At 36.2% G+C, this 72089-nt stretch overlaps 3 protein-coding genes across 3 annotated transcripts in view; 1 reads left to right on the top strand and 2 right to left on the bottom strand.

The window, feature by feature from the left end:
• LOC131848833 (collagenase-like) overlaps positions 1–1753 on the bottom strand; it is an 11463-nt gene extending 9710 nt beyond the window's left edge. Inside the window, exons 1-2 of the mRNA XM_059198777.1 lie at positions 1546–1753; positions 775–826 (exon numbers count right to left, since the gene is read on the bottom strand). Coding sequence (XP_059054760.1) covers positions 775–826; positions 1546–1593 — 100 coding nt within the window. The 5' untranslated portion in view covers positions 1594–1753. The remainder of the gene's footprint in view (positions 1–774; positions 827–1545) is intronic.
• A 12457-nt stretch (positions 1754–14210) lies between these two features.
• LOC131848866 (TLC domain-containing protein 3A) lies at positions 14211–37878 on the bottom strand. The gene is made up of 7 exons (XM_059198815.1): positions 37705–37878; positions 33085–33185; positions 20751–20912; positions 16392–16554; positions 15239–15448; positions 14675–14905; positions 14211–14408 (listed from the first exon to the last, which is right to left on the bottom strand). Exons 1-7 carry the CDS (start codon positions 37723–37725, stop codon positions 14211–14213), a joined length of 1086 nt encoding a protein of 361 aa, XP_059054798.1. The 5' UTR covers positions 37726–37878.
• Positions 37879–40006: 2128 nt separating this feature from the next.
• LOC131848853 (coronin-6) lies at positions 40007–71154 on the top strand. Its single transcript, XM_059198800.1, has 12 exons — positions 40007–40123; positions 40264–40461; positions 59338–59460; positions 60454–60597; positions 62403–62533; positions 62959–63066; positions 63902–64076; positions 64710–64773; positions 65838–65926; positions 66523–66663; positions 69040–69315; positions 70208–71154. The coding sequence occupies exons 2-12, from the start codon at positions 40264–40266 to the stop codon at positions 70400–70402; spliced, it is 1644 nt and encodes a 547-aa protein (XP_059054783.1). The 5' UTR covers positions 40007–40123; the 3' UTR covers positions 70403–71154.
• Positions 71155–72089: the final 935 nt, after the last annotated feature.

The following is a 72089-nucleotide window of genomic DNA, read 5'->3' as shown; positions in this document are numbered from 1 at the left end:
TGAAGACTACCTTGAAATAAGAACAGTGAAGGAGAAAATTCGGAGTTTGGCAGTCAAATATAAGGAACGGTTGATTCATCACCCCAACAAACTTGCTCGACAACTCACTATAGAACAGCATGAGAGACGACTAAAACGCCATCATATCCTGGAGCTAGAAGATCGGCAGTAGCTCTGGGATGCAGATGAGTAAGGTTTCCAATGGAAAGCCGCTCTACATGACAGCATCACAGAACATATTCGCTTATAGTCCCGATACTTATCGCAAATGTACTCGGACAAAAAAAACTATTGTGGTGGCAATTAGCAAATGGTTGTCTGTGGACACCTGAGTATCACGCGTGTCACGTCCCTTAAGAAAACTTAACTCAAAAAAGAAAAGGTTGAAGTAAGAAAGTAGTTTTTATTTTAATATTGTGGTGGCAAATTAGCAAACGGTGGTCTGTGAACGCCAGATATCCACGCGTGTCCCTTTCCATAAGAAACCATCACAATTTTGGAAAACTTTTTATTTTACTATTGTGGTGGCAATTAGCAAATGGTTGTCTATGGACACCTGAGCATCACGCGTGTCACGTTGCTTAAGAAAATTTAACTCAAAAAAGAAAAGGTTGAAGTAAGAAAGTAGAAAGGTAGAAAGTAGTTTTTATTTTACTATTGTGGTGGCAAATTAGAATACCTAGCAGATATATAGGTAGTTGATTTTACAATGTAATTCTGATTCACAATTCTATTTATGTGGTTTGCTGTGATATCACCATTGAATGTACTTACATTGGTCAACATTTTCAACGTACGTCGGGGTTATTAATTCTTCAGCTTGCACCTGAAAACAAAATATATTTATACATTTTTTATAGGCTACCCTTTAATGAGGAAAATATTAAAAAAATATTTTATTTATAGATTTACATTTATTTACTACAATTAAAATTTTATTTCTATTATCAGTAGTCCCCAAACTAGATCAAACCTCAAAATGGTGTTAGTTTAAATATTTTTTTTAATACTTACAATAAAATTATTTTCAACTATTGTAAGGATTAAATAGTTTTTATTCAAAAGTATATGAATATTAAATCCAGAAGCGTAGCGTGCTTTAGCGGGGCCTCGCATAAATATTTATTTGGTCCCCCAAATAAATATTTACGTACAAAGGTAAACATTTCTCACAAAAGCAAAAAAAATAAATAAAAGCAATAGTTATTCATCATAATCATCTATCTGTCACTTATTCCAATTTTTTTACAAACACATGATATAATAAAAAATAGATTTTATGACACGTATTTTTAATCCTGACTGCGAAATGTATGTACAGACAACACAAATAATCCACAGGTAATGTATTAAGTACTTAGGTACTTCTTATATTCATTTAATAACCATATATTTAAACCACTCCACAATTCAATCAACGGTTGACTGGAAGAAATAACTTTGTAAGTACTTTTTTATTAAGATTTTTAAATTATTTCACCATACTTTAGTTTATAAACAAACATAGTTTTGGCAGTTGTTATAAATATTATAAACTTAAGTTACCTGACATATAGCCAGTGCTACGAGTAGACCCGTTTTCCAGTACATCATGAACTTCACTGTTCAAAATCAGCACCTTGACGAGACATCGTTATCTCCCAGCAATTGTCATATAGATATTAGCTACGACGTAAACAGTAGCGAGCAAATTCACAGTTGAAATCACTGTAATTATTTAGATAATATAATTAATCTAGATTACGACCGTGCGATAAATATGATGGATTTTTTTATAACTAATCTACCTGATTAACTGGTAATGGATTTGTTTCGTATTTCCCGTGACATCATAGCCACGTCTTGTTTGTCACACAGCAATAGCCTGTACCTATTTTAACTGAGCCCAATGACAAACACACAACAATAGCTTTTACCTATAAGCCGAAGTTCAAACCCGAGGCGAGCCCTCTGTCTATTAGGCACATTGGTTAATTAATTTTATACTACGATGGCAGCAATCAATAAAAAAAAAACAATGGAACACATCTACAGGATAAAAAAAAAACGCCAAAAGGATGTCGCCACAAAATAAGCGGCAGATATTACTATAAAGTAAAAAAAAAAGAATAAAAACCCATGGCTATGGACACCTGAAGCATAAGCAAAAAGTCTGTACGAGGGGTAACGAACATTGCGCAAACGGAGCAGTATGAAATATTTTTTTCTCATATTTTATATTAGCTGTTCCCGCGACTTCGTCCTCGTGGAATTTGACTTTATATTTCTAAAATAAAAGTAGCCTAAGTTACTCCTTATTACATCAGCTACCTGCCAAAAAAAGTCACGTTATAATCGGTCCAGCCATTTCAGAGATTAGCCGAAACAAACAGACAGACAGACAGTCAAAAATTGTAAAAAATGTCATTTTCGTGTATGTACCGTATTTATATGCATGTAGTAAAAAACGGTTATTTCAATATTACAAAACGAAGTCGCTGGTACAGCTAATATAAAATATGTGACAAAAAATTCATACTGCTCCTTTTGCGCAATGTTCGTTACCCCTCGTACAGTCTTCAATAAAGTCGCACCGTCAGACGTTGGCTTTCAATAGCTCTATGTTTGGGAAACTACTCTGCTACCAAAATGTTAGGGAAGCGTCAGTCACGTACCTTTATGGTTCTGCGGGCTTCTTGGGGTTCAGGGTCTCGGAGATATCTTCGCTAGCTTTCCAGTTTCACAGTAGGTTTCACAGTTCTAATTTATTTTAATTCACAACACAATGCGCGCGCGCGTCAAGGCCGCTGTACGTTCAGTTCAGTACTAGTTAGGGAGGGGAAGGGAACGCGCGGGAACAGAAAACTAACGGACTCTAATATAATATAATATCTGTGCTTACGATGATACAGGGTAGATTTTGAACACTCTATAAGTTTGCGGGCTTGGTGTGAGATCGATCCCCCGTCCAATTCAATGGGGATCGATATTACGACGGCCTGAGCCGAGGTTCGAACCCCTAGTGGTCCCTCAGACTAAAGTCGTATCCGTCAAGTAGGTGCCAGCACCTGAAGGTCAGCCTTCAGCCGCTCCATAAGTCCTTCCTTGGTTTGGAGCCCATCTTTACTCGCCCCCTATCGTCCGGTGAAACTGTAAAGGCCAGCTGCGGCCAACAGCATTAGAGTAGTCCAAAAAAAAAAAGTCTGTATTCGCCATTTCCGTCTTGTTTTTAGTTTTATATATATAATACTCCCGCATGAATCAGAGAAAAGAAATATATATTACTGTGGTGATCATTTTTTAATTAGTTTGTATAAATTTCTGATATATAGAATAGAATTTTGTAAAAATAATTTATTCTCTATTATCACTTGAGTTTGATTAGATAATTTCAGTTAGTGATAGTACGCCCTTATACAGGTATCCTACCTATAGTATTTTAGTTGCTTTTGCGCAAATTCTTGTTTCTTGTAATTATAGGTTACGGAAGCATTTATTTATTTATTTATTACACATTGGACCCCGCACTAGGAGAACGTGTATCGCGGGAATCCATAAAAGAATTGCCAAATATTATTAACTATTATATTACAGATCAGTGAGTTTGACATATCAGACTTATTAAGATATTTTAGTTTGATTTCATATAAACACAATTGTTGCCTACGTAAAAATTAAATAAACTAAACAGATAAAACAAAATAAAAAGAAATTTTCAAGTTTAACACAGTACAATTTTTACATCACATACTTGATCTCGGTAGTCTAGCGGTTTAGCACATTGCTTTACTTCTGATGGTGGCAGCTTTCGGTTTCATACGATACAAGCATTTGTATTCATAAATACGACATTTGTATCGGTCAGAGTCGTCTTTCACTTATTAGAGACCCTGGGCGCATTACGATAATGGGGTATGACCATAGCAATAAAGCACTATTTTGTTAGAATATTTATTTATTCTTTTGCACACAAAAATGTAAACATGACGTACTTCCTGATGCATTCTCTACCAGTCAACAGTCGCGTTGATCAGATATAATAACGCGGTGCACTTTAATAATTAATTACAAGAAAAAAAACATAAATTATAACAAATAGATACAGAAAAATAATATATATATACTAGCTGTCCCAACAAACGTTGTTTTGCCTTAAAATAAAAAATAAAATTTAGGGATGGACTACCCCTAACATTTAGGGGGATGAAAAATAGATGTTGGCTGATTCTCAGACCTACTCAATACGCTCACAAAATTTCATGAGAATCGGTCAAGCCGTTTCGGAGGAGTATGGGAACGAAAACTGTGACACGAGAATTTTATATATAAGATATACATCATCATCATTGCCTTGCCTTTATCCCATTATTTGTGGTCGGCGCAGTATGTCATTCTCTTCCACTGCTCTCTACCTGCCGTCATATCTGAGCATACTCTTCTTTTATTCATATCATCTTTCACACAATCCATCCATCTTTTCTTAGGGCGTCCCCTCCCTTTACATCCTCATTTATTTAAGATATACATATGCAAATATATAAATATACTAATATACACATACAAAATATCTAAATATGGATTACATATAAATAAAATATAAAATTAGCAGAATAGTCTTTAAAAAAAATTTTTGAACAAGAATCTTTAGAGATGTATATGGGGATGTCCTACCTTCAAAACAAACCAGGCAAAAATAAACATTTGTTATGACTGATTTTCAGGCGAGAGTAGAGTAGCTATCGGTTATCGTTTGGTAATGGAATAGAAAGACTATGGGGCCCCAATCCATCGCGGGGCCGCGGGCACATGCCCAGTGGGGAAGAGGGGCCTCGTATCAATCATATCTATTTTCCATGTATATTAGTAGGTATGTTTACAAAAAATGTATCTAAGTATTTATATCAGATTTGTAATGGCCATAACACAAGCTTTAGGTAGCTTAACTTGGGTCTAGATGGCGCTGTGTGAATTGTCCTGAGATTATTATTATTATTAGATTTCATACAAGTTAATTTTATCTGTGGGTTTGTATATATAATAAATAGTAAACAGATATAAAATACTATATGATAGCTGTATTAGAAATATCTAATACATTTTACTAATGTCCACTTAATTAGTCATTCTAACACATACCTTTGGAGCGACGAGTACTTAGCTAAGTACTTATCTCGACCGTCGATTCTATATGAATTGATAAACGGATTGGCACTTCATTGATGGAACACGTAGCACGTTATCAGTACTATTATTGTAAAAAAAAACCCAAGTGCAAAATAATAGAGCGATATACGAAAGATGAATTAGCCTATACTAATTACATATAAAAAAAATATTTTTCGACTCCATTCTTTTTATCAGGAGAATCTTCAGTGATGTACACCCATCCATTATTTCTATCAGGAAAACCCAAGTGCAAATTAATAGAGAGATAGATCATAGATAATTAACTCACATGTGTAAGAAGCACTAATTATGATAACGACGTAGGCTTTGAAGCCGGCTACCGCAATGGAAACCCTAAGTAGTGCCAGTGACTTGTGACACGGGTGTAGGTTTAAGAGGCCCCTTTAGAATGCATTACCACTCGCCTTCACTACTTGCAGCTTCCCCCCAGGCCCAAATAATAACGGGATAAACCCATTTCTAATACAATTCACTTTAGTATCCAAAACACAACCGGCGCGCTCTGCGCTCGTCGACTGAATGCCGCGGCTCACCCAACGAAAGAGGATTATTCAACTACCGACCTCCGTCTTTATAGACCGAAGTCAGTTATTTATAGACCAACCTGCTAAGTTTGGTCTATAAATACTAGATGGCGCTATTTACAATATTCGTAATAATCTTTACATTGGGTAAACACAAACTACCTTCTTTTAATATCTTTTTAAAATATGTGATTTTTTCTACGATATTATATAATATTGTCCAGTCATGAGGTCGTGTTAACATAACTACCGCGGCTCCGGCGGGGTTAACCCGCTCTGTAGGTAGTGTAGGGCAAGCCCATTTCGTTGTTAGGGCGACCTATTTCACGTTACAATATTGGAACCATGTAGATACACGTGCACGTCTCGGGGCCATTTAGTTGGGGCTCCTCCCTCAAGGCAACACTGGGCCCAGTGGGGGATTCTATCCCCCAGGTGGAGCGGGTTACGCCCTTGTCTCTAGAGGCAACCACTCTCTACACTAACCATCCCCTTCCGCGGCGTGAATAGGTCATTATGGGATCGATGAATAAAACACAATGTAATATTCTATACATTTATAAAACACAAGTGCAACAAATCGCAGTCTCGCAGGACTGCTATAGTTATACACGCCGGTCGACCAGTCCTCGACTTATATATCACAACTATAATACCCCTTATGCCCAATGACTATAAGGACTACTTGCTGCTGGTACAATCGGCTTTAAAAATAATAATGAACACTGCAACACATTTATAAAAAAATAAATAAAAAAAACATTTATTAGGTAACCTGCAGGAAGCGACAATGCATATCTTCGTGGAGTAAGAGAGAGAAAAAAAATAACATAAAATATAAAACGCAAAAAAGAGCATGGAAGTTCACCTTCTGTCTATGGAAAATAAGGGTGTAATTTAATAAAAAAAATCTAATAATATATTGACCATTTTTTAAACAAAAACTAATGATCAATCTGATGTTAAGTGGCAGACGATACTCATGATATACATGAAGAGCATCAGAGACATCACGTCATCATGTAACGACTGTGATATCCTTCATGTGTTGCCATTTCAAAGGACAAAGATGTCATCTGTGTAAGCTTTAATTAACTAACTATGTATGAAGTCAAGAGTAGCAAAAGGGGACCTGCGGGTCCCGCACTCTTACTTCTATCTAAACATAATTTTAAAACTAGTTAGGCACATATATAAGAGCAGCACATGGGTCCTGCGGGCCCCACGCCCTTATTTCTGAACATAGTGCAACAAAAATATAACAACAAAGACTTCTTTTTAATCTTTCAAGTATTTATTTTTTAATTATCAGTATTTCTAAACTATAAGTAATAGATTTGACATTTGTATTTTTTAACACAAACTTGAGAACTGAAACCAAACTATAGGTCTCTTGAAAGAATTTCTATAGACCGTGCTGTAAAAAAATTAAAATATATACTACAAATTAATAATTCAGAACATATATTTAAAGTCACTGTCGTAGTCTGTCCGTCCCTATGTATGCTTAAATCTTTAAAACTACGCAACGGATTGTGAAGCGGTTTTTTTAAATATATAGTGATTCTATCTATTATAAAATCCGCTACATATATATATATAATACATGTACACCCGGGCGAAGCCGGAGCGAGTAGCTAGTATACTATAAATGACCCTGGTGTTACGTAGCAGCAAGCGTCCCTTTTTAACACACAAAGCCTAATTGGTAACCATACTTTTAAACTAGTTATATGCACACGTCGCAAACCGATAAATATTAACAAACACTCATATTATATTAGGCCTTAACAGCACTGAAGGATTTACATCAATATGTAAACTAGTACTAAAACTAGAACAGTTTAGGTCAATGTTTCTCAATCTGCGACTCGCGCCCCCCAGGGGAGTCGCGAAGCCCGTCAAGGGGGATCGTGAGTAATGGTGAAAAATTCTGCAAACCCCATCCCCCTGCCGCGGGCTCCGGAATGTGAATACATAATACTATATTTAAAACTACTCATTTAGGTCATAGTTTTAGACTAGGCCCTTAGGAGGTAACCAGATTTTTTTAACTTACAAAGGGGCTGCGAATTCAAGGTTGAAAAACACTGGTTTAGATGTACAAAGCGTTTAACATTATGCTTGATTTACACATTTGCCAAACCATGACTAGGAAACGGTCGTGTTTACGCTTCAACACTTACAATAAACTAACGATCCGTCCCTGCTTTGCACGAGTGCAATTATTATTGGTTTCAATATATATTTATCTAAAGATATCAAAAGAAACACAAGATCGCTGTCACGCGTTATTATACAATAACATAAATTATTTTATATGAAACTCTTTGGCAGTACGGTTAAATATGGAAAACAAATGTAAAAATTACAATTTTGATTACACTAATCTGCCAAAACAGCTCGCAAACTAAGTCTATCTCTTGTAGATTTTAATATAACTTAATATATATCAAATGACAATTGTTAATAACAGTTTTAAATAATTGCAATGATAATAAAGCAATGAATATAGAAGTCATTCATATCTGTTACCGAAGGCAACCTTTTTGATAGTATTTTTTATATATTTTTAAATTTTATATTTTGACGTTCTGTTTTTGTATACCGTTTGTTTTCTAATGCCATATTGCCTTTAGGTTTTTACTAGCGAGCTGATTACACATATTTTACCTTACCCAGGAACGTGTCTCATTTTAAACCAGCCTAAAATACAGCCCTTTCGTAACAATATCCATACAATATATACATATTCTAATTCAAGTCCTTTAATTGCAAATATAATAATAATAATTCCTTTGCTCAAAAAACACAGTTACAGTATAGATAACAAAGTTCTTAAAAAACAAGTTTATTAGTTGTAATGTCGTTTGACACAGTGTAAACCAAGCATTAGATTATCAAGGCATTCTATGTTATATTTGTATTACAATAAGACTTAATATCTTTCGCCTAATGTCACCCTGTATATTACAACAATTACATAGCTATAATAATACCAGTTACACCGTATAAATAGTAATTTAATATTTAGTACATTTAATTTAATATTTATTTATAAGCTGTGCGATTTCCATCTCATATTGACAGACTTCGCCAGGGTTGCAGTATAAAAAAACTTTCACCCTTTACGCAAAATCAAAATCTAAATTAGTGTTTTGTCACTTTCTTTCAAATTAGGAAAATAGGTCGAAAGAAAAGAACAAAACATATACACTACATAATATTGTTTTATTATAAACTTTATCTAAGTTTATACTATGGGGTATATAGAGAAAACATATATATTTCCCATATATTAACATATATTGTGAATGCGTGAGCATAGCGGCGAAATCACATATAAAATAGTTCCTTTACATATGATTCGATAACAAATGTATATAAATAAAAAAAAAATTGTGTACAACGCAGACACAAAGATCAGTTTACGCGAAACTATACTAGATGGCGTTGTGCCAGTTAACTATGTTAGTTCTTTGTAACGCAAAACTCAATTTAGCTTTTAACCTTGAACCTTTCACATACTTAGGGATCTATAATTATTATGATATGATCCCATATATGAAAGAGTACTCAAGGAAAAGGATATTTCTAATATTTATAAACATATTTCCTATACATTCACCCTAAATTAATATCAAATATAATCTGTATTTTTGTAATCAACTACAAGCTCATTTGAAAAGCATAAGAGCTGAGTTTCTTGTCAGTTCATAGATCGGAAGCACTCAAAACTGACGGTAGATTTGACATGTCATAAGAGTCTGTAATAGACCTACAATATATATAATATATAGCAATATAAGACTAAGCTCACATTATTAGGTTCAGTCCGTACGAACTGTGTGTACGACGCGGTTTGATTGGCGCATTTCCTAGTGGGCGGGACGTACCAACCAATGAGCCAATCGACGTGATCGTCAAGTCATCCGAATAAATGTTATTGTATTCGGAATATTAAGAATAGGGAATAAAAAATCGTATTATTTAGTTCAACATTTAGCCTCTGCTAAAAACAATAATTTACAAATAAATAACAACATTCATAATGAGATTCATTTTTACATTTACAATGGTACGCGTTATTCGTGTGTGAATATTTTTACAAAGATTATTATACAATTTTAACAGAAGCTATTCAAATAAAACTAAAAAAGCTATATTATACCGGATGTAATTTTTAACGTTGGGACAGACTTTTTGTATAATATTATACATCTCTACTTATAAAGAAAATGCCTAAGCAAATTACAATGAGTGATATTAAACAACTACAGTAAAAAGTTCCCAAAAAGTTCTTCATATTGCGTTAAGATATTTTTGTCATCGCGAGTTAGGCGACTGACTAACAAAAAGAAACAGTATAAAGACCACACAATCATATACCTTTTACGGACCGTAAAAAACTCATCTGGTATATATAGCTCACAAAACTAATAACAAACACATACTAGCAACGTTTGACGTCGCTATTCCTTCCAGCTATACACGAACTCTATTCATTGTCTATATCTAACTTCACTAGGTCGTCTCGCCTGCGAGTTATTTCCCGCGATATATCGACCAATAAAAATATACGACAGATATTATTAAATAGATAAAAATATAAAAGTAAATGCAATATATCCACTGGAAGAGAATCGGTTGATTGGAAGTATTCGATATTTGTGTTGAAGATGTAGAATAGATAAATGTCGAATATATATCCATGTACAGTAAGACCCCGCTTACCGGTGTTTCGGTTTACCGTTCCTTTATTTCAACCCGTGGTTTCGGAAAAAAAATTAACGGAAAGACGTCGAGTAAATAGTTCATGAAACAAATGCTAGTTTTTCTAATAAGCTCAAGGAATTAACTGAGCAAGAAGTAAACAGAAATATTGATAGTACTGATTCCGAAGAAAAAAAGAAATATTTTATTGCTGGAACTTATTGGAACGTATTCTTCGCGTTAAGCAGTGTCTTACTTTATACATATATAACAGTATCCTTGGTATTTAAATATATTTTCACATTATAAATGATACACTTAAAATTTGTGCTTTTAATATATGAATCTCACATGCTTATATACATTTTATCAATAACAGATTGAATCGGTATGGGCATTATGCGAAGGAGTGAAGACCATGTCTCAAAGAAAGTGGAAGGATAGAAAAGAGGAGGACAAGCGAAAAAAGATGAAATGGATATGTATAAAGGGAGAGTATGCTCAGATATGACGGACGATAGGGATCAGTAGAAGATTACATACTGCGCCGACTGTAATGAGACAATGGCAAGCTAAAAATGATAATAATGATGATATTGCATTAGTTGGCTATTTATTCAATTTGAGGAATGTAGGCTGGAATATAGCCCAATGAAGTTGTATCGCGGTATTCGAAGTTACATTCCAGTGAGGCAATCAAATGAACGATAAAGTTTAGTTTAAATCCGCCACTATTGTAATAATAACGCTTATGTATTACTAACGGTAGAATTAACGGACATGAAATCAAAAGGAAAGAGACAAACTGGAGGCTTTTGAAATGTGGTGTTGGAGGAGGATGGAAAGAATTAGCTGGAAGGATAAAGTAAGAAACGAAGAAGTACTACACAGGGTAAAAGAAAAAAGGCAGATATTGAACACAATAGAAAATAGACGAGGAAAAATGTTAGGACACTTGATACGGCACGATGATTTCATGAAAATTATTATTGAGGGGAAAATAGAAGGAAAGAGGGGGAGGGGAAGACCAAGGAATAGCTACATCAAACAAATTGAGGACAAAATGGGAGTCGTGTCGTATCAAGAATTAAAGAGCATGATGGAAGATCGCGGAAAGTGGCAAGAGCTCCACCGACAAAAGCGTAGCTCTCAAATTATGAATGAATGAATACTAAACAATTAATCACACACGTTCGCTACCATGCAAATGAACATGCCATTTAAATTTGCACTTTATATTCTGTTTTATAAGCATCATAACTGCAAACAACACTAAGTTCGCCACCTAGGTCGATGGCTAGTTAAACAACGTTTAACTGGTGGGACCTGAGGGTCCCTAAAGACTACGGCATGATAACCGTACGATAGAGACAGTAATATTGAAAGATGGGTACTTTTTTTACGTTGCAGATCCCGAAGCGACAAGAATGCTGAATTGAACTCTATTTTTTATGTACGAGAGTAGTTTTTTATTCAAAATTGCCTTGTATATTCCACTCTATATCCAATGGTAAGAGAAGAAGGACAGTTGGTTAACATATCTTGTTATTATAAAATGTATTGTATAACTTACAATTTACATTCCAAATTCAAATGACAATTCATAAACTATGTTATTATCTTACACGTAATACTTAACAATCGCAACAACTCTATATGATATAAGCATGTGAATTCACTTAATCAACAAACAAAATTAATCGATCGATTTTGTTGTTACAAAAACGAAAAAAAAAACAATAATTTACCCATTCCGTTATACTATAGGTGTATGTATAGCAGGGATGTTAGGGAGCTCCGTAACCGTAAACAAAACTATCGGATATCCGATATAAAAAAATATTCGTAACCGTGATTGAATCCGAAATAAAAGTTTCAGATAATATCGGATAGGGGCGGAGCCTAAATGAGACACGTTATGCAACTATTTTATTAGCTATTAGTATTACTTTGATGATCCGAAATAATTTCATATCCCCATCCGTATCCGGTATAATAATCATGCCTATATCCGAAACCTATCCGTATCCGAAATTTCATATCCATAACATCCCTGGTGTATAGGATTAGTCGTGAAGGGTATGCCGGCTCGAAAATTTATGATGAAATTGCAACAGCAATCCGTAGCACTAGCAAACTGTGTACCATCGCCTTGATATACCTGCCGATATTATCCGGCTCGAAGGACCAAATGAACAACCACGTGTTCACACTAAGAGCAAGGATGTACTAAACATCGGTTCAATAAATGACATAATATAGGTACAGGTGGTTGGTATATTCTTACCAAAACTGAACGGCACAGAACCAGATGGAATCGAATCTACGATACAAACATGCCGTTTGAACTGATAAGATTACAAAAATCTTAATAGCGCCTTTTAAATTAATTAGTAACGTCATCTAGCGACGTAAGTGGAAACTGTTCGTGACATTTTTATTTACTGAATTATACAAACGGTGCCTATGGCTTTCATCGTATCAAGGACAGTAAAAATTTTTACCTTTCATATTCCTTGAAGATCAAATTAAACACGTGACTACGCCCATCGTATGAACGTTTCAGAAATTATTGTTCAATTTTTGCTTTACTAGGATGTTCCTAGTAAAGTCATATGAATATCACTCAGTTCCGGCCCGGTATACCATTTACGACTAACTCTATATAGTAATTAGCTATTCACAATACATTTTATATATTACATAGCAACGTTGCTATGTTATTTACGTAATGGCATATAAAAACCACTCACATACTATATAGCTACCACAGTCCAAATGGAGAAACGTCTGGCCGGTCTGGGTCCTGCAAAAGAAAAATGTTTTTTAAATATACATCTTCAATAGTGATGACGTGACAAGAAGAATACAGTGAGGCTATAGTCTTTGATGCCAATACTTTCATTTAATATAAACGTCAAACGACTCAGCTGCGGGGCTCGCCGCCCGCGCCCCCCGCGGTCCCCCCCGCGCCCCCCGCGCCCGGTACCGGCGCGCGGCGCGGGCCCGCGGCCCGGCTGCGGGGCTCGCCGCCCGCGCCCCCCGCGCCCCTGCGCCCGGTACCTGCTACTAGTGGTGGCGCGCGGCGCGGGCCCGGCGGCCGCGGCGCCGCCCTCAGCTGCGGGGCTCGCCGCCCGCGCCCCCCGCGGTCCCCCCCGCGCCCCCCGCGCCCGGTACCTGCTACTAGTGGTGGCGCGCGGCGCGGGCCCGGCGGCCGCGGCGCCGCCCTCAGCTGCGGGGCTCGCCGCCCGCGCCCCCCGCGGTCCCCCCCGCGCCCCCCGCGCCCGGTACCTGCTACTAGTGGTGGCGCGCGGCGCGGGCCCGGCGGCCGCGGCGCCGCCCTCAGCTGCGGGGCTCGCCGCCCGCGCCCCCCGCGGTCCCCCCCGCGCCCCCCGCGCCCGGTACCTGCTACTAGTGGTGGCGCGCGGCGCGGGCCCGGCGGCCGCGGCGCCGCCCTCAGCTGCGGGGCTCGCCGCCCGCGCCCCCCGCGGTCCCCCCCGCGCCCCCCGCGCCCGGTACCTGCTACTAGTGGTGGCGCGCGGCGCGGGCCCGGCGGCCGCGGCGCCGCCCTCAGCTGCGGGGCTCGCCGCCCGCGCCCCCCGCGGTCCCCCCCGCGCCCCCCGCGCCCCCCGCGCCCGGTACCTGCTACTAGTGGTGGCGCGCGGCGCGGGCCCGGCGGCCGCGGCGCCGCCCTCAGCTGCGGGGCTCGCCGCCCGCGCCCCCCGCGGTCCCCCCCGCGCCCCCCGCGCCCGGTACCTGCTACTAGTGGTGGCGCGCGGCGCGGGCCCGGCGGCCGCGGCGCCGCCCTCAGCTGCGGGGCTCGCCGCCCGCGCCCCCCGCGCCCCCCGCCAGTCCCGTGCTCTCGGCGGGAGTCTCCGCGGGGCTCCGCTTGGACCCCACCAGCATCTTGAGCGCGCCGGCCGACATCAAGTAGAACCAGTACAGCTGCGGTAGCAACAGAATGCAGATCGAGATCTTACATCCAGTTGGTAATGTTTTGATGGCCTGCAAATTATATTATAATATTTGATGCTAATTAAAAAACACATATTATTTACCTAAAGTAGGTTTTCAAACTAGGTAAGATCAACTAATATTAAGTGGCAAACATCTCTGATAAATATACACGAACACGGACTGAGATGAATTATATTAAAAACCATCGAAAATAGACGAGGTAAAATATTGGGACACTTGAAACGGCACTATGCATTCGATCAAATCATCCAATCTAACTCACAAAAAAATATTTTTTATAAATAAAATCTCACCTCAAAATACGACAATCCCAACACCCTGCTGTACATCAAGCAGACATACGGCAGACTGATGACGCGGCACAGGAAGAACGTGGCCAGCATCAGCAGCCCGTTCACCAGGTACGCCTTGGACGCCTTCAGACGCAGCCTCGATAGGATCCCACGGATCGACACGAAGGGCGTGGACAGTTCCATGAGGTATACGAAGCCGAAGGTGCAGTCGCCGAGGTCACCACGGAGGTACTGTTCAATATCATCAGCTTAATTAAAATGTCCCCCTTCAATTCACAGGGGATCGAAATTACGACGGCCTGAGCCGAGATTCGAGCCCATAGCGGTGCAGTCAGACTAAAGTCGTATCCGTCAGGCAGAAGTTGACTTTCAGCCGCTCACCAAGAGAACCACCTGCACTCGTCTCATATCGTCCGGTGAAGCTGTAAAGGCCAGCTGCGGTCAACAGCATTAGAGTAGTCCGAAAAAAAAAAGTTGTTCATTGTATAGAAAATAAACGCTAATATTAGTGCAAATACTCAAATACGTTACAAATTTAAAATGAAAGAGAAGAGAATCACGTACGACTATGACGAGGAACCCGAAGCCACCAATGAAGAGATGGTGCATCAGTATGACAGGCTCGTGGCGGCAGTACTCCAGGAAGGTTGGCCTGGCCTGCCGCTTGGCGACAGTGGCGTCTCCGGACGACAGCGGCGCGTCCCCATTCTTGGACAGCTTCCGTTGAAGCTTGCTCTTGAAATAGTCCACGCCTGTGTGCATTTGGACGTGGACCTGTAAAAGTTCATTTCTTGGGTCTTTAGGAAAGTCGTTTCGTTCTTTTTTCGGGATCACTTCCGTATGATGATTTTCATTTCTTGAGCAAATGAAAGTAAATTTTCGCATATTTTTTCCAGAAAGTCGTTACCTTCTTTTTTGGGACAATTTTCGTATAATCCATCTAATTTTTTGGCCAAATCAAAGAGACTTTTCGTATAAAATTTTTGTACAACTCAGACCTTTCAAATCATCGTTCTCAGTTGTTGTTATTTGTCGATTTGCATCAACTAATGCCTGTATCAGCTTGAATCGAGATTTTTCAACAGCCTTCCAGAAGATAGTGTGGTGTATCTACGACATTAAATTTAGCGAAAAACCGAAATTCTGTAAACCAGTTCTGACAGTAACGAACTGTCAACACATTTACTCCAAACCCATCGGTTAATTTATTTCTGGTTTGTATTTTTACGATTTCTATAGTAAGAAAGTAAAATAGAACGAAAATGCTTATTGCTCTCTATATATAAAGGGACACCAAGCAAAGACTACTGCGTAGACTTAAACTTTGTCATACACAAACTTTGCTATATCAGCTCTCAAAACATGTGATTATACGGCTTAAGTGTCAAGCTGCAGAACCACTACTTTGTTCTTAGAAACAGCTAAACTTTTTATATAGTAGGTAAATGCGTTTTATGAAATGTTATACCATACCAAATTAATTGATTAAAAAACCAGACTGGTATATATTTTATCGAATTAGCTGTTACTTTGCGGAAGTCCATGTCATTACTCACTGGACTTTATCACATAGAGGAATGAAACAAAATAATGTAAACACATTGAGTAATAGACTATAGATTTACTCATAGGACAGTTCTTACTCGAAATCACGAACAGTGTCCCTGGATGTGGCTAGTAAAAAGTACATAGCTGTAACAGAGCATACTCCACTCACCATGTACATAGACCATATGTCGTAGAAGAAGTAAGCGGCACCAAACCAGGCGTACGCCTCGGACATGTAGTGGGAGGAGCGCATGAAGTCGCGCGTGCACGACCACAAGCATACGACCAGCCCGGTGAGGCACGACAGCGCCGCCTGCACCGCAGACACCAGCCTAGAGGTGGGACACAATAACTTCCTTTACAGGTACGCTCTTTCACGTATGGCAATTTAAAAAAATCTATTTAGATACAATAACGCTATATAAATCTTTATATAACATAAAACAAAGTCGCTGTCTGATCGTCCCTATGTATGCTTAAATCTTTAAAACTACGCAATGGATTTTGAAGCGTGTTGCGGGTGAATATTAAGATGTTGCTGGTCGAGACGATGTATATTACTGATGATGATAAACTGACAATGTGTACATAGAAATAATGATCTTATATACTAAATAAAAGTAGGAAAATGTAAGGTGGGGTGACACAATTTAGATACAGCAGTGCCTAGTAGACAATATTGAATTTGTCTTACTAGACATTATTAAATGCAATTATTATTTTATGTATCTAGGTGACTGTGTCCCATATTTATTTTAATAGGTAGAGTGATTCAAGAGGAAGGTTTATTATATATAATACATATACACCGAACTGTGCAAAGCCAGGGCGAGTAGGTAGTAATAAATAAATAAATAAATAAACCTGGACAATTAATACAGCGCCATTTAGCCCCACGGTAAGCAGAACCAGTGTTATAGGTACTAGACAACTAATATAAATACTTAGATATTATTTTTTATAAATACATAATATAAATAGAAAATGCCCAGACCGATACAAACAATCATACTCATGAACACAAATCTTTACACCGTGCGAGGACTCGAACCCGTGACCATCGGAAGTAAAGCAGTGTGCTAGATTGCTGGACAACCGAGGCCGGCCGTTTATTAATTTTGAGTTGATGCGTTTTAAATAAAACACCCATATATTATTTCTGAGTAACTTATAACATAAAAATGGTAAATTCATATTAATTTCCGATAGTGCATTAATTGCAAAAAGCTAGCAATATAGGTAATGTAATAAACAAGCATATGGCTAAACTAGACCTATGCACGACAAGAATCTGCAGATTCTGCCAAACTGAAGAGGAAACGCCGCTACACATCCTATGTGGTTGTAGCCCACTCATGCATAAACGAAATATCTCCTTTGGAAAGTTTACACTCTTTCCCGAGAAGATAAAAACCATCGCTCCTAAGAATATACTTCAATTCTTGTCCCTGACGGGTCTAGGTAACGAACTTTTTAAAAAGGGCGAGCACAATAGATCTATGTAGGTCGCAGTGCTACAGGTGCTACAAACATCTGACAATAGCCCAAACAACCCAATAAAAAAAATAAAAAAAATAAAAAAAAATAGGTAATGTCAATCTCAAATTTGTCTCCGAGATAAAAAATAAACAGAGCTTAGTCCAATAATATGGTCTATTTTTTTATCTTATTAAATAAGTAATTCAATTGAGTTTCTTGCCAGTTCTTCTCAATTGGATCTATATATTGAACTGGACGGATTACTGTCCAGTTCAGTAAGGGAAATAATTTATAATATAAAAAATTTGACGTTCATAGGCGGCTAAAATGTCCTACATGAATAAATGTTATTATTTTATTATTTCATTGAATTAGTGCTAATCGGTGGTTTGTATTCACACACTTAAACTTAAATTGTAAGTAAGAATAAATTATTTAAAAGAGCAACACATAAGTTTCTTGCTCGTTCTTCTTGTGATGAGACAGCATTGCGAATGAGCGGTAGATTAAAAAAAATGTGATGACTATTCAAAAGTGCTTCATTGTAAGTTTATTTGAATAAATGATTTTCTATTCTATTCTAATGATTTTTTAATTTTGTTGTTATTTTTTTAATTGGAACTTTGGACTTAACTAATGGGGTCATAGACAAACCTACCTTGGTTTGTCTATGGTCATAAATATTTTTTTCCAAAATACTGTATTCTATTCTAATTATCGCGAAATACGAAACCTTCGCAATATCATTAAATTCCCGTACACAGTTATAAAATATGATTGCAATATGAACAGAACTCTTAAAAACAAAGTTATAAAACGTGTCACAATAAATCCTTATCGATACAAATGACTTTCGGAAGTAATCACCAAGTGAAATGACTGTGTAATATCGCATTAGTTTAATTGTTAGACGTACCGAAACGTAACAAGGCCACGAGTCAGCTTGATGTGTTATCTATGTGACCAATTTCCTCCTATGATTGAAAATTTCTATAACGGTTAAGGTAGCTGTATTATGAAGCTTAGTGAAGTCAGCTGCGAGACCGAGGGTTGGTTAAGCTGTTAATTGAGCGGGACGTATGTATACATACGTCAAACGTAACACTTGCGTGTATGTGCATGACATATGATTATCTACATTACTGAAATTTATGTTGCGCCCCCAAACCTGGAACGGGTGGAACGTATAGTGTAGTACAAAGTTTTTGCATATTCCCTTCTTCCTGCTTATATAAGAAAAACATATATTTCATATATCTATACATATAAATAAAATTGTAGTATCTGCTGAATATATATAAATACGGTACATACACCAAAATATATTTTTACAATTTTTGTCTGTCTGCCTGTCTATTTGTTTGTTCCGGCTAATCTCTGAAATAGCTGGAGAGATTTTGACGGGAGTTTTTTTGGCAGGTAGCTGATGTAATAAAGAGTAACTTGGACTACTTTTGTTTTAGCAAAATAAAGTTAAATTCCACGCGGACGAGGTTGCGTGTACAGCTAGTATATATATTGTTCTGTTACGTACTGACACATCCTAACGAGAATCAGCGCCCGTTATATGCTGTGTAATTAAAAGAGGAATTCCCCAGTTAACAGGTTAGGGATCAGCCACCTCACAAATGTTGAACAAAGAAATAGAATACAAATAATCATTATTCAAATAAACTTAATACAAGCACGTTTGAATATACATAACTTTTAATTCTACCACTCATTCAGAACGCAGACTCATCACATGAAGAATGAGCAAGAAACTTGTGTGTTGGTCTTTTAAATCAATATTGTTCAGAATTACGTTTTTACGAATGATGTGTCAATACAAACTACATAGCAAAGTTCACATAAATAAATGAATAGTTACTTGAGTAATAAAACAAATCTATCACAGTTATTAGAGCAGACCAGTCCCTACAAGCATCACCCGTTCACGAGTATAACGGGTGAGCCAGATCACTGCATTTAGAGGTACCATATTTTAGGGACCCCAATGTCCCGTCCCACCACGCCACAACCTGACTGGTAATTTTTTTATGCATGATAATGGAATGATTCATCTGCCTTTTAACGGTTAAAGCTAGCGATGCACCAGTGGAGGATGATAGGATGAGCATGAGGTTAGGTCAGGAAGCCCCGTGACAAATTCACCAGGAACTTATCACGATGGTTTCTAGGGGGAACTGCGTGGAGGTCAACCTGACATGGTACATTGTTAGCAATGGAGTCGATTACCACTCACAATTCCCTTCCCACCTGTTGGACATTTATGTGAGCATGACTGACTCATGATACTACAACAAGTCACAATTAATAATACATTAATTACAATAGCAAATAAAGCCGCAGATAAGACCTAGTATTACATAAACGAGAGTAACACTAACTTATGGGGGGGAAAGGGGAGCAGTAATGTTAGTAATATGGACTGATGACCCCATATAACAATGTACCTTGTCAGGTTGACCTCCACGCCGTTTTCCCCTGGAAACCATCGAGATACATTCCTGGTGATTTTTTTTAATACTACTTTAGTGGCAAACAAGTATACGGCCCATCTGATTGTAAATGGTTACAGTAACCTATGGACGCCTGAGACACCAGAGGCGTTACGAGCGCATTGCCGACCCTTAAGAAACCTTAATATACCCTTCTTGAAAAACCCCATGCTGTAGTCTCGTGAGAAAACCTCGGCAGGTAATTCATTCCACAATCTAAGTGTACGTGAGGAATTTCCTCTTAAACCGCAGTGTCCGAGAACACTTTGGTTCTAGAGTGTGGGAGTTTCCTGTCGATGGCGAGCGGTGCGAAGGTAAAAGTTAGCCGTGGGCATCATGTCGAACAATTCCTCAGAACACAGTCCGTTGTATATGCGGTAGAACACACAAAGCAAAGCGAAGTCTCGCCTCAAGCTAAGTGGTACGATTTTTAATACGATGAGCTAACTGACCTGGCCTCTTGCTCATCTTATCATCCTCCACTGGTGCCCCGATAGCGTAAACCGTTAGCACAGGCGGGAGAACCATACTATTATAAATACACTAACTTGTTGGTGATGTCCAACACATCGCCGCAGCTCAGACGGTACTTGTGCCGGAAGCGCGTTCCCGCGCCGGTGTACAGCGCGAACACGTTCAGCAGCTCGAACATGGTCATGAAGTACACGAACCCAAGGGCGGTGAGCGCTCCGCCGCGACGCACCGATATCCTGGAACGATCCCAACACACCATAATATAGTATAATATTACTTTTTATGTAAAAGGATTTAACAAGTTAAGCATATAAAAACTGCACTCGCGTCTGACGAAGGGTTTTTACCTTCTATTTATTGTTTTTTATCTAAAATAGCCCTACACTCAATCTCACACCCCTAACCCTAATAAAGGGAATAAAAGGAAACATTAATGAATAAAGACATCTGGAATAGGTACTGAAAAAAAAGTTTTCGTCAAGAGGTTTCAACTCCATTATGGATTGAGTGTATGCACACCGCCTTATCTCCGATGGTTGCGGGTTCGAATCCTCGCACAGTACAAAGATTTATGTTAATGCATATGATGCGATAAGACCGCCTTTTGTACTTAGTTTTTTTTTTTGTTTTTAATTCGTTCATGTCCTTTATATGTTGGTGCAATAAAGTGTTATAATAATAATAATAATGATTGTTTGTATTGGTCTGTAATAATAATTTTTCTCATAAGTTTCCACATACAGACAGCGAACTGTTGCATTATATTATACCTACATTATAGTTATAGTTATACATTATTAGCTGACCCCGGGAACAAGGTTCCGTCTCAGAATTAATTAAGCTTTGAAGTTTAGTTACGCAATCAATTTCTGAACGCACCCTGTTTGACAGGATCGATCCCCAGTCCAATTCAAACGGGGATCGAAATTACGACGGTCTGAGCCGAGGTTCGAACCCCTAGTGGTGCGCTCAGACTAAAGTCGTATCCGTCAGGCGGGAGTTGGCCTTCAGCCGCTCCATAAGCCCTTCCGCGGGTTTGGAGTTCCATCTGCACTCGCCCCTAATGTCCGGTGCAGCTGTAAAAGGCCAGCTGCGGCCAACAGCATTAGAGTAGTCCGAAAAAAAAAGGTATCAGCAGTTTGTATGGGAAAATATAATTGTTATTTTTACAATTTTACATGCAATTTCTTCATATTTTATTACCGTTTAAACCTATACGAATATTTCTAGACTAAAATTAGCCAAATCGGTTCAACCGTTCTCGAGTTTTAGCGAGACTATCGAACAGCAATTAATTTATTTATATATAGATATTATAAAAATATTGTATTCTTACGGGAACGTGAGTCAGAAATACAAATTAACACAATTCCTTTTCTGGTTAATTTAATTCGAACTTAGGACATTAAATGTGGGGTAACAAATCACTATGCCAGGACATATTCAGGTTTGCACAAAGCAACAAATCTATACATATAAATAAAATTGGCGTGTCTCTTTGTAATATTAAAATAACCGTTTATTACTAGATGCACATGAATATAAATATGGTACATATACCAAAAAACATTTTTTACAATTTTTGTCTGTCTGTCTGTCTATTTGTTCCGGGTAAATCTCTGAAATGGCTGGACCGATTTTGACGGGACTTTATTTGGCAGATAGCTGATGTAATAAGGAGTAACTTAGGATACTTTTATTTTAGAAAAATTAATTTATTTTAGGAAAATAAAGTTAAATTCTAAAAAAACTTGACCTCGGCGGTCTAGTGGTCTAGCACACCGCTTTACCGACCGATGGTCGCGGGTTCGATTCCTCGCACAGCACAAACATTTGTATTCAACAATTGTATCGTTTGAGTATGATTGTTTGTATCGATCTGGGTGTTTTCTATGTATATTATGAATGTATTTACAAAAAAAAATTATCTATGTATTTGTATCAGTTATCTAGTTCCCATAACACAAGCTTTAGCTAGCTTAAACTGGGCCTATAAGTCGCTGTGTGAATTGTCCTGAGATTATTATTTTTTTTTTTTCCTCACCTTTTGCTGGTTTTCTCCACACTTACGGGCCGAAACCAAGTAAGTGCAGAGTGTGTGTTATTATTATTATTCCACGCGGACGAAGTCGCGGGTACAGCTAGTCATAAATATTCATACCGGATGGACCTCTTATTCATCGCCCCAGTGTATTTGTATGATTCTTAAGCGCCGACGGGCAGTCATTGCATTGTACTTCATACACTCTTTACATCGCTTACCCGCGACTATGCTTTGATTAGAAATAGAAATAATCTTTATCCAAATAAACTCATTACAAGCGCTTTTGAATAGTCATATATTGATTCTACCACTCGTTCGGAATGCAGATTCATCACAAGAAGAATGAGCAAGAAACTTGTGTGTTGCTCTTTTGAATAGACGTTTCTTTTTCATATAAATAACTAACTTTTGACCGCGGCTTCGCTCGCGTTAATTTATCCCCTTATAGGACGTAGTGGAATTTATCAAAAATTAACAAAGTTTCGTACAAACTTTCATCCCTTTCTTAGCGGATGCCTATATCATAACATCTTCCTGCATGCCAAATTTCAGCCCGTTCCATCCAGTGGCTTGGGCTGTGCGTTGATAGATCACTACGTCAGTCACCTTTGAGTTATATATATTTAGATTACAGTATAACAAGTAAGAGGCATGCTATAATCAACATAGAAATCGCTACACGCTCGTTATTATTGCAATCATATAATATTGTCAGTGATATGGATTTTAAGTTTTTCTATAAAAACATTAGTATCATTAACGAACTCTTCAATTTTATAATAAGCTTTTTTACAAAGGAAGTATTTTTTATATGACATTTAAATCTTTTTTCATTATTTATTACATAAACGATAGCCATCCATGATAGTGATACAATCTCTCTTTTAATCCTTATTAGATAAAAGATAGCCTCCATCCTAGTAATACAATCTGTCTTTGAATACAATTTCATTGCGACCGGTTAATAATAATAATAATCTCAGGACAATTCACACAGCGCCATCTAGACCCGAGCTAAGCTAGCTAAAGCTTATGTTATGGGTACTAGATAACTGATGTAAATACATACATAATATACATAGAAAACACCTAGACTGATACAAACAATCATACTCATGAAACAAACGATTGTGTTGAGGAATCGAACCCGCGACCATCGGAATAAGGCGGTGTGCTAAACCGCTAGACCGTAAGGGTACGTAATACCGGCCAACGCTCGCCAGTTTATAAAATTGCAACCATCGCCAATTTTCCTCCCGACCACGTTTGAATGGGGTCCACAATTGTCCCATTATCATATAACTGGACTGGATAGTCTACTAATATTATAACTGCAAAAGTAGATCTGTCTGTCTGTATTTCAAGTTTTCATGCCTAAACCACTGAATCAATTTTGATTAATTTCATTTGAAACTAGCTATACCCGAGACATATATAACTTTATTTTTCTAAAATAAAAATAGGATAAGTTACGCCTTATTACATCATCGGTCATCGGTCATCAGTCATTTCAGAGATTAGCCGGAACAAACAGACAGACAGAAAAATTGTAAAAAAAAGTCATTTTGGGGTATGTAATATAAATACGATATATTTATTTTGATATGCATGTAGTAAAAAACGGTTATTTCAATATATATGTATAGATATATATAAAACTCAAAGTTGTACGGACTCGGACGAAGCCGGGGCGATCTACTAATCACATACATATATAACGATCGTAAAGTATTCTTTCAGAGAGTAGAAACATTCAACGAAAATATCAGCAACCTTGTACATGAATAAATTCTAATAAACGAGTTTATTAGTACCGTGTAATTTATAAACGAAATAGTTCGGAAGAGCGCTCTCCAACATGAACTAATTCACAGATCACGGTCTCTTTAATTCGTTTGATAAAACTACTTTAAGAATAAAAAACATACACTAGGCACAAACACGAAGTAATTCGCAGATCTCTGACTCTTCAGTTCGTTTGATAAAACTACATTAATTAATACTACTTTATGAATCAAAAACATATACTAGGTACTTGCTACTAGTGTTTTGAGTAGTCATGCTCACTAAAATATCCAAACTTTTGGAGGCGTGGTGGGCCGGGTCATTGGGCTCCCTAAAATATGGTCGAACGCAGAGATGGCTGGCTTATCCGTCATACTCGTGAACGGGTGCTGCTTGTACTGGTCTGGACTGGTCTGCTCTAATCAATATGACTGGTTTTTCTTATTAACTGTTTAACCAGTTGGTTATATATATTCAATATTTTTTCTATTTGAGTTTTAATTGAATTAGTGCTAATTGGTGGTTTGAATTCACACACTTAAACTTAAAAATGTAAAGAAATAATAAAATTATTTAAAAGGGCAACACGTAAGTTTCTTGCTCGTTCTTCTTGTGATGAGACAGCTTTCCGAATGACCCGTAGATTAAAAAATTGTAATGACTATTCAAAAGTACTTAAATGTAAGTTTATTTGAATAAATAATTTCTATTCTATTCTATTCTATTCTATTCTATTCTTGCGGGCTAAAAACCCACACACACATATTTGCGTTAAAAACCCGGTCCATTTTTTTTTGTGCCCTAAAACCAAAGAATTGGCATTTGAATGAAATCAAATAAAAAACAATTCATTCGTATAAGACCTTCTCGTCTTTTATGTATGTCATAATTACATATTTATTATTTATAAACACCTACCAATACAATGTACAATGATGGTACATTGTATTGGTTACATTGTTTACAATTAATAAACTACTACATTGCTACATTGCTAGTATATGTATGTTTTATTTGATGGCAATGTACTTATGTATGTAATGTACAATTCAAGTTGATCTCCACTATCAAGTGGCGACCGTGACCGATTACCTTCATATCCCTATATGCTTGTTTGCCATCATCGTAGTATAAAAAATCATCAACAAAGTAATCTGAGGTTTGAAACGAGCGATAAAGAACTACAAGAGCGGACTATTCCGCAGAGGGTTTACGAACTAAATCGAGAGCGCCAAGTCACGAACAATTGAGCGTTATCGAACTAAAGAGCGGACTATTCCGCAGATGGTTTACGAACTAAACCGAGAGCGAGAAGTCACGAACAATTGAGCGTTATCGAACTAAAGAGCGGACTATTCCGCAGAGCGAAGCAGACTAAAGCCGAGAGCGCCAAGTCACGAACAATTGAGCGTTATCGAACTAAAGAGCGGATTATTACGCATAGGGTTTACGAACTAAACCGAGAGCGCCAAGTCACGAACAATTGAGCGTTATCGAACTAAAGAGCGGATTATTACGCATAGGGTTTACGAACTAAACCGAGAGCGCCAAGTCACGAACAATTGAGCGTTATCGAACTAAAGAGCGGACTAGTCCGCAGAGGGTTTATGAACTAAACCGAGAGCGCCAAGTCACGAACAATTGAGCGTTATCGAACTAAAGAGCGGACTATTCCGCAGAGGGTTTACGAACTAAACCGAGAGCGCCAAGTCACGAACAATTGAGCGTTATCGAACTAAAGAGCGGACTATTCCGCAGAGGGTTTACGAATTAAACCGAGAGCGCCAAGTCACGAACAATTGAGCGTTATCGAACTAAAGAGCGGACTATTCCGCAGAGGGTTTACGAACTAAACCGAGAGCGCCAAGTCACGAACAATTGAGCGTTATCGAACTAAAGAGCGGGCTATTCCGCAGAGGATTTACGAATTAAACCGAGAGCGCCAAGTCACGAACAATTGAGCGTTATCGAACTAAAGAGCGGACTATTCCGCAGAGGGTTTATGAATTAAACCGAGAGCGCCAAGTCACGAACAATTGAGCGTTATCGAACTAAAGAGCGGACTATTCCGCAGAGGGTTTATGAATTAAACCGAGAGCGCCAAGTCACGAACAATTGAGCGTTATCGAACTAAAGAGCGGACTATTCCGCAGAGGGTTTACGAATTAAACTGAGAGCGCCAAGTCACGAACAATTGAGCGTTATCGAACTAAAGAGCGTACTATTCCGCAGAGGGTTTAAGAACTAAACCGAGACCGCCAAGTCACGACTATTGAGCATTAACGAACTACAAGAGGAAACTGTTCCGCAGATGGTTTAAGGACTAAATCGAGACCGCAAAGTCACTAAGGTTATTGAATGTTAACGAACTAAAGAGCGAACTAATCCGCAGAGGGTTTACGAACTAATTCGAGCGTTCCGAATCAAGAACTATTACGCTCAAGTCTAGTCCTAGCTCGTTGATAATTTATAGAATCACGACGTCTGTTGTTTTGTAAACATCTCTTCGTGCCTGTTAACAAAACTGTAACATTAGTACAGGAGCAATGTAACATATATATATACATACCGTCTTATATGTAACACACTAGCTGAGACCGCGGTTTCACTTGCGTGAAATTTATAGCCTATTCTGATGTATATATAAGCTATATTTGTTGTGGTTAGGTTCTTTTGCGTTGAGATGATATGTTATGACCAATATATATATACATATAAATAAAATTGGAGTATCTGTTTGTAATATATAAATAACAGTTTTTTACTACATGCATATGTATACAAATACGGTACATAAAACAAAATAACATTTTTTTAAATTTTTGTCTGTCTGTCTGTTTGTTCCGGCTAATCTCTGAAATGGCAGCACTGATTTTGACGGGACTTTTTTTAGCAAGTAACTAATGTAATAAGGTGTAACTTCGACTACTTTAATTTTAGAAAAATGAACTTAAATTCCACGCAGACGTAGTCGCGTGAACAGCAAGTAATATTAATAAAATATTTACAGTGATTCTTAGTTACTCTTTAGCGATATATATAAACAATGTATCGACGTGTTTACAATATAAATTCATGTTATTACAATAATATGACTTTAGAATGAAGTACCCTTGACCCGTGTGGAGAGGTGATCTGCTTGATAGCGACATAGTTGTGTGCCTTCACGGTTACTATCATGTGGGGTGTACATACAAGTGGGGTGGTTAGAGACCATCCAAATATTAAATCATACTAATTATTGGATATATAAATAAAATTGGAGTGTCTGTTTGTAATATTGAAATAACCGTTTTTTACTACATGCATATGAATATGAATACGGTACATACACCAAAATAACATTTTACAATTTTTGTCTGTATGTCTGTTTTTGAGGAGACTTTTTTTGGCAGGTAGCTAAATAACATTACTATTTTTATTTTTGTTAAAATGTCTGTCTATTATAAATGCTAATTGTCTCTACGGTCAATCTCTGAAATGGCTGGACCGATTTCGACGGGGCTTTTTGGCAGGTAGCTGATGTAATAAGGAGTAACTGAGACTACTTTTACTTTAGAAAAATAAAGTTAATTTCCAAGCGGACGAAGTCGCGAGTACAGCTAGTTATATAATATATATTCATAATATTTAATATATAAAATATATATGTATATACTTTTGTCTATTCTATTCTAATGGAAATTGTTACAACTGCTTAAGCGAATAAGTTTCATTTTACATTCATCATCATTTTCCTCTTTTACTTGGTTGGGTAATAATGGCGTGATGTCGAGATAACATTGTACATTCCAGAGTTTCTCAATCTTTTTGATTTCGCGACTCCTTTATAGGTAAAAATATTCTGTCGACCCCCTTGTGTCATAGAAAACAAAAGAAATAATTGAATTAAAAACCTACATACGTTAGTTAGGTAAAAAATTGTTTTTTTTTGGTACATTTATCTATTATTCACACGGGCCACACTACGTCCGCACCGTTGACGTTGCCACAGCATATTGTCGTTGCGTCAACAGTCAAATATCACCAAAATTTGATAAGCTTTTGAAAAATGAACAAGCATCTTCCCACTCAAATGTTTTTGTTGTATATGAACCTCGACTTTTTCTTTCAGCCGACGACCCCCGAATAAGGCTAAGCGACCCCCCTAGGAGTCGCGACCCACAGATTGAAAACCACTGGTACATTCAATATGAGGAAACAACATTAATATAAGTTCATTAGACCCTACCAGCGTAGTGATAACCAAACCATTACTTGATAACCTAAATACATACAAAATTACATCAAGGCGTAGGTACGTAGACAAAATTTTACGTGTAACAGACAAGGGACAAAGACTAAAATCTAGAGAGGACTATATACATAAATGTAACATTTGTGACCTTAGTGGTTTAGGACATTACTTTACTTCCGATGGTCGTTGGTTCGATTCTCGCACATTACTCACCCCATTACTAGCAATGTAACATGTCAGGTCGATTACCAGATGAGTAACAACTAGTAAGAAACATAGTAACCCATTTACAGGGCCGGATTCACCATGACGGGGCCCCTAGACAATGTTTTTTTAATTGATAATGGAATGTTGCTCTTGTCTGCGCTAACGGTTTGTCGAGGCACCAGTGGAGGACGATAAGATGAGTGATTTCTGACCAATTACACCCATTGTGACAAATTTACCAGGAATCTATCACGATGGTTTCCAGGGGGATCCGCGTGGAGATTGCTAGCTTATTATGACCCCACAAAACAATCCCCTAATCTTAGTCCACATAAAACAAATAAAGGAAAGTCAACATTTTTGACTATTCTAAAATACGCTATTAATGCAACCGCGTTACTTGAAATACTTCATAAGTTCATACTGCCTTTAGCCGCTCCATAAGTCCTTCCTTGGTTTGGAGTGCCATCTGCACTCGCCCCCTATCATCCGGTGAAGCTGTAAAGGCCAGCTGCGGCCAACGGCAATAGAGTAACCCGAAATAAAAGTAGACATCTGAAGTTATATATTTCATACTAGCTGTGATCACGGTTTCAACCCGCGTAAAATTTATAGCCTATATGTTATCCTGACGTATAAGCTATATACGTCAGGATAACATATAGGCTATAAATAAAGTAAAGTTCCATCAAAATCCGTTCAATAGTTTTTACGTGAAAGAGTAACAAACATCCATCCATGCTCATCATCAGATATAGGTAGTGTTATATATATATTTCATCAACTGACAACATGCGTCGTATTAAAAAAACAAAAATGCAATACCTAATGTGATTGAGGATACTAATTTGCGAATTGAATTTGCACTCTATGATATAATGTTATATATAAAATTCTCGTGTCACAGTTTTCGTTCCCATACTCCTCCGAAACGGCTTGACCAGTTCTCATGAAATTTTGTGAGCGTATTGATTAGGTCTGAGAATCGGCCAACATCTATTTTTCATCCCCCTAAATGTTAGGGGTAGTCCAGCCCTAATTTTTTTTTTTATTTTATGGCAAAACAACGTTTGTCGGGACAGCTAGTATAATATAAATATTAATTTTGTGTGCACGCGGCTCCTAACTAATGCGGGGCCCGCTGGTCAGTGCGGCCTTGCGTATATTGCAGTGATTCACATAATCGTAGTCACAGATTCGAAGAACACCCAACGTTCTGAGCATGACGGCACAGTGAAGGTATGTAGGTACACTAGTTACATCATACTCGGTAGTTACGCACTAAAAACTAATAAATACACGTATACAATATATAAATATTTGAAGTTCTAGTACAATTAACCGAATGTGACCTCTTTTTTTTCTTACTTTCAATTTGAGGCTATACTTATAATTTTATTATCAGATCATTATGTATTTATTTATTTATATAGTATATATAATGATCTATGCGTTTGTTATAGACTATTTATGGCATAATGGTCCGTGAACAGCTCTTTTCGTGGCTGTATACGATACGAGAGCGGCATGGCCTACCACAGGCTCGACAAGTATTTTTATTTTTTTATTTTATTTGTATATCTTTTTTTGACATTTCTCATTTATCGTGCACCGCCAACAATCTTTCTCTGCACCACTCATGGTTGACTGGTAGATAACGCCGCAAGGTGTATATCCGCCATATGTACACATTTATGCATTAAAGTTAAATAAATAAAATATGAGTGTGTACATATATTATACTCGTATATATATCTATACACCAGCTGTTCAGGCATATGTTGTTTTGCTATATAAATGAAAATAGTTATTAAAAACTAGGGAATGAAGGTGGACGAGTGAAAATTTCGGGTTGTATGTATTTATATACCTTTACCAAATAATAATAGACAAAATAAATGTTGTCCGAAAAAATAAGAAAATAATCATGGCGTAACACTTATTAAAAATAGATCTTGGCAGATTTCTCGATCTACTCTTTTTTTCTCTTAATGCAAACTTTACGTTTAAAAGTTTTCTAACTGTAATTTGAACAACTCTGGTGTAAAACGCGGTGTGGTGACGATGCTCCGCAGTGGTGGATACGCATTTTTTTACTTTGTTATTATTGTTTTTGGTATATGTGTTTCAATTTTTTTATTTTATTTTCTTTGATTTTCTTGTTCACAATTTTTTCTCTTAATGATTTGTATTTATTGTTCCTATGATCATCATCATCATCATGAACATCGCAGCCTGGAAGATGTCCACTGCTGGACATAGGCCTCCCACAAAGATCTCCACGACGATCGGTCCTGCGCTGCTCGCATCCAATGCCTTCCAGCTATCTTGACCAAATCGTCGGTCCACCTTGCTGGAGGCCTTCCCACGCTGCGTCTTCCGGTCCGTGGTCCCCACTCGAGGACTTTACTGCCCCAACGGCCATCTGTCCTACGAGCTATGTCGGTCACTCTGGTTCTTCTGCGGATTTCCTCATTTCTGATTCGATCACGCAGAATACCTCCGAGCATAGCCCTCTCCATTGCCCTCTGAGTGACTCTGAGCTTGTTCATGAGGCCCATAGTTAGCAACCTTAGTTAGTTTCTACTGATATGTTATAATAATTTATATGTTGCTGTGAGCATCATCATTGTTGTGTTGTGATGTGTGATTGTAATAAATATTATTCTATTCTATTCTAAAATAAACTTAATTTGACTGTACATTTTTGGTCTCTATCTATCGTAATTTGTTTTATACTAAATTTAACTTTATCAGTATTATGTACAAACAAAATACAACTTAATGTATTAAGTATATAGATATAAACTGATTTTTTATCTATTCGTTCCGGGTCACATATTAGATTACGTGTTATATAAACATGCTATATTTATCGTGCCGAAACATTTATGAGCCGTGAAGGTTTTGAAGTAGACTGTACAAAGTCAAAGGTGTAGGACCACCTATTTCGAGGTTCTGAAGTAGACTTTGTACAAAGTCAAAGGTGTAGGACCACCTATTTCGAGGTTCTGAAGTAGACTTTGTACAAAGTCAAAGGTGTAGGACCACCTATTTCGAGGTTCTGAAGTAGACTTTGACACCTATTAGTACAAAGTCAGACGTAGACTTTGTACAAAGTCAAAGGTGTAGGACCACCTATTTCGTATTTTAAGCCTATTTCGGTTTAAAATGTACAAAGTCAACTGTGACAACTGTGACAAACTGTGACAAAGACAGGTATCTTACCTGACGTCCCGTATTTGAACCGTGCTCCGATTTTTATTATTAAATCGATCAATCTAAGCTAGATAAAGCTCTCATGCACGAAACTTATTAAAAAGCGAGTTGATGACCTTTTTCAATTACGATTATATTTGCATTCATTTTTATAAATATGTTAAAACCAATAAAAATATGTTAAAGTTAACTTGCTCCTCAAAAAAATGTATTAAAAAAATAAAGAATGTCACTATATAATTTCGTTTTTTATTTGTCCCGGGTAAAAAAATACCCGTATTTTTGGCATATTTAAACATTTGCCCCTTATAGGCTGAAAAAAAATCTGGCAACTCTAGTAACTATGTTTGGGGGGAAGGGGATTGTTAGTAATGTGGACTCATGACCCGATTGCTAGCAATGTACCATGTCAGGTCGACCTCCACACGGTTCCCCCTAGAAACCATCGTGATAAATTCCCTGTGAAGTGTCACGTTGGGCTAAATGAACTGATTTCATGTTCATCTTATCATCCTCCACTGGTGCCCCGCCAGCGTAAACAGTTAGCGCAGGCGGGTGCACCATTACATTATCATCCACAAAAGAGTACCTATGGTTTACGCGGTCGCTCAGAGTTTGCGTCTCGGACAGGTCGGGATCGAATGGGCGATATAACTTTGAACTGACGTACAATTTACGGCTTAATTTTATATATCTTTTAAGACAAATGTCTTATTAGATAACATTAAAATTTTAATAATTATTCCAACTTAACGTATTAATTTTAGGCTATTCTAAATTCTAAAAACAATCATTTTTAAAAGTCAAACCACATCAAACTGCGTTGATATAGAATATTTGTACTAACCAGACTCTGGTCCGTAGAAACCAAATCTTTTATATCAATAGCTACTTTGGAAACTGGATTAAACAGTACCTGTCATGAGGCTCGAGGCTGAGCACCAGTTTGGCAGCGCCGAAGACAGCAGCTAGGTTGGAAGCCACCAGTATGTAGATGGTAGTGCGGTAATGCCGCGCCTGAAACAATACAATAATATTGTTGAAAACTTTTAATATATACTAATATAGCAGTAATAATAATAATAATAATAAAACCAGCAAAAGGTAAGAAAATTCAACAAGAAAAAAATATATAGGTATACATGATATAAAAAAATTGACGTTAATAAGCAGCTAAAATATCGTACTTGAATAAATGATTTTTTAATTTCAATTTGAAGAGTGCAAATAAAAGTAATAAAAAAAGCAGCAAAAGCTAAAAAAAATTAGTGTAAATAATAATAATAATAAAAAAGTGTTAACATTAGCATAAGTTAAATTAATTTGCCTGTATGTATACATATATACACATATTACAATTTTCGTTTGTTCCGGCTAATCTCTGAAATGGCTGGATCGATTTTGATGGGACTTTTTTGGCAGGTAGCTGATGTAATAGGGAGTAACTTAGGCTACTTTTATTGTAGAATTTACGTTCATAAGCGACGTACCAAAACTACTGAACCGATTTAAATGAATAAATTTCATTTAAATCGGTACACAGATAGTCTAGACCCTGAGAAAGAACATAGGCTACTTCTTAATACGAAAATAGGGTTGTAAGGGGTTGAACGGGGATATAAAAGCTTGTATGAAAGAATTGTCGTTTTAAAGCTACAAACTTGAAAACTTACTTTTTAAGCTGTTGATTAAACATCAATAAATATGACATTCATTGTAAAAATATTACATAAATAAAATAGGGATAAAATAAAATAGGGAATGAAAATTTGTATGGAAATTCGTCATATTTGGAAGCTAGAACGATGAAACTATTTTCTTTGGCCTTTTTTGTATTATATTATTGTTTTTTTTTTTAAAGTCACTATAACACGCGGGCGCAGGTAACATATATATATATATATATATATATACATATATATATATATATATATATATATATATATATATATATATATATTATATCTTTATGTATTGTATATTGTTCATTACAGTCCAATTCAGATACAGACATAGAAAATTCCGATTCTTACATCACAGGCGTATCATTAAAAAATAAACTTTATAACCGAAAGAATAAAACTTAAAACGTTTATTTTACAAATATACATTTACAGGCAGTTATATTTTATGTGTTTATAGATGGAATATGAAGGATTTAGATGTAATCGCGATGCGGCAAATTATCAAGTAGGTAATCAATGTAGAGATAATTTTACACGATGATTTTGTAATTTAACCATAGCGCAGTAAACACCGCGTGATAATGGAAAAGAAATGACACCAGCGATGTGTCAAAAAAATAATCGATCATTGTAAAAAAATCGATAAATAAATTATCACGGAACATACTTTTCAAAATACCATTTTAAAAAAAGAAGACCAACATTTTATGGCAATTACAACATACACCTTTAAAAAAAACGATGAATACTTTATGGCAATTACAGCAACTTAAACAAGACCAAGTAGTGACTCTTTTAACGTCTGAAAAATCTTCAAAAAACTTCCCCGCCGGAGGGCCAATTCCAACATAGACATTAAAAAAAACGACCAAAATGGCAATTACAACAACTGAAACAAAACCATATGGTGACTCTTTTAACGTCTGAAAAATCTTCAAAAAACTTCCCCGCCGGAGGGCCAATTCCAACATAGACATTAAAAAAAACGATGAATACTTTATGGCAATTACAACAACTGAAACAAGACCATGTGGTGACTCTTTTTAACGTCTGAAAAAATCTTCAAAAATCTTCCCCGCCGGAGGGTCAATTCCAACATACACATTTTAAAAAAACGATCAATACTTTATGGCAATTACAACAACTAAAACAAGACCAAGTGGTGATCTTTTTTATCGTCTGAAAAAAACTTCAAAAGACCTCCCTCACAGAAGAGGTGAGGAAGGGATATATGGGATTCTTACCCAATTAAAAACAACAGAGTGTACCTACCCAGTTGTGACCTAACAAATCTAGGAGCCTCTTCAAAATAGAACATTATTACTAATTTTTTAATTCATTATCATGCCAACAATCCACTAATTTAATCGATTTTACACTATCACATGCATAAGTGCCAAATAATCACCATTCTGCTTTGTCTAGATAGGGCATGTGTTATGTTAATTATGTAACTTTATTTCATTTTTTTATACTACAATGCCAGTTGTCCCACTCTATATGCTAACAAACTTGTCCCCAAGCTTCCACCCATGTACTGTACTGGTGCCAGTATAAACCACTTGAGCACCATTCTATTTAAATACAAATTCAAAGACTATATAATTCACATAATTACATAATTTAACTGAAGTATTTTCTTATAAGTTTAAATAGATACAATAAACATTAGATATCTTTATATATAAAAATTACGTGTCACGTTGTTTGTCCGCGATGGACTCCTAAACTATTGAAGTGATTACAAATTTGATTTGCACTTTGTGTGCAATTTGATCCAATGAAAGATAGGATAACTTACATCTCAATTTACAGTCGCAATATTATTTTATTCAAGAACCTTAGCCACAACAATGCATGGTTGGGTCTTCTAGTATACATATATGTCACTAGTAATTCTGTACATCACTCTCTGAGGCCCACTGTGGCTACGTTTGGCAAAAGTTAGGAACATATGAAGAATGTGAGAAGAAGTGTTTATGTCTATAGGACATGTTGACATTGTTCTATTATCATTCACTAATAAAACATGTGTTGCCAATCTGGAGGACTATGTATAATGTTTGAATAATTATAATATGGCTGCGGATTCAATTCTTCACATATTCATGAGTATGAGAAAATCTGGGTGTTTAAGGAAACTTTTACCCATGGGACCACATAATAAGAGAAAATAAATACACTTAAAATATTATAAATATGTGTACAGCTATAATAATAATATATATACTTAATAAAACAAAGTTTCAACACATCACATAAACACAGTTAAAACCAACATGTGTTTCTAAAAATATATGTTTAAGGACAATTCACAAGACCCTGGTTATAATTATAACAAATTAACTTTATGCCTACTTACCATAATAATAATGACAGCACAAAATGAATGAAACAAATATGGCCACCAATTGAGATCACATGTTAAATGTTATGTAAATGTTCCTAGACATTATTATAGGATTGTTAGTAATGGATGTAGGAACCCATCGCTAACAATTTACCATGTCAAGTTGACCTCCACTATGGTTCCCCCTGGAAACCATCATGATAAATTCCTTGTAATTTCTCATGATGAGCTCTAGCATACCTCACACTGTAATTAAAAGTACTTTGTCAGTGGGTGTGACATAGCATAATTTAAAAATAAAAATAAGTTAATGCTAAATGTTTAGTAACCCCAGACATCCACAGATTCTGGGAATTTATACAGCTATTCATATATAAAAATAGTCAGGAGCAGTGGACATAAAAGGTTCTCCTAGGTTTGCTTTTGGAATTTAGAGTTGAACCTTTTATAAATTTTTTTTTGTTCATTTAATTTTTGTTTGTAGTCCATTATTTTTGGGCTCTAGCACCTCACATGTAATTAAAAGTACTTTGTCATAGCATAAATAATGCACTAGCACCTTCCATCAAATATCAATAAGTAAATGCCTTGCTCTACAGGGCTGTACATTGCTAGTGCACAAGTATAGCAACATTTTTCAGAGATTTTCCCGCCCTACTAAGTTGCTCTGTGCTGTATTAAATTTAACGAGAGACCAATGACACAGCACTTTAGAAATAATGGATCACAGAATTCACCTATAATTAATCTCTCAACTCATAGCATACACTTTATAACTAACATTTTCATCATGTTGTAGAAGAGATTTTAATTTAGACTCAGAACCTACCCTTTATAAAATTCTATTTGCTACTAACCTACTAATGTTACCTCATCTACTATCATACCTATCATATTCATGTTATTATGTAATAAGGTTGTTATTCAAAGATTAAGGTTATTAAATGCATAAACTTAAATTAATGTAATAGTTACTGGAAGAACTTAGATATTAATATTTCATAGAAACCTACTGATATGTCTTAAAAAAGTATTTATTAGTTTTTTTTATTATCCCAGTAGTAGATACCGGCAGTTTGACCAAAATAACAACTTTAATTTCGGCAGATTTCAGAGCAATACATACTTTCGGTTCCGTAACTCAATGGGCCCATACTATCACTGAAACTATGTACATTACATTATGAATTACTTTCAATATATTAGTAAAAGAATGTAACTTATGACATTTACGTATTACGTATTTATAACATTTGTTTTCCATTTAGGCGCGAACAATGTTTCTACTTAATAAATTTAGAAAAAAATATATACTGAAATTCCGGTAGACAAATTCTCAAGCAAAATGTATTTTAATTTCAAATTTATGAATTTGTTTAGTGTAAATGATGGGTGTAAATTAGATATAATTACAAACATATACACGTAAATATATACACCTACACAATATATGTTTATTTTCCAAAAACACACATTAACAAATATTTTAAATGTATATTACCTTAGTAATTGTCGGCTCCATAATTCCAATTTCTTGACAGCTTGGAAAACAGTTTTATTTAATAAATTGTGTGCATTTTACGTGTAAAACAACAAAAAAATTAAAAACAATTTCACAGAACACCACAAATATATATTTTTCAAGTTTGCAAAGCAAAGGAGAATAATTTTAGCGACTGACTGGTTAGTTGGAATTTGAACATATTGACACTGACACTGACAATGACACTACTGTACACTACAGATTGTAATTGGCTACATGACATTGACAGTCAAACTGTTCTTATTGCCAGTCACAAACTTTAAAATCTACTTATTCTACACTCATACATACTTATTTAACACAAAAAAATAAATAAGAATTTTCGGGCTCCTCTTAAGTTAGGTTAAGTTTACTTTATTTATATTCGTGACAGATTTTTTAAGTATCACGCCCTAAGAGGCTTAAATCCAGTCACCCGGTTGTTGTTTCCCCGGAGTTGATGTTGGGAACTTTCACATAAAAAAAAATGAATGAATACGAAAAAAAATTAATGTGAAAATATAAATCGTTCAACGAATTACTTTTTGATAGTTAATTTTCTTTACACCGTACACATTTACATTACACGTACTATTATTATTTATTTATTACCGTCTAGAATGTATGTCGTATGAAACAACGTACTTAAGAAAATTTTACATTATTACTTACATTTACATTAATTGTATGACCAATTATTTTATTCTATAAGTACTTTATGATATTGTCAACTGTCATGTAAATCACATAAATATGTAAACGATATATTACAATTCCCAAAGTTTAAAATAAATCTTTTTAATAAAATGTTGTCTTTTACACAAAGAGTCTACGCCAAAACTATTTTATCGTAATTGTAAATAACAAATATTCTACAAAATACGAAAAATTACCAAATAAAGTGTAAATATTAATAATAAGGTAACATTCCAGATCTCCACAGACTAAACAATAACCTAAATTTTCGTTCGGATACACAATAAACATATTATTTGTCTAGCTACTAAATAATGAAATTGGCGGTCTTACAATAAATATTTAATTATATTATAGATATAAAGAAAATATATAACTTTTCTTAGTTTATTTAAGTGTTTAACAGTTGGTAGCTTTCGTATAATTTTATTTAAAAATCCGTCATTTTATTTGTAAATTAACTGTCTGGCTGCAAAGTTAAAAAAAGTTTTCGTCTACCCTACTTTAGACTAAGGTTATGTTTAGTGGACACTAGCTATTTAAATATAAAGTAATATCGCTACATTTGAGACCTAAAAATTACACAGATAAAATCATGGATATCGACATGGTGAGTTTTGTATTAATTATAATGGTGTATATAAAATTTATTGAAGTTGTTATTATTGACAAAACTGCGCTTAATTTTAGAACCAATACGGTGACCAAATCAGTCACAGTATTTTTCGAATGAAAATTACTAAGTAGAACTCTAAATACAGGTTGTGAACACTGAGCTTATTCAGTTTAGAATATCGTTCGTATTTAATTTACATAAGTACTTACGTTCTGCCGCTTAATTAATATTTCTATTTAAAAATATAGATAATATTTTCTGGATAACCCAATTAGAAATCACGTGAAACTTAGAATGGAGAATAAATAAACACGGATTTCAGTGATTTTTAAATTATTCTATAAGTATACATTATATATTATTCTATAAGCAGTTTTGTAATGTTTGTGTAAGTAGTGGGTATACCACTTCTTCACATTTATATACAATTCTTGACCACTGACTAAATGGTAGTTTTGTTTTTCAGCAAGAAGTAAAAAGACATAATAGTTTCACTAGTCCTAAAACAAGAGCGCCAGTTTCGAAAAGAGTCGGAAGAGAACGATGCCACAGTTATCACTCCCAAACTCCGACAAGAAAATCAGAACCAGACACCCGTCTACAAGTGCCAAAAGTGAGTTTTAATTTTTTTTTATTTGAAAGAGAAGATCATAATATAAATATTTGTTTCTAGTCTTGTCGTTGTAAACATAATAATAAAATACGAACGCACTTTAACTCAACTGTGTTTTTGACGTTGGCAAGGTGCGTTCTAAATAAACAAATTATTATTTTAAATAATGAACTTAAAAAATATAATACTTAAATTAAAAATATTGTAATTTATAATTACAACTTCTACACATTTTCTTTCAATATTGCATCGCATCGCAATATTTTATTCCAAATAGCTTGACGTCAGTTTGTAATCAGTTAAATGTAGCGGCCGTAGGCATTACCAAATATGGAGTTCGCTCGTTTTCCCAACCGTCCTCCCTTGTATCCTTAGCAGCTCTCTATTTTATTTTCTATAAATTATTGAGCAATTTTCAAATGATTTCATTGTGTTCTCTTGTATAATTAACATAATTTCCTCTTATAAAAAAAGTGAGTTGGTATTCATTCCAAGTATTTTATGTCAAAATTTAGGTCATTATTGAATGATAGGTTATGTTATATGCAATTGCTCATATAAAACGTAATGTTTATTGTTTTGTTGTTAACTGTGTGGTAATTTCGCGTTACAGATGTCGTTTAGAGTGGTTCGTAGTTCAAAATTCCGCCACGTTTACGGGCAAGCCCTCAAAAGGGAGCAGTGTTATGAGGGTATAAGGGTGTCTAAAAGTTCGTGGGATTCTACGTTTTGTGCCGTGAACCCTAAGTTTCTGGCGATTATCGTCGAGTCAGCCGGCGGAGGAGCCTTCATAGTGCTACCACACAACAAGGTGAGTACCTAAACGATTGCACTTCATGTCACTTTTTCACGAACTATTTATAAAGTTTATATTTATTGACATTTAGTCATCTAGTCTACATATAGATTTCTAGATTGACACCTATCTGTAGGGTTTAGTAACGAAACTTTGTGTATAAAGAAATAAAAGTTGAATAAAATATAGGAGTAAATTTTGTTGCAAATCTTTTTTTTATTAAATTAACTAAATATATGTAACATTAATAACTATTTTATCATACAATCAATTTAACATTTATATATAACATATTAAATATGTAATTAGAATAAAAAATATTTTGCTTATTAAATTTTCTAATTAAATGCTGGTAAATTGGATATTTATATTCTAAATATTATCTGTGATATACTTAGAAACTAGAGAAATTAATTAAGATCTCAAATGTATAATAACTGCTTAGCGTTTTAGCATTGAACTGAAAGGAATGAACATTTCTATCATGTTATTTTCTAAGCTATTGAGTTTTCTCATAACTTTCTATAGTTTTTGTAAATTATTAAACACAATTACTATTAGAAAGTAGGTTTGAATATTTATGATTTAATGGTTTAAATGTTTCTGAAAATTTAATTTTTACAATTATTTGTTGTTCATAATAACATATTATTATTATTAAGACCAATAAAATAAATTAAACAAATTTCTACTCATAGTGAAATAATCAATATTTTAATATATAATGAATAATTATTCTCTAGAAGACTAAATACAATATATAAAAATAAAAAAAAAAGTATAAAGAAATTGCAGCATGGTATTAAAAAAATAGAATCTGCAATAAATCTATGCAATAAAGAGACTAAATACAATATATAAAAATAAAAAAAAAATCTGCACTATGGTTGACTGGAAGAAAATGCTTCGTGGTGTTAAGTCCTATATTTCTCCTAATATTACCTTTAATATTGTGTGCGTTATAATTAAAAATAAATAAATCTTAATTCTTCATATTAACTGACAATGAATGTGTGTAACTATGATTCATATTTGATATATGCCTTTAAATATTTATGAAAAAGATAACTCGCTGTATTTGACTAAGTGAATCAATGCACAGAAATAGTGAATCAATACCTATATCAGCAGTTGGTAATCTTTTCCTTAGACAAAGAGTACATAGTACAAAAGAAAATAAGTACACAGTATTTATCTTACTTATCTAAACAAAGAGTACATAGTAAAAAAATAGTACATAGTACAAAGGAAAATGAGTACACAGTAGTTATCTTACTTATTTATGTTTTAAAAAAAAATAACTTTTGTACAATGTTGATCGAGCTTAATGCCACATAGCATTCTCTTCCAGCTAATCTCAGGGTATAAATAAGGAAATGCCCCACATTTCCTTATTTATCCTAATTGTTGAGTGAAAGTAGATTTTCAGCTGGTATAGTTATTAATTACTTAAGTAGAGACATCATGTTCTTCAAGTGTGGACATTAGAAACCCACCAGCTGACGCTGCAACACGAAAGACCTGTGCTCAAAAATACACATAAGGGTAGAGTCACTAGTAGTCAACAATATTGCACATGACGCACATATTTACATATTATTTCTGTTTTTTTCCTATTATTTAATATAGAAAAATGTATGTCATTATCATTCTTCTTGTGCTGTTATACTATATGTAATATTGTATTATTTCTTCCTAAAAACTGTGTTTACATAATTATATTTATTTATTTTTATTTTATTTTATTTAAAGCCTTTGTGCTGATGATAAAGTTAGAGTTGGTTTTATTTATTTATTATTTATCTCTCTAGGTTCATCAGCTTGTCCTAAGACATAGGGCTCCTCCAAAAGACTCCATGTTCCTCTATCCAATGTTTTCCTTCTCCATGTTGGTCCTGTCACTGCCCTTATGTCATTATCCCACCTGTTTTCTGTATTATAATATGTAATTATATTTACCAGCCTAATATATATGTAGTCCTTCGTTCACAACTGCTAAACAGTTTACGACAAACCAAGACAAGGAATGTACTGTTATGGAACTAGTTTTAAATTAAGATATTATTTTGTTCAGCCATATTTGAAATGCAAAACTTGAATTTGATTATATTTAGTGTAAAATATTATTATCTTCAGTAACTTAACTAATAATATGTAAGATATTTTTTTAATTAAATAGGTTTATAATTTTTTTGAAGATTATACTGTGTAGGTATATCAGTTTGTTGTATTTTGTAAACAAATGATTTTTTATCTATATAATGACATCCATTATGGATTAAGAGACAGCGTTTATTGTGTTTTAATACTATACTAGCTGTTTTCCGCGACTTGGTTTGCCTTTTTTATGATAGACTTTAGCCTATGTGTGTTTTGGGGATCTATAATCATAGAGAGGCTTGACGGTGTTGGACCCCATGGATGATCACCCATGCGAAGCACCAAAGTTCGAAGTTTCTCCACTCCACGAGTGTACAAAATCCGCTCAGCAGTTTTTGCATGACAGAGTAACAAACTTCTATCCATCCATACTCATAAAATTTTGCGTTTATAATATTAGGCAGATTTTCATTCATTCATTAATCTCAACACAAAAGACGTCCACTGCTGAACAAAGGCCTCCCACAAAGATCTCCACGACGATCGGTCTGCTCGCATCCAACAACTTCCAGCGGTCTTGACCAGTCGTCGGTCCACCTTGCTGGAGGCCTTCCCGCGCTGCGTCTTCCGGTCCGCGGTCCCCCCTGGAGGACTTTACTACCCCAGCGGCCAACTGTCCTACGAGCTATGTGCCCTGCCCATTGCCACTTCAGTTTCGCAATTCGTCGGGCTGTGTCGATCGCTCTGGTTCTTCTGCGGATCTCCTCATTTCTGATTCGATCGCGCAGAGAAACTCCGAGCATAGCCCTCTCCATTGCTCTCTGCGTAATATTAGGAATATTAGTCTTCATTACAATAGTATTTTTTTTAATATTTTGGATAAAAATTTCGTAATTCTACCATTAACAAGTGCAGGGTCATCCGAGATCAAGAGATTATGTTAGTGTTCTGTGGTCGTGCTTAAATACAAGTTGGTCGGCAACGCGGATGTGACATCCCTGGTGTTTTAGGCATCCATAGACTACGGTAACCATTCACCATCAGAGGAGTTGTATACGTATAATTAGTAAAATTTGCGGGATCTTACTATGTTTTATTTATTTGTTTTATTGAGTTTCAAGCCCCATGATGACGGGTGAACTGTTTACCTTGGTCATGAAACACTGCCGAAATATCGGGAACTCAATGAAAACAAAACTGGGGTAAGATCCTGTGATTTTTACTAATTATACGTGTAAATAATTTGCTGTGCCCGCGTGTAGCCCGCGACTTCTTCCGCGCAGGGCACGCAACGGAAGCCCTCATATATATTTTTTCCCCGTTTTGACAACATATATCACTGATGCTTCGCTTCTATTGGTCGTAGCGTAATGTTATATAGCTTAAAGCCTTCCTCGACAAATGGACTATCCAACACGAAAATAATTTTTCAATACGAACCAGTAGTTCCTGAGATTAGCGCATTCAAACAAACTCTTCAGCTTTATAATGTTAGTATAGACTAGCTGTTCCTGCAACTTCGTCAGCATGGAATTTAACTTTTTTCTGAAAAAAAAATTTTTTTTTCTGTAATATAATTAGCCTAAATTATTCCTTATTACATCAGCTACCTGCCAATAAAATTCCCGTCAAAATTGGTCCACCCATATGAGAGATTATCCGACAACAAACAGACAGACAGACAAAAATTGTAAAAAATGTTATTCTGGTGTCTATACCGTATTTATGCATGTAGTAAAAAACGGTTATTTCAATATTACAAACAGACACTCCAGTTTTATTTATATGTATAGATGACAGAGTCAATTTTGAAACAATATAGCAATATTATTATTACTGTATATTGTTTTGATATTGTATGAATACGGCGTATCTAACCACATCATTTTGTAAAACTCAAATATAATTAGTATTAATAAATAACTTGTTATGTTTGATTAACATGTTTATATATTATTAAACAGTTAATATGTTTGTAATGTGTATACAATGTTTGTTTTATCAGTTAATGGTTGATTACTTTGTTGTCTGTATTTCTATCCTTTTCTTTGTAAAGTTCAGGCATACGCCGAACAGCATCCTTTGGTCGCCTTTAATTATTTATTTATTTAAAGCCTTTGTACTGATGGTAAATTTAGAGTTGATTTTGTTTAGTTATTACTAGCTTTTACCCGCGGCTTCGCTCGCTTTTGATTTTTTTACAAAAAATGTTTGTTTTTTTTTATAAAAAGTATCGTTGTCTATTTTTCTATCCTTTCTTTTTAAGGTTCCGAACCAAAACAGAACCTTCTTCTTCTTCTTTCTTCTATGGCAATCAGTCGTTATTTTTACTACCATTTAACAGTACTCTTATTGTATCACTTTGCTAATTTACGTATCAGGTTTTTTATAACAATGCTGGCAATCTGATGGTAAACGGTTACCATAGCCTATAGACGTCTGAAACACCAGGGTGTTATGTGCTCTTTAACGCTTGTTCGTATGTATAGAAAAAAAAGAAATTTACCAGATAAGTGAAAAGATAAACTGGAAATATTCAATTCAAAATATCTTTATTCATGTAGGTCTATTACAGACTCCTATGATATGTCAAATCTACCGTCAGTTCGGAGTGATTTCGAGATGAGAAAAACTGACAGGAAACTCAGCTCGCAATATCAGCAATATCATCCCAATGCTGAACGCAATACGATGTATGTCACTAGTAATAAAGACAAACATACAAGTATGTGTCGCGTTATCTAAAACATGCAATTGAAGTCGCCACAGAACTTATCGTAACAACAATACACCGACCAATGGACGGTATTGTGTTAACTGATATGGTGGAACAATGGAACCTGCTCGGGTTGCGGTGGAAACCGGCTGCGATTACTAGTCAAGTGTATGTTTATTCGATTTTATGTCTGACTGGCTGTTAGGTGCAATTTAATAATAATAATAATAATAATCATTTATTCAGCATAAAAAAGAGTACAGAGTAAAAAAGAAAACTTAAATACTAATAATCGTCTATGCTGAAAAAAGGCTTCCACTCAGCCGGTGCCGCAGCGTGTCACTACAGCGCTGATTTTCAGTGGAGCCACTTGAAAAAAAGAAATAGCATTCGTGATGAATTTAAATATCTAAAATGAAGAATCAGTTAAATGGATGAATTATAAGTATGTGTGATAAATAGAAGAAAAATATATAAGGATAAAAAAGTGTTGATAGAAAGACTTTTGTGTAATATAATATAGCTTGAATATATTTATTTATTTAATCAATATATATATGTATATGTATATATGACTACTGTATTTATCTGCCACGTTTAAGATTTTTGTACTTTAAGTAAATATTTTTTAAAATGATGTTTAAAAGACGAAACTGACCGATAATTAGTAAAAATCACGTATCTTATACGTATAATTAGTAAAAATCACGGGATCTTACCACGTTTTATATTTATTTGCTGAGTTCCCGATATTTCGGTAGTGTTTCAACCACCATGATCACGGGTAAACTGTAATTATACGTATAAATAATGACCGCGTCAAGTTTAAAACAGGTGGAATTTAGTCTTTTTTTTAATTAAAATAAAGTAACTTAGGCTAGTTTTGTCTGAGCTACTTATTATAAGATATCCATCCAGCGATCTAGACCCACGCTAAACAGAGCTTATGTTATGGGAACTAAACTACTGATACAAATTACTTTTTAAATAAATACATAATACATATAGAAAACACCCAGAGCAATACAATTATACTAATAAATACAAATGGTTGTACCGTGTGAGGAATCGAACCCGCGACAATCTGAATTGAGGCGGTATGCTTAACCTCTAGACTACCGAGGCTGGCATTACTTGTGTTTTATATGTCAGTTAGTCAGATGACCCGTCAATTTAATTTTCCATTTACGTAAAATATATTCTTTTTTTAAATCGGTTAGAATACTGTCGATTTGATTGATGTGCCTTTTGTCAGTCGGCCCAAAATGGACAACAATTCGGTAGTTGAAATGCGAATAAAAACTGGTCTGACAGACGGTACAGTCACCATGACGAGTGCATTACCCCGAATTATGTACGTAGCATAACATTAGGTGCCTTTACACGTTACGTTCTCTCACGCTCAAAATACCAAAAAGTCTGTCCCCGAGTATGGCACAACGTATAGTAAATTCAAAAATCATTTATTCATGTAGGACATTTTACTCGCTTATGAACGTAAAATTTTTTATATTATAATTTTTCCCTACCATCCAGTTCAGTATATAGATCCAATTGAGAAGAACTGCCAAGAAACTCAATTGAATTACTTTTTTAGCTCGTTTATTTACAATGTATATTTATATAGTTGTGTCTATGTCTAACATTAAATGAAAATCCCGTGCGTGAACAACTATTTCTATGCACGCTCGTCATTCAATAAGTTCGTCATTGAATAAGTAAGCATTAAGTAGTTTTTCTATATTTATTTTTTTTGACTGCTTTAAATGTATAATAATATATGTATACTAGATGTCTACATATATTATAAGATGCTATTTCAAAATTTATTATTTATCTGCCTTTAACGACACCTTCTTTCTTCTTCACTTTCTTCCTTCTTTCTTCTTCGATTTAGCGCGGGTAATCGTGAATAATTGCATTCTACTATTTTTCGTCTTCACTCTTTCGCGCGTGGTTTTAGCCACGCATTTATTTTACTTTAAAAATATATTCCATACATTTTATTTTTCAAAGACACGTTTTAAAATTTATTATTTAATTATCATTTTGCTCCATAGTCATATGTGTTGTAGAATAGAAAATCATTTATTCAAATAAACTTAAATATCATCTATGCCAGAAGGAATATAGACAGATTCAAAAGAGTTAGTGATTGCACTAATAAAAGCTTACGTAACAATAACAAACTGATTTTACCTAAATGTCGTTTGGCTAAAGTTAGTCATTCGTTTTATGGCAATTGCGTAAGGTTTTACAATAAAATACCAGAGTATGTTATAAATCTGCCAGAAAAAAGATTTAAATGTCAAATAAAACAGTTCCTTTGCAAAAAAGCTTACTATAAAATTGAAGAATTCGTTAACGATAATAATGTTTTTATAGAAAAACTTTAAATCCATAGCACTGACAATATTATCTGATTACATTAATAATGAGTGCGTAGCGACTTCTATGTTGATTATCGCATGCCTCTTACTTGTTATACTGTAATTATTTATATAAAAAAAAACATCTATTAAAAAGAGCAACACACAAGTTTCTTGCTCATTCTTCTTGTGATGACTCCTTCTTTCTTCTTCGATGCATTCCGAATGAGTGGTAGAATCAAAATATGACTATTCAAAAGTGCTTGTAATGAGTTTATTTGAATAAAGATTATTTCTATTTCTATTTCTATTTCTATTTCTTAATTTAAGCACTTTTGAATAGTCAACATATTTTTTAAATCTACCGCTTATTCGGAAAGCTGTCTCATCACAAGAAGAATAAGCAAGAAACTTGTGTGTTGCTCTTTTAGTGTAGAAATTTGACTATGGAGCAAAAACATAATCTGAGTGTCTGTTTTTAATATTGAAATAACCGTTTTTACTACATGTATATGAATATAAATACGGTATATATACATCACAATAACATTTTCTACAATTTTTGTCTGTCTGTCTGTTTGTTCCGGCTAATCTCTGAAATGGCTGGACCGTTTTTGAGGAGACTTTTTTTGGCAGGTAGCTAAGGTAATAAGGAGTAACTTAGGCTATTTTTATTTTAGAAAATAAAGTTAAATTCCACGCATACGAAGTCGCAGGTACAGCTAGTAAAATATAAATTCTAATTGTCTCTACGGTCACGGCACTGTCGACGGCGATCTGCCCCGGTAGCGCCGATAGACCATCCCCTTCGGCCGGAAGTCCTCCTTCATGAAGGTGGGCAGCATGTTGGGTCATTCTTTGCTGCCTCAAAGACGAATCGCGCGTAAAACAGCATACGTGTAAAGACAGCTATTGTGTGCATGCGGCGGCTGTTTTTCGTTGAATTAGCAATTTAACTGCATAACCAGTGAATTGGGTTTAATGAGTTTTGCAATTAGTATTTCATGATAATATATTTGTCGAAGTTGATGGTTATAAATACTCTGCTTAGCGTTGGATTAGTTGGCGCTGTTCGAATTATCCTGAGATATTATTATTATTATTCTATAGAAAACACCGAGACAAACAAGCATAACTCATGAATACGTATGATTGTACCGTCCGAGGTATCGAACCCGCGACCATCGGAAGTAAAGCTAAACCGCTAGACCAACGAGTCCGTCAAAAGAGTAAAGTCAAGTAAAATCAAAATTACGAGTCAATGTATAAAAATTAAATTAAAAAAAAAACAAGAAGAAAATAGTTCCATAGTGATTTAAGAGTTCTGTATTTTACTATCACTTTGTCTTATCTTTGCACTCGTGTTTATGGTTTTTGACGTGACATTGAAGCTGTCACAGAGTTCGTATCTCGCTGATAAGACATTCCTTTTTACCCCATGTTAAAAATGGCATAGATAACGTAATAGGTATGAGGTTCTTATTTATCTATTATCATATGAATACACACGAAAATGTGCTCTTCTCGCAATTTAATAAACCTATTTATTGCTTGATAGCGTATTTTAGGGACCCCAATGGCCGGGTCACGCCGTCTATATGTTTTGATATTTGACCTTCTGTGCATTTGAAATTGGATGACATTTACATAGTATAAAAATAAGTATCTTTCAATCCGTCTCTTCGGTTAGAAGGTTTACCTTTTAAACTAGATTTTAATACAGTTTTTAGCAATACATATAGAGTGATTCAAGAGGAAGGTTTATATGTATAATACATGTACGCCCGAGCGAAGCTGCGGCGAGTAGCTAGTTACATAGTATGAAATAAAGTCCCTGTCGCTGTCTCTATGTATGTTTAAATCTTTAAAACTACGCAACGGATTTTGAAGCGGTTTTTTCAATAGATATAGTGTGATTCTATGGGAAGGTTTATATATATAATACATGTACACCCGTGCGGAGCCGGGCCGAGTAATTAGTAATGTATAAAAACAGTAATAAAGTTACTGTCGCTGTCTGTCCCTATGTACGCTTAAATCTTTAAAACTACGAAACGGATTTTGAAGTGGTTTTTTTTAATAGACTATTAATAATCTTCTATTAAAAAAATCCGCTTCAAAATCCGTTGCGTAGTTAGTTAATAGTGATTCTATGGGAAGGTTTATATATGTAATACAGGTACACCCGTGCGAAGCCGGGCCGAGTAACTAGTATTGTATAAAAACAAAACTGTGTCGCGACATTTCATACCATTTTTAAACTGGCGTGTGTTTGCACGGTTGCACACCGCGCAGCCGGCTCGTCATCCCTCCCATCCACAGCTTAAGAAACCTTAATATACCCATCATGAAAAACCCCATGCTGTAGTCTCGTGAGGAAACCTCGGCAGGTAGTTCATTCCACAATCTAACTGTATGCGGGAGGAAAGGTGTAATTGATTTTGATGAAACTATACAGTAGTATATTGTAGCTTATTCATCAGGCTATAAATTTCAAACGGCTGAAATCGCGGGTATGTCTAAGCTAGTTATATAGTATAAAATAAAGTCGCTGTCGCTGTCTGTCCCTATGTACGCTTAAATCTTTAAAATTACGAAACGGATTCTGAAGTGTTTCTTTTGATAGACTAATAATAATAACAATAGGAAAAAAAAATCATCTATATTTTAAAAACATCCTAATTGTACAAAAGAACCTAAAATTGTAATAAAAATATATATAATATGATGATAAACTAATATAATAATAATAATAAAAAAATTATTTGCAATAGATTTTGGGTACATACATATATGATGTTATACAAAAACATGGCCCTTGCAAAATCTGCTTATATCAAGCGTACAAATCTTTAGTTAATTAAATTATCGATTATTTATATAATTATGAATTATTGTATGTAGGTATATGTCAATTTGTATATAAATCTAAATGTCATGAGGAACAATTTATTATTTTAATATTCCAAAAACTCTTTAATTCAGTAAAAACACTTGGAAACTAACCATTCATGCAGTTTTCTTTTAAATAATATTCCAGAGAGAGTTCTTATATCGTCAGGAAGCTTATTAAATATTTGTATCGCCATACAAAATGGACTCTTTTTAGTTATGGATAGTTTTATTGTAGGTACTTTTATTTTACTTGTATGGCTGTCGCGTACTGATTTATTCATCATTGTCTGTTTTAGAGGAAAATATTTTGGTTGTTCTTTAACGAATATGTATAATTGTTTAATATATAAACATGCTAAGGTAAGCAGTTCAAGAGAAAGGTTTATATATATAATACATGTACACCCGTGCGGAGCCGCGGCGAGTAGCTAGTATTGTATAAAAACAAAACTGTGTCGCGACATTTCATACCACTTTTAAACTGGCGGCGTGTATTTGCACGGTTGCACACCGCGCCGGCCGGCTCGTCATCCCGCGTGGGCGGACCCTTATGCCCGCAAGATTCAAACAATGTATAAATAGATGTAATGTAAATAATAATAACTAATAATAGATTTGTGTGTTAATTCACATTTGTTTTAAATATAGCTCGTGATTGAGATTGATGAGTGTGCCAGATGACGTTGATGATGACACAGTACACGGATCGGTGTTTTGTTGGTATGAGGATTATAGCGAAATTAATTGGTAGGGAGAGGGTGTTGTTTGTAATGCAGACTATTTTATTTTTTATTTATTTCAGGCTACTAGTCCCATATTATAAACTAGCTTTTGCTCGCGGCGCTAGCGTTCATTTATCCCTTTAAGGGTGTAATTTATCAAAATCCTTTTTTAGGGAATGCATACGTCATAGTAGCTTTATGCATGCAAAATCTCAGTCCGATCGGTTTAAAATTGACAAAGTTTCATACAAATTGTCATCCCCTATTTTATCCCCTTGGGGGTAGAATTAATCAAAATCCTTTCTTAGCGGATGCTTACGATAGGACATCTACCTGCATGCCAAATTTCAGCCCGATCCGTCCAGTGGTTTGGGCTGTGCGTTGATAGATCACTATGTCAGTCAGTCACATTTGAGTTATTCACATTTGAGTTATATAATATTTAGATATTAGTGCCTAAGATAATTGTAATAGATTGTAAATTTGTTTGATAGGTGTGGCAAATACCAGACGGACAGTCACCTTTGAGTTATATATATTTAGATACCTTATAGACTAACATACATATGAATCGTGACAAATTCACCAAAAATTTCTCAAGATTGTTTCCAGGTCAACCAGACATTGCTAGCAATAAGACCATCAGTCCACATTACTAACATCCACTTTCGCCCCTGTAAGTTAGGTTAAGTTATTTTAATTTATACTCGTCGAAAGAGGCTTCAATAAAGCCCCCTGTGGTTGTTGGTTGTTGCCCCCGAAGTCGATGCCGGGGCAAAGGGGTTCGCCCCGAGGCCCCAACCTTTATCTCCATAGGGGGGTGCAGATGACCAGTAATTCCTAAAATGGTAGTGTTTAATAGTTTTTTATTGATTTAATATATTTGTTATGCATAATTAAAAAAAACAAGAATGCTATATTCTCCGCTCCTTCTTTATATAAACTACTAGCTGGCCCGCGCTACTTCGTCTGCGTTTCATTTCTCCACCATTTCTATGTTTTTCATTGCAACTCCGCTCCTATTGGTTTTAGCTTGATATTATATAAGCTTAAAGTCTTCGACAAATGGACTATCCAACACAAAAATAATTTTTCAATTTGAATCAATAGTTCCTGAGATTAACTCGTTCAAACAAACTCTACGGCTTTATAATATTATATATACTAGCTACTCGCCCCGGCTTCGCCCGTGTGTACATGCATTATACATATAAACCTTCCTCTTGAATCATTCTATCTATTAAAAAAATTCTTTAGAATCCGTTGCGTAGTTTGAAATATTTAAGCATACATAGGGACGGACAGACAGCGATAGCGACTTTGTTTTATACTATGTAATGATATATATAGTATAGATAAGTGTGCGCAATTTTCGTGCGTTTTTGTAGCCCTACAAAGTTTTTGCTTATGATGATTCATTTGTAACAATCGTTGCACTAATGGCTAAATAATTACAATTACTAATACATTCATTTATATTCCATTACATTAGTTATTTTGAGTGTTGTTGTGATATTTAATATGTATTAGTCATTGAAATGGTTATTTATGGATTGACAAGTATTTATTTATAATTTCTTTTATTGTATAGTATACTAGCTGTTCCCGCGACTTCGTCCGCGTGGAATTTAAATAAAGTAGCCAAGCTACTCCTTATTACATCTGCTTGCCAAAAAAGTCCCGTCAAAATCGGTCCAGCCATTTCAGAGAGAAGCCGGAACATACAGACAGAGAGGCAGACAAAAATTGAAAAAATGTTATTTTGGTATCTGTACCATATCTATATTCATATGCGTGTAGTAAAAAGGGTTACTATAATATTACAAACAGACACTCCAATTTTATTTATATGTATAGATGAGTATACGCAATAGCGGAGCGGCAGTCAGTTGAAGCCGTGTTTGAAGACCACGATTGTATTATTCTTTACTAATAGTATATACAAATTATCGTATGTACGTGAGAATTAATACATACACAGTGCGCCATTGTTTGGTATCACCACGACTCGCACGTTTCGCTGGTGAATCATGTTCACCTAATCGAGTAATCGCATATTATCGCATATTTAACGGAACTGTGCTCGGAATTCAACGTTGGAAACTGTTCTTACTATATCATTCTTCAACCATATCATAAATCGTGTACAACAAGGCAATACACCACCCCAGGTCTTGTGCTGAAAAACAGCGTTGCAGCGCTCCAGCCGCTGCAGCATTATGCTGAGCACGGACCTATTTAGTAGATGCTTCGACAGACATACACATGCACACATATGCGCACACAATTAATTTGTGTACTTTTTTTTTTGTAATTGTCGCACTGTTTGCTATTCTTTTTTTTTGTTTGTTTAATGTGTGTTTTAGTTTTTTCTTCTACTGAATAAATATCATTTCATTTCATTTCTCTGGCAAGAAATTACATGTTTCCTGTCCAAACGTTGGTGGACATTCATTTCATTACGTGAAACAAATTTAGTTTCTCTATTTAAAAAAAACCGCTTCAAAATCCGTTGCTTAGTTTTAAAGATTTAAGCCTACATAGGGACGGACAGGCAGCGACAGCAACTTTGTTTTATACTATGTTATGAAGGGATGGTGAAGTAATGGTTCACCCGCCTGCACTACGGTGCACTAAAGGTTTATGCTATCGGGGCACCAGTGGAGGATGATAAGATGAACGTAAGGTCAGGTTAGTTAGCCCATCGTGGCAAATTCTCCTGGGATTTATCATGATGTTTTCCAGGGGAACCGCGAAATCCTGCGTTAATGGTTACGCTGGCCGGCCATCAGTGGAGGATGATAAGATGAACATAAGGTCAGGTCAGTTAGCCCATCGTGGCAAATTCTCCTAGGATTTGTCATGATGTTTTCCAGGGGAACCGCGAAATCTTGCGTTAATGGTTTACGCTGGCCGGCCATCAGTGGAGGATGATAAGATGAACATAAGGTCAGGTCAGTTAGCCAATCGTGGCAAATTCTCCTAGGATTTGTCATGATGTTTTCCAGAGGAACCGCGAAATCTTGCGTTAATGGTTTACGCTGGCCGGCCATCAGTGGAGGATGATAAGATGAACATAAGGTCAGGTCAGTTAGCCAATCGTGGCAAATTCTCCTAGGATTTGTCATGATGTTTTCCAGGGGAACCGCGAAATCTTGCGTTAATGGTTTACGCTGGCCGGCCATCAGTGGAGGATGATAAGATGAACATAAGGTCAGGTCAGTTAGCCCATCGTGGCAAATTCTCCTGGGATTTATTATGATGTTTTCCAGGGGAACCGCGAAATCTTGCGTTTGTGGTTTACGCTGGCCGGCCATCAGTGGAGGATGATAAAATGATTATCCTCCACAGAGTGGGTTCGGTCAGGTCAGTTAGCCCATCGTGGCAAATTTACCAGTAATTTATCACAATGGTTTCCAGGAGAAATGCTTAGAGGTCAACCCGACAGTAGTAATTTAACAGAACTGTGCTTGGAATTCAACGTTGAAAGCTGTTCTCCGGCAAGAAATTACAAGTCCAAACCTTAGGTGACAATCATTTCATTACGTCGCTCAAATTTTGTTATACACCCTTCCTCCCTTCATAGATCCGTTCCACAAAAACACTATTTTAAAGTTAGCACGAAAGGTATCGTTCTGTGAAACCGTAAAGGCCAGCTGCTTCAAAAAGCATAAAAAGCATTAGAATAAGAATAGTACGAAACATGTTGTGTTCGTTTGTTTCACTGACAAAATTAGAGACCGTGCTGGCTTAGTAGTTAGTAAACTGCCATATAAAAGATCCTGAGTTCAAAGCTAGGGACACACATTTGCTCCCTAATTCGATGTGGCTGGAAAACTACCGCGGCTTCGCAGAAAATTCGCAGGAATTTTCTTCACCACTCAGTTAAAGAAATATCAATTCAGAATGAAATCAGGAATACAAATGATAAGGTTATTTTTTCTGCTGTCGTATTATTTTGGTATAAATAAGTTACTAGACCACTCTCTCAGCGTCTTCAGAATTGCATTATCGCAAATAACCTGCAAACTTTTTATAGGCAACTAATGGAGTTGTCATTAACATTGGCCACGGGTTCATAAAATGTTACACACCAAACATTTGAACCAAACTATTGTAAAATACGACCAATATTTGTATTAGGATCTGAGTAGTAAGTATCTATAGGTTTTTTTGTAGTAGTGCGCACAGTTTAGATTCACCTTTTTATTTTTGCAGACCGGAGTCTGCATTCCTATTTGCTCAGGATGATTTAGATTTTTGAGGTATTTTTATGTGGTTTAATTTGTTGGGAGATTTTTAAATACTTTATTTATTTATTTAAGATGCACAATGTATAACCGTTTGTTGACAAGATATAGAACATATATTGATTTGATTGTATCATAAAGGCGGATCTCTTAAATGTTCTGGAACGACGTTAGGTACAAAAATATAATATAAAAATTTGATATTCATAACCGGCTAAAATGTCCTACGCGTATAAATGATTTTTGAATTTTAATTTGAATTTGGAGGAGGTGAAATACGGTAGGAAAGTGTGCAGACAAAGTCGCGGAGAAAATAGTGTCAAATGAAATAAGTGGCGTGCTTGTGTTTTATTAGGCACTTACACAATTTGTGTGTAGCCGACTGCGAATCTAAAAATATGAAAGCCAAGCAAATCTCCAGAAAGTTGAGTGTACCGTCAACCTCTTTGGACTAGGGTTGTCACGTTATCGTGGTGCCAACGCGACCTCGCCACTCCGGCAATGGCGCTCGTGATGAATGGGTGACAATCCCACACACCCTCTCGACACCCCTCTGACCGTGACGGACTATAGAAGATTTTTCCACAGAATATAAAAGATTTTAACACATGATTCCGCCAGTGTCACGGTAGAATGTTAGTAGTTAAGAGGTAGACTTAACTAGGGAGTAGTGACAGCATTGCTACCAATATACCACACTATCATCGCAAATAAAGCAGTGTGCTCAACCGCTAAACCACCGAGACCGTCATGTCATAATAATAGACACACGGATAACAAAACCATAAAAAGTAGCAATATTAAGTTTTATACATTTTAATTATAAAGGGAGGAAAGGATTGTCAGTATAGGGGATTAATAACCCCATTGCTATCTATGTACTACGTCAGGTCGATCTCCACGTAAGCCTCATAGATCTTAGTTAATTCCTCGTAAATTTTCCACGATGAGCTAACTGACTTGACGTCATGCTCATCCTATGTTCCTCCACTTTAACGCCAATGCTGGAGTTGCAAGGACACGGTAGCGTCTACCGCTACTCCAGCGACGTTGGCCCGCCCTGCAGATGGTATAGGGCAGGTCCCATCTCGTTGTTAGGGCGATCTATTGAGGAAACGTGTGGATCGTCATGCTCATCCTATCGTCCTCCACTGCCAGAGTATACCGTATTTAACGCCAATGTCGGAGTTGCGACGACACGGTAGCTTCTACCGCGACTCCAGCGGCGTTGGCCCGCCCTGCAGATGGTATAGGGCAGGCCCCATCTCGTTGTTAGGGCGATCTATTGAGGAAACGTGTGGATCGTCATGCTCATCCTATCGTCCTCCACTGCCAGAGTATACCGTATTTAACGCCAATGCCGGAGTTGCGAAGACACGGTAGCTACTACAGCGACTCCAGCGGCGTTGGCCCGCCCTGCAGATTGTATAGGGCAGACCCCATCTCGTTGTTAGGGCGATTTATTGACGAAACGTGTACATGCACGCGCACGCTTCCAAGGCTAATTAGTTGAGGCGCAGCCTAAACTACTGCGTTAGGTCCTATTCGATCCATTCGGTCCTTCTATTTCAGACTAATCTAATGCTGTTGGCCGCAGCTGGCCTTTACAGCTTCACCGGACGATAGTGCAGATGGCATTCCAAACCTGCGGAAGGACTTGAAGCCCAACTCCCGCGTGACGGATGCGATTTTAGTCTGAGGGCACCAATAAGGATTCTAACCTCGGCTCATGCACTCGTAATTTCGATTCCCGTTTGAATTGGACGGGGGATCGATGTGGAAGGGTGTGAAAATGTGGATACACACGCACGCCTCTTTTGCAATTTAGTGCCGGCGCTGCCTAAAATGAGTGTGTCAACCCTGGCCGCGACCTACATAAAGGCAGTGCTGATTATACCACGCCACGACGCCGCGCTGCCAAAACATAGCCGCTAATTGTTTGAGATATAATTACTAATCACTACTTTCACATCATTGTTTCGAGTGAAAGTGGCAGGACTTTGTGATTGTTAAATGTCAACTGTAGTGTTTTTTATGGATGATAATGGATTGGTGCAAGTGGATGGAGGAGGGCTATGCCAAAAGGCACACTGAAATTAGAGACATATTATAAAAAAAAAAAGAATTTGTATACTATAGTTAAAAAATAAAAAACATTTGTAAATTTCAGAATAAATGGCTTATTATAATGGATTGGTGCACCCGCCTGCGCTAACGGTTTACGCTGGCGGGGCACCAGTGGAGGATGATAAGATGAGCATGAGGTTAGGTCATTTAGCCCATCGTGATATAATCACCAAGAATTTATCACGACGGTTTCCAGGGGGAACCAAGTGGAGGTCAACCTGGCATGGTACATTGCTAGCAATAAGATCATCAATCCACATTACTAACAATCCCCGTTCCCCCCTCAACTAGTGTTGCCACCTCAAATCGGGGTGGGGATTGGTAGTAACGGGGAAGGGTAAAAAAAAACCACGACGTATTCAAAATTTATTTATTCGGATAACAATATATTTACTTAATTATAAGCAAAAAAGGGCTGTGCTACAGGTGTCCACTTTTCCATAACTTACAAACATAAAGGTTATGTACAAAATCTAATCTTATATATAAAATACTCGTGTCACAGTTTTCGTTCCCATACTCCTCCGAAACGGCTTGACCGATTCTCATGAAATTTTGTGAGCGTATTGAGTAGGTCTGAGAATCGGCCAACATCGATTTTTCATCCCCCTAAATGTTAGCTAATTTTTTTTTTATTTTAAGGCAAAACAACTTTTGCCGGGACAGCTAGTAGTAGTATAATGTATTTGTAAATGCAATGTAGTCGTGATAAAGTAAAACAACATATAGATACGTATCATGTATCGTTGCAAATATTATTATATATACTAGCCATACCCGCGACTACGTCCGCGTGGAAATTAATTTTATTTGTCTGAAATAAGAGAATTTTACTAAAATAAAAGTAACCTAAGTTACTCCTAATTACTTTAGCTACCTGCCAAAAAAAGTTCTGTCAAAATCGGTCCAGCCATTTCAGAAATTAGCCGGAACAGACAGACAGACAGACAAAAATTGTAAAAAATGTTATTTTAGTGTATATACCGTATTTATATTCATATGCATGTAGTAAAAAACGGTTATTTCAATATTACAAACAGACACTCCAATTTTATTTATACGTATAGATGTATTATATGATTATACCTATTCAAACTTAATCTGACAGGGTTAATTTTGAATCGATATAAAATTGTATTACATTGTAATATGATTTATTGTCAATTGTTACAATCTGATATATTGTAGACGATTAACAATTGTGATAATCTGTGGTGACGTAATTAAAATTGAACTTGAAACCCTTCACACACACACACACTCACATTCACTCACACACACACACACACTCACATTCACTCACACACATACACACTCACATTCACTCACACACATACACACACTCACTCACTATGTTCTTATTGCTAGCTATCTTATAGGCTAGCATTGTACCATGTCAACCTGATATGGTACATTGCTAGCAATAAGATCATCAATCCACATTACTAACAATCCTCTTACGGTGTTCTATCAACGCCTAAAATACAAGGGGTGTTACCGAAGGACTGTATTAAGGCTGGTTTAAAATGAGACACGTTCAGATCAGTTAGCCCAACGTCACAAATTTACCGGGAATTTATCACGATGGTTTCCAGGGGGAACCGCGTGGAGGTCGACCTGATATGGTACATTGCTAGCAATGGGATCATGAGTCCACATTACTAACAACCCTTTCCCTATATTATTAAGATTGAGATATATGCTTGTTTCAGGTTGGACGTATACCAGCAGACCATCCTCTGGTGGGCGGGCACAAAGGCCCAGTGTTAGATATCGCTTGGTGCCCACACAATGACAACGTCATCGCCAGCGGCTCCGAAGATTGCGTTGTTAAGGTAACATATTACATACCTACAGGGTTACTGATAACTACTACGTCGAGTATTCCCGTCACGACGAGATAGAGGAGCAAATGTAATAATTTTGACCCTATATATGTATGGCCGAAAGTTAATAGTGTTCGAGTTATTCTGAATTTTGTGATTTTTAAAAAAATATCCAAATTTTTTTTATCATTAGAACATTATTAAAAAAAAATGGCGTGTTGAATGTCTTTCAACCTAATTTTTATGTGTAGAGGACGTGGTAACAAAACATAATAACTCACAAAATACCCATGAATGCTTAATAAGTAATAGCTATGACTACAACCTTTTTTTTTTAATAAATTAAACGTCACTTGAGTTTAAGTGCCATGTAGCTTAAAAAAAATATTATGACTCTAAGCGTACAAATTACTAATAAAACTTTCTCATCTAATAAACTATAATAGTCGATATTTAATAGAAAAAGAATAATTAAAAAAAAAATTTCTTAACGGTAAGGAGAATTTTTAAAAGGTGTCAACTCATTTTGGACAGTTAAATGAAACAAATTTATACAGAAATAAAAGTTTATTATTTTTATAAATCTTGCTCAATATGAGCCCCACGATTTCGAATGCATGTACGGACACGTTTTCGTATGTCTGTTTTTGTAATCCGTAACGAAAATGTGCTTTTCATTTGTTCAGTTTTCTTGACGTAGGCGTTCACGCCATAGTAGCTTTATGCATGCAAAGTCTCAGCCCGATCGGTTTAAAATTGACAAAATTTCATACAAACTTTCAACCCCTATTTTATTCCCTTGAGGGTAGAATTAATCAAAATCCTTTCTTAGCGGATACCAATGTCATAACATCTACCTGCATGCCAAATTTCAGCCCGATCCGTCCAGTGGTTTGGGCTGTGTGTTGATAGATCACTATGTCAGTCAGTCACATTTGAGTTATATATATTTAGATATTAGTGCCTAAGATAATTGTAATAGATTGTAAATTTGTTTGATAGGTTTGGCAAATACCAGACGGCGGTCTCTCCCGGACTCTCACCGACCCGGTGGTAGATCTGGTGTACCATCAGCGGCGAGTGGGGCTGGTGCTGTGGCACCCCACCGCTCAGAATGTGCTCCTCACTGCTGGCTCGGATAACCAGGTTTGTTGCATCAATATAAATAGAAATCTTTATGCAAATAATAATAATATTTAATTGTATAATAACATTTCTAATACGCAGCATGCATTTCTACCCTCCAATCGATCCCCCGTTCAATTCAAACGAGGATCGAAATTACGTCGGCCTGAGACCAGTTTCGAACCCATAGCGGTGCCCTCAGACTAAAGTCGTATCCGTCAGGCGGGAGTTGGCCTTCAGCCTCTCCATAAGTGCTTCCTTGGTTTGGAGTGCCATCTGCACTCCCCCCTATCGTCCGGTATAGCTGTAAAGGCCAGCTGCGGCCAACAGCTTTAAAGTAGCCTGAAAAAAAAACATGCATTTTAAAGAATTTACTACTAGTATCTAAACTACGAGCCTCATCATAGATACTAGTTTCTTCCAGCTACAAATAAATAAAAATTAAAATGTTGTAATTGCGTGGGTAGATGTACATTTCAACTTACAAATTAACTTAATATAACACGGCCTCGGTGGTTTAGTGGTTTAGCATACAGGTTTACTTCCGATGGTCACGGGTGCGATTCCTCGCACGGTATAAACTTTTGTATTCTTATGAGTATGATTGTTTGTATCAAACTGTCTGTATTCTAGATATATTATGTATGTATTAAAAAAAAAGTATCTATGTATTTACGTCAGATGTCCAGTACCTATAATATAAGCTCTGCTTAACTTGGGACTAGATGGCGCTGTGTGAATTGTCCAAGGATATTATTCTTATTATTTAAGCATTTTTTTAAGCATTCGTAACGCACACTTATCACTAGAAGAGCGAGTAAAAAACTTACGTGTTGCTCTTTTAAAAAATCGTTGGAACTTTCAATTTTAAATTGAAATGTGTGAATACAAACTACCAACTAGGACTAATTTAGGCAAAATATTGAAATTGTTGAAATTTATATCAGTTATTGGACGTATGCCAACTGGGGAAGATTTATGTGGTGCAAGTTATGATTTAATGACCACAAAGTTGGCTAAAGTGTGAATATATCGGTGGTTTTAACCTTGAACATGTTTGTTTGTGCTGAAAACATTTGAATACACTAAAGGCCAGCAAACAGCGCATCAGTCTCAAATCAAATCAAAATATCTTTATTCATGTAGGTCATAAGAGTCTGTAATAATCATGTATTCATTACAGACTTATGATATCGCTGATAACGCAAAAAACAGTCATTTTTGTTCCAAAAAAAGACACTAACTAACACATAGATATAGCACTTATAGATTCGTAAAAAAACTAAAAATATCACAGGGAAAATTTTGAACGGCGGATTTAGGGGGTTGGGGGGGGGGGGGCATGAGGGCCATGAACTGGTTCCAGGACTTAGGTGGAGTACTAATTGAACATAATGATTTTAATTATATATTTTGTCATCATACAGATTTTATGTAACTATATTGTAATTAATTTAATATAATATAATAACCCCCTCCTGGCGCTAAATCTAGATCCGCCCGTGGGATTGTCCCAAGATATTATTATTATATCTAAATCAGCCACCAAATAGTTAAGTAACTTGCTTCGTAAGCAGTGTTTTCGTTGTAGGGTGCAGATTAGGCAGTGACATTACAGGATAAGAGGCATGGCATCTTAGTCCTCTGGAATGAAAACGTATGAGTGGTATATGTTCATCATCATCATCAAGTGTCATCTGATAACATGATGTCCACAGTGTTGTTCATGTGTATAGGCTACTGTTACCACTTACCATCAGCTGGTTCACCATTCCAATCACTTTAAAAAGCATTTAATAAAATTTCTGCGATATTATCTCCACCAGATAGCGATATGGAACGTGGGTACAGGTGAGGTGCTGATCACACTGGACTGTCATCCAGACCTCATCTACTCGGCCTGTTGGAACTGGACCGGCTCCAAGCTCCTCACCACCTGCAGGGATAAGAAAATCAGGTAAATCTTACTTACTAACGACAATTAAGGGGAAAAGGGGATTGTTAGTAATGTGGACTGATGACCCCACTGCTAGCAATGGCCATGTCAGGCTGACCTCCACATGTTTATATTTTTTGTTTTATTTATTTATTTCAGGCTACTAGGCCCATATTATGAATACCCTAAAGAATAACATACTTATGAATTAATATTATATAACTAATATATTAAAATTGTCTGTGTGGTCACGGTACTGATGGCGGCAATTTGCTACGATACACCACGCCCATCAGCCAGTAGTCCTCCTTCATGAAGGTGGGCAGCATGTTGGTGGGGACCCGGGCCATGAATGTCTTTCATATACAGCCAGCGATTAAAAACTCTTTCAATCTGCGGCTCGTTGCCAAATACTTAATTTAAAAATATATATTTTTTGTTTTCAGAATAATAGACCCACGTAAGGGTGAAGTGGAGTCAGAGGCAATCGCTCACGAAGGCAGCAAGGCATCCAGAGCTATTTTCCTCAAACATGGTCTTGTCTTTACCACCGGGTAAGAACTATAGAAATAGAAATAATCTTTATTCAAATAAACTTAATATAAGCACTTTTGAAAAGTCGCTTTTTCTATTCTACCGCTCCTTAGAATGTATCTCTCTCATCTCACTCATGACAAGAAGAATGAACAAGAAACACACCAGGTGTTGCTCTATGTAACTACATATAAGACTCAAAGTAAATTCAGATCATCATAGCCTTATCGTTGCCTCGATTTAAATAATAAAATTTCAGGACAATCCACACAGTGCCATCCAGTTCTAAGCTAAGCAAGCAGGGCTTGTGTTATGGGTACTAAAGAACTGAGATAAATAGTTAAATACATGGAAATACAGTATAAAAAAAGTATGTGTATCATTTGTCTAGTACACTAGGTCTGAATTGTCTTTAATTATTATTGCATTTCACGCCAACAACGTCGCGGTATATGCCTAGTGTTTTGTGTTTGTTGTTGGAGTGTTGTTCATCATGATTAGGGCCCTCACTGGACACTGTAAATTGAATAAACACATGGCAAAATTAGGCTTCAGCTTAACAACATTCTGCAGATTCTGCCAAGCAGAAGAGGAAACGCCACTACACATCCTATGTGGTTGTAGCCCACTCATGCGGAAGATCTCCTTTGGAAAGTATAGAATATACCCTAAGGAGATAAAAACCATCGCTCCTAAGAATATCCTTCAATTCTTCTCCGTGACGGCTCTAGGTAGCGAACTTTGAAAAAAAGGACGAGCACAATAGATCTATGTAGGTCGCAGCACTACGGATCTTAACACCTGATAATAGCCTAAATCCCAAAAAAAAATTAATTGTTGTTTCTGTTATTGTAGATTCAGCCGCATGTCGGAGCGTCAGTACACTCTGCGCACGCCGGACGCGCTCAACGAGCCGATAGTGACGGTAGAGATCGACACCAGCAACGGCGTCATGTTCCCGCTCTACGACCCGGACACCAACCTCATATACCTGTGCGGGAAGGGCGACTCGGTCATCAGATACTTTGAGGTAACACAGACACACAGTCTCTCTCTATCTTCTCTCACACATTAACTCTCCCTCTCTCACACACATTCAGACTCCAGCAGTACAGTGATACTATAGTCTAAGTGTATAGGATATATTTTTTTAATTTGATAAATACTTGCTCCGTGCCAACCAGGTGGTGTTGTGTGTGGAGTCAGTGAAACCTGTGGAACATATAGTATAGATAGCAATATAGGTATCTAATATAATGTAAAAGCAATAGAATATCGCGCTAAAGCTAGAGTCACAAGAATTTGTAAAGAGCAATACACAAGTTTCTTGATCGTTCGTCTTATGGTAGACAGTTCGGAATGAGTGGTAGATTAAAACAATAAGTAATGACTTAAATGTAAGTTTATTTGTTTAATGAATTTTCTGTTCTATTCTATTCTTATATAATTACTAGCTGATCGCGAATTCTTAGTGGTTTGAAATGACAAGACCTCATACTTATTTTAAACATACTCCACTTGTGCTCCGGGAACGTAAACCGTTATGCGGATGCACAGTATAGAAAAAAAAATACATTACAATAAGGCTTTATATATAATAAGACGTTTACACTATTTGTTCAGAAAATATACCACTTGATTGACGTAATTTTGTATATTGCAGGTGACACCCGAGCCGCCATTCGTTCATTACATCAACACCTTCCAAACGCCAGACCCACAAAGAGGTAAATTGTGATAAACGTATTTTCGAATCGAATCTGCGACCATCGCAAATAAGGCGTTGTACTGAATCGTTAGAGCACCGAAGCCGTCAATAACGACGATTGCAATTTTAGCGTATTTTTTTTGCTACATAGGCCAATAAAGGATGTATCATTGGCTTTGTAAAAAAAATGATTTTATGTTTCGGCTTTGGATACATATAGATTCTGTTTGCCCTGTTACACTTCTATTAATGACCTGTGAATGTGGATTTAACGAGTGTGTATTTTTTTTTATTTATATCGCTGCAATGGAAAACAGGCTTACGGCCCTGATGGTAAGTTTTAGCCGTCGCCTATGTACATTAAGACCACACATATCATGTCATCATGTGATACCTCTGAAGTGTTGATATTCCATTTTTTGTGTTATTTTGTTTTGACATATTGTGCCATGTATATCTAACTCTATACTAATATGTTTGTTTGTTTGTATTGAATAAGCTCCGAAATTACTGGACCAATTTGAAAAATTCTGTACCAATAGTATCCTCTACTATCAGTGATGAACATGGACGATAGAATATTTTCAAAAACTTTATATCTCTTTTAAGTATGAAAATTACAATAATTTCTGAAAAAACACCCATAGAATCCTTATATAGTGTATACTACAGTTTTATAGAGGACGTCAATATTGAAGCGTGTATTTGTGTGTATGTACATGCGTACGTGCTTGCGTGCGTGCGTGCGTGTGAAACTTTAATTATGTTTAAAGATTCATTATTTCAGTTTATTGCGAGGCAAACAATCGTATATTATCTATGTAACAGGACATACCCAGTGAACAATCAGTTATATTTATGTATCATCATAAAATAAGAATAAAAAACCAAACAACAAAAGACATCTAACAGCGTGTGTGTGTATAAATGTATGTTAAATTTATAATTTCTGTTAAATACTCGTGCGAAACCGCTGCCTGCTCCGGCTAGTCTATCAAAAAGTAATAAGTGAAACAAATCGTAATAGTTCAATGTATTTTACTTTAAATAAATTGCTTAAAAGATGGTAACATTTTTCCCCAGGTATCGGAATGATGCCGAAGAGAGGCTGCGACGTGGCCACCTGCGAGATCGACAAGTTCTACCGGCTCAATAATTCGGGGCTTTGTCAGGTACCGAGTTATTTTTAACTAATTATAAATGTTATAGACTTTTTTTTAATTTAATGCGGTAATAAATTATACGTAAAATTAGGAAAACTAGAATTAGCTGAGATGGATATCGAGCTAGTTTCAATAGTAGCAACAAACGAAGACGTGTGAAGGTAGACAAATATGTTGCCCATAAAATATTTACCATCGGGTAGACGGTAAATATTTTATGGGCTACTCTTCAGGATACCCGAGATTATGGCGGTTGAAACACTGCCGAAATATCGGGAACTCAATCAAATTAAGTAAAACGTGGTAAGATTCGATCCGACATTTTTCCTAATTGTATAAGCAATTAGGAAAAATGTCGGAAATACATATAGCTATAAGCTATTGTCGGATATAATAATATGATATCCCTGGACAATTCACACAACGCTATCTAATCCCAAACTAAGCAAAGCTTGTGTTATTTGTAGGTACGTCTAGTAACTTTACTCCCATAATTTTTATAAGGACTAAGTAAAGTTACTTTTATTTTAGAAAATTTATTTATATTAATAACAAAAAAAGTAACAGCTAGTATTTAATAAACTTTTGAATTTATCATGACGTAGGTGGTGTCCATGACCGTGCCACGAAAATCGGAACTGTTCCAAGAGGACCTCTACCCTGACACCCTGAGTGATGAAGCGAGCCTCACAGCGGACGAGTGGATCGCCGGCGAGGACGCCGAGCCATGCACCATGTCGCTCAAGGTACCCCTCGGTTACTGGTCGGAAACGCAACGTACAGTTGAACTATATATTCAGCGATTCGTTAATGAACATATACTGGCTTTAAAAAAAGAAATTCAGTTGATTTTCTTGCCTGTTTTTCTCAATTGAATTTGAACTGGACGGTAGGGAAATATGTATGTGTATAGTATGTAGATTCTTTCCTACATAATTGCCTTATGGTGCGTGAAAGAACATTCGTGTAAAGGCAGCTATATATATATGTAATCGTCAACTGACTATTGGAATTTATTAAGAATGAATTGTTAGCAAGTTACATTTATGCAATCCAGTTGCCACTCAAAAGAGCTATATTCTTCCTGGCTCTGTTCTATAGCAAGGCCTGAACATAACAAATGTTCAGGCCTTGCTGGATTAGAATGTAGTAATCTAAAACATAGAGAATGGCTAAAGAACCTATGTTTCCATAAAAAAGGTATCTCTTTTTATGCAAACAAATTCTGTTCAGAGAATACAGAATATGGTATTTAAATGTTAAGTTTAATAATGACGCTGTGTTGAACAAGAAGATATTTCAAGTAAGTATCCGGCTCGAAGGACCAAAAATATAGGAAGGTTTATTTCTCAGCTTTATGGTAATGCTAAATGTTCGCCAAAAAGGAAACGTTCATGTTGAGTCATTACAATCAATAAATAACTTTTTATGACAAGATTTACTTTTTGTATTGCCTCATATCGTTGAACTAGCATGTTTGGAATTTTCTGCATTAGTGTGAATAATAATATTGACTAGCTTTGGGTTTAAATAATCACACAATAACAGTATTATAATATGAATGGGATAGCTTTCAAATAGTCTAACTTTGGAATAGTCATACAATATTTTATTTATTGTACCACTCATTCGGAAAGCAGACTCATCAAAAGGAGTGAAAAACTTGCGTGTTGCTCTTTTAAATAAATAATGTTCAGATTTGCAAAATTAAGATTTTGTGGGAATACATACTTCCAAATGGCAAAATTGACATAAATAAATAAATAATTATTTGAGTAACAATATATAATAAATCAGTCATGGTTATCAGAGCAGACCAGTCTATACCAGCAAAACCTGTTCACAAGTACGTTTAAGAAAAACGGTTAAATTCATAAATATTAATAAATAAAAAAATAAATATCCCTGGACAATTAACACATCTAGTCCCACGTTAAGCAGAGTTTGTGTTACGGGTAATAGACAACTGATATAAGTATTTGGTTTTTTGGTACCAACATAATATACTTAAACACCCAGACCGATACAAACAATCATACTCATGAATACAAATGTTTGCACCGTACGAGGAGTCAAACTCACGACCATCGGAAGTAAAGCGGTGTATAACCGAGGCCGTCAATGTAATTTATTAACTTTAATAATTTTATACCTTTCAATTTAATACTTTTACCTCCCATTTTATACCTTCAAATGTCTAATAAACATATTTTATCATCATCACATCATCATCATCATCATCGAACATATTTTAGCTATAAAGACAAAGTCAAAACGGTTCAATAACCGTTCTGTCCTTGTCTTTCATGTTACATTCTTAATTTGAAATAGTGCGACAAAACATATTAATAGTTAAAATGTGTTTATTGGACCATTCTGGCATATATTGATGCATCTTAATGTTGTCTGTATTGATAATTCTGTTGGCTTCCCTGGATTGAAATATTAAAATGTGTTTTGTGTTGTGTTAACATTAATAAATAGGAGTTTTCAAATGTATTTTATACTAACCGTTGTGACTTCTCGTTTTAGTTTGTGTTTTGTAATAATTTTATATTTATTGTCGAATGATATAACATGATGATCGAATTAATTTAGTATTATTTATATTATTACTAGTCTTTGATATAATTGATCAATTTATTCGAGTCATAATTGTATTGCCTTATGTACTATAATTGTGTATTATATGAAATTTAAGAATGAATTATAATTTTCAAATCAATGTAATATAATTAGTTGAATTTCGTAGGAGTATCTTCCCTACTGGAATACCATCTTTGTTGGAATTCGAGTTTAATTTTGAAAAATATTTTTTTTATATATAGTCATTATTAACAGTTATTAATATAATATTAATGAATTATATTATAAACTAAATAAATTAAAATGAATTAATGAGAGAGATATTAAATATTGGGAAGTATAGTTTGATAATATTAGACTTTTTATAATTTTATAACCTTCAAAACTATGATCAACTCATTCGAATCCATAATAATAATAGTATTCAAAAGTTTAGAATGTATATCCGTGGTAGTCGCAAAGTGTGAGGTATGGGAGCCAACGGGAGTATCAAAAGACAGATGCTATAGGCTAGGGGCTCCCTAACCAAACTACAGGAGCGCGCGCTGGTTGTACAGGGCGGGTACGTGTCGGGCCGCGCCGCGCAACAGCTGCACGTCACCAAGAAGACCAACGCCCTCGCAGCCGCCAAGGACAAGCATCGCGACAAGGACAAGGACAAGGACCGCTCGCCCACCCCCGCCACGCCGCCCCCCGCCGCCCCCGTCGCCCCCGCCGTCGTGAGTATACTGCCCCTCGACAGGGACGAGGACGAGGACCGCTCCCCCACCCCCGCCACGCCGCCCTCCGCCGCCCCCGTCGCCCCCGCCGTCGTGAGTATACTGCCCCTCGACAGGGACGAGGACGAGGACCGCTCCCCCACCCCCGCCACGCCGCCCCCCGCCGCCCCCGTCGCCCCCGCCGTCGTGAGTATACTGCCCCTCGACAGGGACGAGGACGAGGACCGCTCGCCCACCCACGCCACGCCGCCCCCCGCCGCCCCCGTCGCCCCCGCCGTCGTGAGTATACTGCCCCTCGACAGGGACGAGGACGAGGACCGCTCGCCCACCCCCGCCACGCCGCCCCCGTCGCCCCCGCCGTCGTGAGTATACTGCCCCTCGACAGGGACGAGGACGAGGACCGCTCGCCCACCCACGCCACGCCGCCCCCCGCCGCCCCCGTCGCCCCCGCCGTCGTGAGTATACTGCCCCTCGACAGGGACGAGGACGAGGACCGCTCGCCCACCCACGCCACGCCGCCCCCCGCCGCCCCCGTCGCCCCCGCCGTCGTGAGTATACTGCCCCTCGACAGGGACGAGGACGAGGACCGCCCGCCGCCCACGTAATACCTATGGACGTCTGAAGAAACCTTAATATGCCCTTCCAGAAAGACTCCATTCTGTAGTCTCTCGAGGAAACCTCGGCAGGTAGTGCACGATCTAAGTGTACGCGGGAATATACATAAAAAACACCTAACAAATATTATTTCTAATAATAAAAAAAGCCACTAGCTGTTCTTCAATAATAAAAAAATATCTTTAAAGTTTTAAGACACATACAGTTCTTAGAAAGCACTCTAACTGACGGTAGATTTGACATATCATAAGATTCTATAATATACTTACATGAATATTTTGATTTGATTTGATTTGACATACAGGTGTCACGTCACAGACACATTGCGTCAAAGACAGCATAAGAAATGAATTTTCTGTTACCATTTCAGGAGAAGCAACTGTCCGACCTGGTGGACGAGATCCGAAAGCTGAAATCTGTTATTGTGAAACAAGAGAATCGAATCCGCGCACTCGAGGCTGCCGTGAAGGTGGTGGTGTCCCCACCGGCGGCGTCCCCGCAGCCCGTGGCCCCGGAGCCGCCCAACCACGACACGCCCGACTCGATGGCACCGGACGAAGTCTGAATACGCGTACGTTATACATTTTGTATTTTTAATCGACTAATAGTTGAGACAATTGAGTTCTCTTTCGGATGTTTGCATATTGTGTCTTTGCCTATTAGTTTTTTTTTTATTTATTTAAAAATGGCCCGTGAGTTTTTTGTGTAAACCTGAAACTGCAGAGTTTTAATTTTTAGGTGTTTTATATATTTATTACAGTATACAACGAATAGAGGTTGACAATTTAGATAATAGTAAATGAAATGTGTAAACTGTTTTATTCAGATTGTAAATTAATATGGCTGTATGATATTAGTACCTTTGCTTTTCTGAATGGAATAAAAAAATCGAATATTAAAGCAAAGTAAAGTTTTATCAAAAACGTGCAATAAAATTAGGTCATCAAAAAACTGCTCATGTACAAAATATAATAAAAACCGTTGTCTATATCGATTAAAAATACAAAACGGTTGATATTTCTTCTACAACTGACTGTATTAATATGCACTCAATGTAATATCAACTCTATTGTACATACGACAAGGTTCATTTTTCTATCTGCTTTCGAAATATATTAGAAATATTTAAAATGGATCTCGTAAGAGCAGTTGGAGAATGAATATCAACACAATAATGAAATATCAATACATATGTAATTAAATCGGAGCTATATATAATATATGTTTATATAGCTGGTTTATTGACGATTTAATATTATGATGTTTCGTTATTCAAACGTGATAGATATAGTACGTATTAATATATATATTATATGTGATGTGATTGAATCCATTTATATATTGTTCGAATTTAATATATAATCAATAACCTTAGAGTATTCAACAGGTATTTCAAAACATGTTAACCAATTTAATTTTTTTAATATATTATACACTGAAACACCAAGTCAAACAGATATGTGTATTTAAATTCAAAATATCTTTATTCATGTATTACAGACTCTTATGATATATCAAATCTACCGTCAGTTCGGAATGATTTCGCGATGAGAAGAACTGACGAGACAGTCAGTTCGTATTCTTTTCAAATACATGTTGTACATGTTTACAGTAATACAGATTCTGTTTTAAATTCGATTTTAGAGAATGGAGTAGCGTATGTAAGTATTGGTATTGTGCTCAAATACTCCAGTAACGGAAATAAAGCAATGATTTTAAGCACTAGAACTCTGAGATTGGCGCTAATTATTATAATTACATTTATTAATTGGTTAGAGATGCCTGGAGAGATTTGGGTGGTAGAAGCATTACTGGAGGCCACTCTCAGCCTTGAGGAATCGACAAAGAAGAATTGGTTAATATACAATTAAAGTTTTCTTATATCCAAAAATCCTAATAGAAACAGGTGTCACTAATAAATCAGATTCATTAACATCACATAAAGTATCTATACCATGAAAACGCATGCAATTATAATATGTATATTTATTTAATCTGTAGTTTTGTAAATAGATAAGTTATTAAGTGATACGCAGAATATGTTGTGCCTTATATACAGTAAATTGTTAGATGCAAACAACAAGATTGATTGCTCTAAATGGAATGGAGTCGTCTTTACGAATTGGTGATGTAAATTTTGTGCATTTAAATTTTACCTTTCAACTGTTAGCTGTCAAAATTAACGCCCCATCTGTGAGAGCAATTGCAGGACTCGCTGATAAATAACCCCCTGCGATTGATTCTGATACGAC

The sequence above is a fragment of the Achroia grisella genome, unplaced genomic scaffold, assembly GCF_030625045.1.
Source record: "Achroia grisella isolate CSIRO2021 unplaced genomic scaffold, CSIRO_AGI_Agris_v1 utg598, whole genome shotgun sequence".
Lineage (NCBI taxonomy): Eukaryota > Metazoa > Arthropoda > Insecta > Lepidoptera > Pyralidae > Achroia > Achroia grisella.
Note: the sequence above shows the minus strand (reverse complement) of the source record. Positions and strands in the feature narration are given on the sequence as shown.

What these genes read in the sequence shown, in the direction of transcription:
- LOC131848853 (XM_059198800.1), top strand. Translation starts at nt 40,264, where the DNA reads ATGTCGTTTAGAGTGGTTCGTAGTTCAAAATTCCGCCACGTTTACGGG. An exon ending in CGGTCATCAGATACTTTGAG is followed by an intron (nt 64,077 to 64,709) that starts GTAACACAGACA and finishes TGTATATTGCAG; the next exon opens with GTGACACCCGAGCCGCCATT. An exon ending in CATGCACCATGTCGCTCAAG is followed by an intron (nt 66,664 to 69,039) that starts GTACCCCTCGGT and finishes ACCAAACTACAG; the next exon opens with GAGCGCGCGCTGGTTGTACA.
- LOC131848866 (XM_059198815.1), bottom strand. Translation starts at nt 37,725, where the DNA reads ATGGAGCCGACAATTACTAAG. An exon ending in TCGGGTTCCTCGTCATAGTC is followed by an intron (nt 14,906 to 15,238) that starts GTACGTGATTCT and finishes GATATTGAACAG; the next exon opens with TACCTCCGTGGTGACCTCGG. An exon ending in TGGGATTGTCGTATTTTGAG is followed by an intron (nt 14,409 to 14,674) that starts GTGAGATTTTAT and finishes TATAATTTGCAG; the next exon opens with GCCATCAAAACATTACCAAC.